Source organism: Xyrauchen texanus, chromosome 48 (assembly GCF_025860055.1).
Source record: "Xyrauchen texanus isolate HMW12.3.18 chromosome 48, RBS_HiC_50CHRs, whole genome shotgun sequence".
Classification (NCBI taxonomy): domain Eukaryota; kingdom Metazoa; phylum Chordata; class Actinopteri; order Cypriniformes; family Catostomidae; genus Xyrauchen; species Xyrauchen texanus.
This window is the reverse complement of record NC_068323.1, coordinates 10,471,012-10,533,333: the sequence shown is the minus strand read 5'-3', so window position 1 is coordinate 10,533,333 and position 62,322 is coordinate 10,471,012. Positions and strand designations below refer to the sequence as shown.

At 37.5% G+C, this 62,322-nt stretch overlaps 3 protein-coding genes across 3 annotated transcripts; 1 reads left to right on the top strand and 2 right to left on the bottom strand.

Annotated features, from left to right (window-relative positions):
* The first annotated feature begins 9,217 nt into the window (after window positions 1-9,217).
* LOC127640035 (transcription factor 15-like) lies at window positions 9,218-11,132 on the top strand. Its single transcript, XM_052122409.1, has 2 exons — window positions 9,218-9,926; window positions 10,450-11,132. The coding sequence occupies exons 1-2, from the start codon at window positions 9,369-9,371 to the stop codon at window positions 10,480-10,482; spliced, it is 591 nt and encodes a 196-aa protein (XP_051978369.1). The 5' UTR covers window positions 9,218-9,368; the 3' UTR covers window positions 10,483-11,132.
* Window positions 11,133-11,312: 180 nt separating this feature from the next.
* On the bottom strand, window positions 11,313-20,056 carry LOC127640034 (eIF5-mimic protein 2-A). The gene is made up of 12 exons (XM_052122408.1): window positions 19,964-20,056; window positions 19,374-19,446; window positions 19,095-19,271; window positions 18,905-18,999; window positions 18,689-18,754; window positions 18,467-18,602; window positions 18,272-18,381; window positions 16,797-16,967; window positions 13,365-13,511; window positions 12,378-12,516; window positions 12,070-12,192; window positions 11,313-11,970 (listed from the first exon to the last, which is right to left on the bottom strand). The coding sequence occupies exons 2-12, from the start codon at window positions 19,435-19,437 to the stop codon at window positions 11,939-11,941; spliced, it is 1,260 nt and encodes a 419-aa protein (XP_051978368.1). The 5' UTR covers window positions 19,438-19,446; window positions 19,964-20,056; the 3' UTR covers window positions 11,313-11,938.
* Window positions 20,057-58,649: 38,593 nt separating this feature from the next.
* On the bottom strand, window positions 58,650-62,220 carry LOC127639661 (ADP-ribosylation factor-like protein 4C). The gene is made up of 2 exons (XM_052121793.1): window positions 61,793-62,220; window positions 58,650-61,703 (listed from the first exon to the last, which is right to left on the bottom strand). The coding sequence occupies exon 2, from the start codon at window positions 61,549-61,551 to the stop codon at window positions 60,973-60,975; it is 579 nt and encodes a 192-aa protein (XP_051977753.1). The 5' UTR covers window positions 61,552-61,703; window positions 61,793-62,220; the 3' UTR covers window positions 58,650-60,972.
* Between the last annotated feature and the right edge of the window lie 102 nt (window positions 62,221-62,322).

Sequence of the window (62,322 nt, the reverse complement as noted above, 5' to 3'; positions counted from 1 at the left end):
TCATTACCTTGTGGTACATTCTCTTTTTAACTCATCATATTCAATTCAAACTGCAGTTACAGCTCGATAAAGATATTTATTTTGCCATGCAATTCCATTTGGCGATGCCATTGGTCTTAGAAATTAGTTGAACGGCCAAAATACAATTTCTCTTGTTATTCAATCCAAGCCAAGGCAATTTAGTATTCTGTTCCATCCTTCCTCTAACTGCATGACTTGAAACTCTGCTGCACTTTATTTCTCCGAGGACGTCCCCTTTATTGTGACTGGAATGCTAAAAATAAAAAAAAATCACGTAAACATGCTGTTTATGTCACGCTTTGTGCAGCAAGCTGTGTGGCCGGTCAGTTGGCACATATAAACAGACATCTCGGTGACAACACAAACAAGCATCTGAGCTAATTAACAGACATTGATGGCGGCTATTTACGAGTCAGCCAGATAGTTGCGCTCATGCATAGCTAATAATCCAGCTGTTGTATACGATTACCTGAGGTAAGCAAAATAAAGAGATAAGGACAGTTTATATTAAATGACTCACTGTTGTTCAATGCAGAGGACAGTAAACAACTCTTTGTTTAAAAGGTTTACAAGGAAGCTAATCTGAGTTTTAATTTATTGGTTTTGAGTTTTCTGTTTGTTTTGTGGTGTATACAGTGTATAATATTTTATGCATTATTATTTAATTTGAATTGAATGGTCAATTTTTAATTTATTTCATATTTCACACGTTTAAAGTCTGTCTGTCCTTTTGCAGAGCTTCCAGAAATCCGACCCTTCAACTTAAAGCAGTATTAAGAAGAGTCAGACTGGAATTTCTGACAACGCTTTAAACTAAAAAAAGTTATAGACATCAAATATTTCTGCACTTTTAGATAATGCAACAAGTTCACAACTTTAAGCAACTTAAAAATGCGTCCACCCGTGTGTGCGAGTGCGTTCCACAGGGAGGCGTAGCTCCTTGTCTAGTTCCACCCGCTAAGACGGCATGACAAAGAGTTTCATCATCTCACTGTCAGACTCAGGTTGTAACTTACCTCCACAGGTGGTGTGAAACTTCCACAGAGTGGGAATACTAACAAGGGTATTATTGGAAATCTGGATATTAATCTTAAAGCTTTAGACTCCATCAACCTCAGTGAATTACAGTCGGTGTGGTGTGTGTGTGTGTGTGTGCGTGTGCGCGCGCGTGCGTGCGTGTGTGTGATCAAATATTCATTTGAGCATGTGCCAGTTACATATCTTTCAAAAGAAAAAGCAACATATGCACAAAGTCTGTTCTTTTCCTCTGATCTTAGAGGTTTTGGAGCTAAACTATGGATCATAACTGTCTCTTGTGCTCTTCTGTATGAGGCAAAGTCTCTTTGTCTCATACATGAATATCCACACAGATGGCTGGAAACCCTGATATAAACTCAGCAAAAAAAAAAAGGAACGTCCCTTTTTCAGGACAAAATAAACATTTTGTAAAAATCCATAGAACTTTTCAGATCTTTATTGTAAAGGGTTTAAACAATGTTTTTCATGCTTGTTCAATGATCCATAAACAATTAATGAACATGCACGTGTGGAACGGTCATTAAGACACTAACAGTTTACAGACGGTAGGCAATTAAGGTCACAGTTGTAAAAACTTAGGACACTAAAGAGACCTCAGGGCAAGAATGCCCCCAAAAATGACAAAAAATAAATAAATAAATGTCCTAATGTTCAAAATGTGAATGTAAAAAAATCCTGGTTTCTATTTTTTATTTATTATTATAATAGTAATTCTATATTATAATTAAAATGATTAATTTTGTTGATGCTCAAGTGCAACCTGAGTGCGCGCAGTACAGGGAGAGATGTGCGAGTTTCTCGTCTCGCGCTCTCTCCTATGTCCGAACTCTCAAATGGCGGTGGGAAGTCTGTGAATCATGTTTAATGTTTCAATGAGACATCAGAATGAACCAAATCACAGCAATTAAACTTCCCAGCGCTACAAAGGACGCTTTAAGAATGTGTGCTCGTTCAAACTCTGTGCGGCGCGCCGCTCGCGCTGCACAACGATAGCTCTACTCGGTCGCATGGTGGTGGTATCGTGACATTTTATCAAGAACAAATACATGAGCAAAGTATCTAACCTGATAGCAATCTTTTCACAAATGCATCATTCTTTTTGGGTCGCTTCATCCATTTACTCCAAACTCATGAACTCTTTTGGTTGCAATAAAAGAGAATGCACTTGTGGAGATGAAGCACTGTGAAATGTGGCTATATTGAGAAATTGTTCATACAATTTCTCAATAGTGGGCCAAAATCTGTTCTGTCTATTTCTAAAACCTCTCGTGGGCCGCATCAGAGTAGTCGGCCTTAGTTTGGACACCATTGCTGTAGATGATTTGAACAGGTATATCTCCAAATCAGCTATTGTGCTATCCTAACCCAAAACCAAATCTTAACTGTATTTTTATTTTTTATTTTTTTTTAATCAATTAACTTTCCACAGATTGCTGACAGTCTTTCAGTGGAACTTGAATACAAAACTAATTAAAAAGTGACCTTGAGTACGGAATTTACAGTCACATCTTAGAAGGTCTTTAATGTTGTATTTCTCCCCTGGGTATGTATCCAATTTGAGATTAATCAGTCATATGCATACATCACACGCATCATTTTATAGTTCATTATAATGTTAATACAGTATATAAAATATATACATATATATATATATACATATATATAAAAACCAGGCATCGAAGAGATTATAAAATTGGTTTGGTGTACGTCCATTTATAAATCGTATGGTTCCGACTCTCAGAAAGAGGGCTTCACTCTTTGTTGCTTCATACCAAAGAAAACCGCTTAAACTCGGCAGATCCACTGTGACACACTGCATCTCAAGCCTTATTGCTTTGAAAATCAGATATGTCTCTTAAGCATGTGCAGCCCAAGGCCAGAGAGGAAGCACATATTTGCATTTGTACATTCATCAGTGTTGTCATTATCACATTGAGATGTGGTAACTGGTGAGGAGGAGGATGATGACAGCTTTCTAACATCATTTTGTCAAGCTGTGATCCTCACCCCAAGTGTTATAATTAGCCCTGATGGGGATTGTCCAGTTAATGCTATCTACTCAGTACAAAATTAATGTTTAGCTTATAGAAGCCATATTTGATTGATATCTTGTTAACTCTAAATCATGCTTCTTGTCAGCAGTGGAATAGCGCTGTTTACAAGTGAGTAGGAGGAACGCTGTACATTAGCTTGCTTATTCTGGACGGCCCAACCGAGTGGAGATTCTTATGGAGTGGAGATTATGTTAGTATCATGGCAAGGTGAATACATCATATGAGAGACTGTGTGAACTCCACATATCTACTGATAAAACAGAAAGTCTATAGTCCATACAGTCTCTAAAGGCCACCGTGCAGGTGATAGAGAGAAAACATTTTCTAGTCACAGATCAGATCTCCCAGAAACCCATCAATGTTCCCCCAACCCCCACCAATGTAGGTACATTGAGGAAAGTGGTCCAGAACTGCATTGCATTTTCTTTTTTCCATTGTAGAGATCCTCTCTGGGAACTCCTTTTTTGAGAGGTCTCCATGACCCTCACCCTGGGCTCCAATAAGTTGGCTTTAATGGCCATCAATGGCACTGGAGAGACTCTTATAAAAGTTGTCCAACTGAAATGAAAGAATGAAGTGCGTCATCTCCTCTGGGCTGGAACATCATCTGCAGCATTGCTTATCTTCTTATGTGCTCTCTCTTTTTCTCTCTGATATTTTGTTCTGCTTAATTATCTCTTGGCGCTTTGGTACAGTAGACCAGTCATTTCCAACCAGGGTTACACGTATAGGTTCCTGGCAAGAATTTCAACATTGTCTTGTTAAACTAGTCAAACAGAAATAATGACTTAAAATAAAATTATGAGAGCTGTCAAAGTTTTTAATTAAAAACAATAGTTGTTTCTAAACGACACCTATTTTTAAGGGTAAGAAAACAGTACTATCCAAGTTTTGTCAATACACTTATAACAATATATATGTCATAATTTAAAAGAATATATAGAGAGATTTAAAATATTTAAATGGTTACACTCATTTTATATTATATTGTTTTAAGTATGTTATAATTTGTATTTTTATAATGGATTTCATAGTTTAATACAGAAAGTCTAGGTCTGGGTCAAGGCTAAGTAAAATCTGTACATGAAAAGAACCTAAAATAATTGAAGGCCCTAGTCCGTTTAAATGTGGCCTTCATATAACAGAAAGAAACAAGTTAAAATCTGATTTAATAAAAAAACTTTACCCCTGGGACATCAAATTTTCCAAAGTTGAAGGCACATCCACTAAAGCAGCATATATAAAACTTCTTACGTTTGAAAGGAAGCTACTTAGTGAGTCTGTTTTTCACAGTGGTTGGAGTGGTGGTGGTGTAGTGGTCTAAGCACATAACTGCTAATCAGAAGGATGCTGGTTTGAGCCCCACAGCCACCATCATTGTGTCTTTGAGCAAGGCACTTAACTCCAGGTTGCTCCAGGGGGGGATTGTCCCTGTAATAAGGGCACTGTAAGTTGCTTTGGATAAAAGCATCTGCCAAATGCATAAATGTAATTTCATAGTTCAAATTATTTCTAGTGTAATATTAAGCAAAAGGAACATTTCCGCTTTAATGAAGGGGTATTTACTGAGGGTGTATATAACACAAAAAGGGTTGGGAAACACAGCAGTAGACTAGGATTGTTTTATGGCAGGGTATCAAAGAATAAATGTGTTTTAAAGAGTGTGAATCCATGTGTAGGTGGACAGGGCTCTTTTGTGAGTAGTAACCGGTATGTTAGAGCACTACAAACCTCGAGCAACAAATCTGTCAGAGTGGTAGTTTTCATTGGGGCTTCGAGAGGGCTCTAATTTCAGAATCCAATCATGCACTTTTCCAACAATGTTTTAAAACAGGTGCTTAAAAAGGGTGTGTGTGCATATAGAGCTTTAAAATCTTGCTCTACAGGAAATTAGGCCTTTAAAATGCTAATTGGCACTCTCTGTCCCTCAACCGAAACGTAAGCTATGACATATTGTCATAATCATTTCTAAACTTGGAACGGAGCCGTGAAAGCATTCAATGAAAATATGTGTATTGTTTCGTGGTCTGCTTGTTTCGGTGAGGACAGTTATCGAGGAAAAAAGCTATGAGCAAATGCAGCTTGACTTCCATAACTTACCACAAGCTTTCACCTGCACATTTAAGTGCCAGCCAAACTGTCTGCAGGGATTATAATAGCATATCTTTGTTTTGCATCGTGACAGGCACTCTTAAAGATTAGAGGTGATACTGTGAGTATAAACAGCAAACCCATCGGAGCGTCTGTTTGGGCCAGGGGTGGCTCAACAAGGATTCAGCGCCTGTACTGTTAGTTTGCACACATTAATGCAAGGGAATAGGAGTATTTTAATTTAGGTGTGAAGGGGTTTAATGCAAAAGAGTTACTTAGGCCTAAATGTAGTGTTAATTTGTGGGGAACTACTGGTAATTTGGACAAACATACATTCAACCTTCAAAGTCAGTCTTGAAGCACATCCGTGTCAGTTCAGGATTAAATTGTGTGTAGACAGACCTAATTTGTGCCATGCATAAAGTTTCCACAGCCAAGGAAAATATCAGGGAAATCAAAATTCAGTGCCTGTAAAAGTCATAAAAATGTATAATTTATTACATGTTTTTTCTAGTTATAATCAGCTCTAAAATATGCCATTAGCTAAAAAAAAATATGCCATTAGCTCTTTGTGAGAGCAATTTATACAAAATTATTTTAAAACTCTGAAAATCATGAACGAGTGGAAAAGTCAAAGAAACGTATTGGTTAAAAGGTGTGGGAACCCTGCACACCAATTTGACATTTCAAAGTGCAATACCACATTGAAATATTAGAAATTGGTTCTCTTTGTCAAGATAAAGATTTGTCTGAAAGTTTAAACTAGTTTTAGAAATTTAAGGATGGCTGGATATACAGACATTACAGTAAGACTAACTGCCAGCTAGGTTGCAAGCTAGTCAGACTTAACGTCAATTAGATAAATCACAAATTGTCAGATAGATAGAGAGCAGAGACTATTTAGCAGAGATGGGCCACTTCTATTAAAATGAATGGGAGAAATTGGAATACTCATCCAACAAGCTTTGAGCCAATCACCTTTTAGATACATCACCTGTCAATCAACTCCAGAACGTGCATGCTCAATAGCTATACAAGCTGGGAAAATTGTGTTTTTTATCATGATGTATCAAGTAGACAGGGACTGGCACTGGCATGACTGGAAATAACCTCCCAGGATCAAATGCGTTTTGTCTATTTGTTAACATTTAAACTGGACTTTGAGTATATGAGCATTCCATCGGCATGTCTGAACATTCCATCGGCATGTCTGAACATTCCATCAATGTAAGTCTATTGGATCTTTCAGATTTTTGATCATCCGCTGTACAAAAAAAAACAATTCCAATCAGTTAGAAAAGACATAGAGATCACATATTGTTCCCCATTCTGATGGTTGATGTGAAAATGAACTGAAGTTCCTGACCCAGATCTGCATGATTTTATACATAACACTGCTGCCACACTATTGGCTGATAATTGCATGGATAAGTAGACGTACTGGAGGAGCTAATAAAGTGCATAGGTAGTGAGATATTATATATATATATGCTGAAGGATTTAAATGTGAAGACGAGCCTGGTCGTTTGGTTCCTTTATATTCTTGTCAGTTGTTGAACCCTAGCCCAGATAGCATGCAGGAACATGGAGTGTGTTTTAGTTCTTTTCACCTGGAAAGCATCTCAATCTAAGAAACATCTGCTAAACATCTTAAAAAGATCATATTTACAAACATTCTACATCATAAATGTCTTTAAGACATCTGCTGAATGTCTTATTGACATCAGAGAAGAAACGTCCCATCGACATATTGCAGATGAGCAAACAACTTTTAAAATGAGTCTTCCAAATGTAAAAACACACATGAAATAGACATCTGGGTGATGTATGGGTAGACTACGGTGGGCCAGAGGTGCACAACACAATAAAATTAGCAAAGCAAACTCAAGTTGAAAACAAAACACAGCTAAATGAAATGAACCCAAAACACAATAGAAAAAAAGTTGCACAACAACATTAACAGAATAACACGTAATGTTTTGTGTGTGTGGTTTATTTCCGTTGTGTTGTGGCTTTAATTAATTGTGCTTTCCCCCATTTTCAACTTTTATTCGCTTTGCTAATTTTGTTGTGTTTTGCACCCTGGGCCACCATACTAGACGCAGAAACCGCAAAGAAACTCGCCACTGGTCTTTTACTGCCATCTAGCGGTTAGTAAAGGAAAAGGTTCTACAAACTTGCTTTGCAAGTACACAGAAACTGAGCAATAATGTAGGAGTGAAGTACATATTTTATATGTAAAATTATATCTCAAAAGAACCAAATATAAATAGCTTACCACAACTCAGTTAAACTACTGGTCTCGAACCAAAATCAATAACTTGTTTTTGTACGTTTTAAACATGATTATTAACACAGCTGCTCCCAGTTCTAAGATGTCATGTAGGCCATCTTTCACAGTGTCCTTGTTACCAGGTAATTTGTCTATTCACTTTTAAATTCAAGATGTTGCGCAATGCGACACATTCACAGCCAGTCAGAATATATCTGATGTTTGAAATGCAGTTTTGTGGCACAGGGTTTTAGACCAATGAGGTTTTGTGGGTGGGGCTAATTCACACAAAGGAACCCGCCAAAAGTTAATAGAGGTATTAACTGAATAATACCCTGTGATTGAATACAGGCCGTTTGGAGTCAAATGTCAATGCACGGGCCTCTCACACCTTTTCAGTCAGATAGGGAATTCAAGACAAGTATAGAAGGCAATGCTATCCCACTGAGTTTCAGCATAATGCTCACTAACCTTCAAAAGAATCATTTCAGGTTCACTTAAATGGCTGTTGAGGTGTTGATGCTTTGGATTTCGAAACTTCATGCAAAGCGTAACTTCCAGCATAGTCAGCACAAAGCCTGATTTCGACATTTATTATGATGGAACAAGGCTTTATGGTCATTGTCAGCATGTGGAACAGGTGTTCTGTATTACATCCTGATGGATTTGAAACACTGCCCTCTATGGGTAGTAAAATCACAACTGTGACTCTCATGGACCTGGACTGCCCACAGCCCATATATTTTACAGGCAATGGCAACAGTCTCTGTCTGTATATTTTTCTGAGCTAAATTTAGTTCTGGGTCAGTTTAGAGAATAGTTTTACAGATGAATATACAGCATTAAATTACTACAGAAACCTGTGGTTTTGCTTCAGGTGCACTTAAAAACTGTTTTAAACTATTATCTAATATATAGTAAATATGTAGGCCATAAAGAACATTTTGTCAATGAGAGCATTTACATGTACGATCTTACACCGATTACGCTTTACAGGCCGACAACATTTAAGGTCTTGTAAAGGCCTTAAACGGCTTTCCTTTATTGGCATAAGGTTATAAAAACGTTAAGCAAAAAACAATCAGCCCATGTATATTTTTGCCCATTACCCCAATTTCACATTTACTGGTGTTCTTACCTGCTTATCCGATGTGCGCAAGCATGTTTACGTTTTGATGTCAAAGCGGAAATAATTTGGTGATTTCAAAACTTATGTAAATGTGGGTGTCTTACAATGTCGTCTTTTTTAAAAAGCTGAATATTTATACTTATCAGTGTATTGCTGTGCATGCAAATGTGCTCACTGAGAGATCTGAGGCTGAACAGTTTCAGCAGGGAGGGATCAAATTAACCATTTACATTTATGCATTTGGCAAATGCTTTTATCCAAAGCAACTTATAGTGCTATATTACATGTATATGTGATTAGCATCTGTGTTTTCCCTTGTAAATGAACCCATGACCTTGGCATTACAAATGCCTACCAGTTGAGCTACAGGGACTCTGCAGAGTGAAGTGACAAAACAGGGTGTCATCTCAGAAAAAGTAGGTCAGATCTCTTCAATACCACCTAAACATCCTGCTGACCTGCGCCCTGAGGACCAACTAATCCTACCTCTTGCCCAATATAACAGTTCAGAGGCGTAATAAACACCCAAACTCTTATACGCATGTTTGTGTACACACTTATTTATATATCTTTGAACGTCCCCTTCTTTGGGACTCCACCTGTCCAGCCTTTTCCAGAGCCACATGGTGGCAGACAAATCCAGAAAGGGATCAGTCATTCAAGAAATGGCATGCTGAAGTGCCACGGGGCCACGGAAGATCTCCGGACACCGGATCAGAAGCAGCTGCCCCCCGGCTGCTATTTTCACTCAGCTTAAAGCACCATGGGCAGCCAGCATCTATGTCATGGACTACCCACAACAACCACTCTTACTTTACACACCATGAAGTCCACCAGAGGTGAGCATGGGCTTGCTCATGCACATCCCTCACACGACACCCAGAGCTTGTCCTCTGACCCCGATGAGCTTGACAGTGGCAGCGACAGCTCAGAGAAATCCACTGGTGCCGGGAGCCCCGTTCGGAGCCACAGGGAAGGGGGGAGGCGACATGTGGGCCATAGAATAGCAGGTATGAACAAACAGCGGCAGGCAGCCAATGCTCGGGAGCGAGACCGAACGCACAGCGTCAACACCGCCTTCGCGGATCTACGCACACTCATACCCACGGAACCGGCCGACAGGAAGTTGTCAAAAATCGAGACTCTGCGTTTGGCGTCAAGCTACATTTCGCACCTGGCAAATGTGCTTCTATTAGGGGAGGACTGCAGGGACGGGCAACCCTGCCTGAAATATCACAACATCTTACAAAACAACAACAACAACCTCAAAACCCCAGTCAAACCCATCTGCACTTTCTGCTTGAGTAACCAAAGGAAACTGGTGAGTCTCTAAAGGTGACAAAACATGTTTCAACTACCACCTGTTGAGTCTGAAAATATTGGAGTTACTGACAATTTCCAGGCATGATGATAATCCAGATTCTGGGCCAAAAATCACGTGATTTCACATTGATTTGCCAGTCCTGAATTGTTCCCTTAGTGCTAGGGTATATGTAGTTTTTTCAGCATTGTGTGCCAGTTTAAGCACTCTAGCCTTTTAAAAGTATACTCTTTTGACCTGCAAGAAAGCCTGTACGGATGCGGTTGACGCATGCGCACTGTGAGTGCTTTGTGATTCTCTGGACTCGTCAACAGCACGCGCATGTGCAAAAGATGTCTAGATAAACTGGGCTGTGCTTATTACTAAATTTGCTTCACACCTGTGCATGACATGCAAAAAAAAAAACGAAGTTGTCCTGTAACGGTTTATCGTTCTCAAATCGAATAATGCATCACTGCAATATCAACAAATATGTCAAATATAGTGTTCATTGCCTTTCTAACTACTATGTCTGCTTCTGCAGCTAAGAGATGGGGAAAAGCACTCAACTGCGTGACAGCAAGAGTTATCCAACTGACCGCTGCTACGTCCGAGCTCCCAACTTCTTAATGTTTACATGTAAAGAGACATCATCGCCTTGCACAGAGACAAGATATTATGTTGTATGTTTTTTGAGAAGAATCTACAAATATTGCACTTTTTTTGCATTTACTACGTGTGTTGCATATGCATGTGTCCACCTTATGTTTTGGTTAATGTAACCAGAGAATATGTGTAAAGTTGCACCTGGTGGTAGGCTATTTCAGTATCAGACGTAGTAAGCTACACCATCCCTCGCAGTAAAAAACAGTCTCGTGTCTGTCTCGCACATCATATGTGCAAAATCAAAATTTCTAGTGCAAATATCATGCATTAATTGTACTTGAATTACTGAACAAGACTATTGCCAGTAATTTGTAAACATTTGCACACGTTTGTCAGACACGTCCCTGGTCAAAAATAATTTCTTAAGTAATATGGCCTACCTCTAAAGCTTTTTAAATGCAGAATACCATCATTTTGTAATACTTGAACATTGCCTTTTCCAAGTGGTCTTTTGCACATGCCAAACATCAAACAAGCTGCTATTTAATGATCAAGTATTTTTGTAAAAAAAATATATATATAACATATATATAATAATAATAATAAAAAAAAATCTCCTGTACTTCAAAAACGTTACAATTATTTTTGAAAACATGTTTAGCATGTAGTTTTTCCTGAGACGTGGTTTGTAGTGCCCCCTGGCGGTATATATTGCAAATGCAGCTTTAAAAATGGTGGACTTGTTCACAAAAAAATAAATAAAAGCAGAATGCAAGTAATGCACAAAGCATATACTTCTGATTTTTATTTCTTAAAAAAAGTAAATTAGTTATTTAAAGAAATTGGTGACATAAAATGGAGATACATCATAGAGAAGAGGTCTGGAGTCATTTAAGGGTCTTTATGGGGTGGTAAGTAACTCGTTGTCAGCACTGTACAATTTTATAGACAGAATGCTGATGGATGTTATGACAGCAGAACTTAAACCTTTGGCAATAACATCATGAGACAGGTCTCTTTCCCGTTCTGGACACCGATCATGATGGAGCATAAATTCATCAATACAATGTAGAAAAGGGCATCTTGAAAGCAAACAAGGCAGCAAAACATATCTAATCCAATGGAATGTCAATTCTTAGTGAATCATTATAACAATAATAAAGATGTCCTAACTGTGTCAACACTTAAGTTCCTTGAGTAAATCATTACAAATATTGACCACAACTTGTGCTATTTTAAGTGTAAACCTTAATATTAGAAAAATCTGTTAAAATTAACCATTTGTTTTATTAAGCCCTTAAATGACATCTAAATGTTATGGAAAAACAGGAGGTAGAATCAAGGGGAAAAAAGCACCAAAAGAGAGAAGAAAAGAAATTGGGGGATTAGACAAGCACTTCAGTAACAAAACATTCTGTTGACATGGTTTAGTCTCCCTCCTCTTCCTCAGATTCAGACTCTGAAATAGATAGTGGTATAAATGAGCGAAGTCATGGGAATAAAAATATGTGGCAACAAATTAGACACTAGCAGGGTAAATACAAAATGAATTCCTTACCCTCCTCAGCGTTCTTCAACCATTCTACAAACTTCTTCATCTGCTCGAGGAAGACGCTCTTTCCCTTGGCCACGTGGGCTTCTGCGTACCACTTCAAAATCACCTCCTCACTCAAAACATCAGCTACAGGTAGACAAAAAAAAAAAATGAAAATCTTTAGCCACAAAAACAAACCATTCAACTTCAAACATAGACATAAACAACAGTGTTGTACCGGCTATGCAACATTTTTGTATAAAAATACCACTGTGCACTGGACATTGGGTTTAAGTGCATTGTTTCGAAAAGGTCAGGTACAGAGGACACACCTTTGTAAAGAAGCACCACGATCTTCTGGAATGCCTTCATGAAATGGATATTGTCATAGCAGTACTCCTGGATCTTCAGCAGGAGGGTGAGCTCAGACAGGCCCTGGGAGGTGAAGGCATTCAGCAGTGGGCTGTATTGCTGCAGAGTTACCAGAAATTACAACTAGTAGCTAGATACATTTTTGGTTTAGCACAAGGGGTTGCAGGCATTATGTATCACCACAATCTATCTTTAAGGAAAACACAGTTTTATAAAAGTTCAATCTGGAAGTTTGGCTGAAAGAAAGCATATACTTTTCATAATCTTTTAATTTTTCTAAATTATTGGTCTAACACAGGGGTCTTCAACCATTTTCTGGCCAAGGACCCCGTGGTGGGAAGAGAGACTGAGCCGGGACATCAGTTACATATTGTATACAATTGTGTTGTGTTTTATGCCTATAAAAATGTGGATGGTAAGCTACCATATTATTGTATGTATATTTCATGATGTTTACATTGCAAAGCCATTGAAATAATCATTAAATGCTGCCCTGCAGAAAAGACCAGCTAAAACCAGCATAAGCTGGTTTGCTGGTTTTAGCTGGTTGCCCAGCCTGGTTTTAAAGGGGTTTTGAATCCTTTTTTAACTGGTCAGGATGGTCTTCCAGCATGACCAGCTAAAAAGTGGTCAAACCCCCTCTGAAATCAGCAAACATCAGGGGTGTACAGCAGGGGTCTGCAACATTTGACATGAAGAGATATTTTTAAAGTCCTCTGTAAATCACTGTACCAAACCTCCTCCTCTGTTGTCGCTCACAAGTGATTTTTACAAATGCCACCAATGGTAGGTACCACCCCTGCGGTACCACCGCAGACACCCTGTTGAAGACCCTTGATCTAACATATAAAAAAAAAATTTGACCACAATGCCACACTAGCCATAGTGGCAAAATATTGTATGGGTGAAATATTCTTTGATAACTTTCCTTTGGGCTGCATTCATACCTTCAAGTGTTTGATAGCTTGCTCGGTGACGAGCTCCTCCTTTTTATTCCACTCGACACAGCTCATGACGCTGGTCCAAACAATGCCGATCATTGTCTGCTCCGAAATATTCGTTTTCTTCATCTCCTCACGAACGTAGGTAATGATCTATGGAATGCCAAGAGAAAACACATTAGCATTCTTCACAGCCACAAATTGCCAAGCATAAAATGTACCATACCATCTACCAAGCTCATTCTAATAAAACTGGTGTCTAGACAATTTGGGAAAATGTTTAGTGTCTAGCTTAACCCTAAAACAGGCAACGTGCACCACAAGATGTATACACTTTAGTTTCTTATAGGGGGTATGAGAAAGTTTCTCACCCAATCTTATCATTTATCATAGTTGGTTTTGTTTTGAGTATGTGGGTCACATGTCTTTGTTCAAATTTTCGGTGATCGCTAAGCAAGCATTACCTAAAAGAGGTCGACCAATACCATCTGTTCTGCTGATTAATCAGCACCGATAACAGATTTCTGGAACTATCGGTTATCTGCAAAATCCACACCAGTTTTCCCCCCCATTGCGTTCGGTGCTGGAGCGGATGGGAAGTGTCCGCTGTCATTATACAGTATGAGAGCGTCCTCTAGAGGCAAAAAAAAAAAACTTCACTGATGCCTTGTGGTGTTTGTTTTGACATGCGAGACTACATGTAGTGGAACACTTGAGATGCAGATTTAAAACAAACAATGAAAATGTATACAGTACACTACACACAGTCATATCTTTATAAAGTTATTAATTTGCTGACAAGATGCAGCATTAGTGGAGAAAAGCAGTATGTTTTCTGATAAGGCTGAGGACACTAACATTAAAGATAACATCAAGTGATTAGAGCAATATGACAAATAAACGCATGTCCTACCCAATATGTTTAAATGTCACGATTGTTACCATCTATTTACATTAGTTTATATCCAGCGGGTCACATTTATGCATTCGTTAGCCAGCTAAATTACATATTTAAAGGTAGTGACGTGAGAAAGCAAATTAATATCTTCATCCAGTCGAGAGAAATGTATAAACATATCAGAAACGCAACCGATTTTAATTAAAAAAAATTATCCTCACTGTAATACGATGACTTCAGATCAATCAAATTCTTGCACTAAAAAAAAAGACAAAAGTGTTTGGTGTGAACAGCCCCTTACTGTTGGTGGAGGTGTTTGGCTGTAGCGACTTTCTCTCTTCTAAGCGTTTCACAGATTAAACAATGCATTGTTTAAATGCTTTATCATTAAAGATGTTCAACTTGGAAATGTTTCTCTAGAGATTGTTGTTTGGTTCCAGTCTGTTGTGTTCCATCTGTTTGAACAGCCCCTGGCAGATCAGCCGAATACCACTGCTTTCTGTGAATATTGCTACCATACATATAATTGTACTGAATAAAAAACAAAGAGCTATTTCGCTTAGTTATTAAGGCCTAGAATAAAGAGTAACATTTATATTTAAATATTATATTTTGTGCGTATTGCATTATTCAATCAATCAACATTATTTTTGACAGCAAAAACTAGGCAACAACTGGTTTTACCAACAGGGAAATTCAGTTAACAGTGACATTGAGCAGAAAGTTTACATAAAACCAGTTTTGACAGAGCTGCTGATAATAAAAGTTAAATGATCAGCATCGATTGATGAGATGAAAAGAAAATTGGAGATTGTGTCGGATGATAAAATCCTGATTGGAGCATCCCTAATATTCAAGCTGACTGTGTTTCAGGTATACGGTGGATGGTAACATTTGGATATGAAGACTTTGTTTCACTGTTTATATATTTATTTGTTTGTGTAGGCCTCAGTTTGGTTCTTTTTAAGAGGGCTCAAGTGTGAAAACCCAGAAGCCTTTTTGCAGTTGAACATGTGGAAAACATCATAATCGCAGTTCAAATCGCAATATTTTTCAAAATAATCGCAATATGACTGTCCAAATCGGGCAGCCCTAGTCCATACCAGATCATATTAAAATTGCTTTATCTACCAATATCAACACATACGCATAATCAGAATCAGCTTTATTGACAGGTATGTGTACACATACGAGGAATTTGACTCAGCATTGTACATTGCTCACGATGTGCTTACTCATACAAAAAATACAATAACACAATAAAAAATACAATCAGACACAGGCTACAGTGTAGACAACACAAATATACACACTATGAACAAAAACAATATACATATTGACAAATAGTGCAGTGATCAGAGCGCAAAGGATGCAGGAGTAAAATTATTATTATCATTATGTACATGTCGGAGGTGGATGTGATATACAGGGACACATACATGCATACATGTACACAGTGCGATGAAGCATTGTGCAAAGGATGCTGGAATAAATAGTATAAGAATTATAATTTTTTACTGTGATGGGCACAGACACACAGGCAACAATAAGCCAAATAATAAAAAAAGATATTGTGCAAACGCAGAACTTCTAAACAAGCTGAAAATACACAGGGGCTCTTATTTTGAAATGTCTGTACTACCAGTTGCTCAAAAACAGATAAGAGAAATAAAATATGCACTTTTACAAACGTCTACAACTTATTACTACCATTATACACACTGTAAAATAAACATGGTCATAAAACAAAAATATGCAGCAATTAACAGATTTTGAACTGCTCTGAAACACTGCATCATGAGCTCCTTGTGTGCTTGAAGAATGTGCAACATCTTCACTTTGAAGCCTGGAGCACATACAGGCTATAGATTTATTTAAATCACAGCCCTTTCCAGTTTCATTATTACATTTGGTCATATTGCGATTCCTGTTTTCCGTCCCTAAATTTAAGACTTCTTTGAATGATAATTAAAGACTTTTGTTATACCATTTAAGATACTCAAGACTTTTTATGTTCTTACATTTTGAAAACTGAATTTAAGACATTAAGACTTTAAGGACCTGCTGGATCCCTGGTCTTAAGATTCGGAAGAAAATTTTGTATATGCTGTTATTTAATACATTTTGAAGTGTGCATATCCCCTGAAATATGTTGCCAGAATTTGTCACACACACACACACAGCATATACACATATGTTTTAAAGAAGGGAAGTCAAACTATTTTTTTGCCAAAAAATAACTGCATAAAATAAATATTGATGACTTTAACTTTTTGTACTTCAACAGGGCAACGTATCCTGGGAAATAAAACTCCAAATCCAAAATATATAAAATATTTCAAATTCCTTAATTGTTCCTTAAATCCAAATGACATAAAAAGTTCTTAATTTACTAATAATTTACATTAAAGCTAATAATTTACAACTCTTGCCTGTTTTAGGGTTAATTCCACTTAATATACCTTGTGTATCTGGTAATCAAAATGTTAAGTAAACTAAATATAAAAGGCATAAGAGATATGCTGACAGTTTTTACTCACGTCTTTTAGGGTCTCGCCACGTGACATCTGCTCCTGCAGTTCTTTCTGAAGCTCTTTTCGGGCTCCAATGGACTGCTGATTACGAGCGAAGTCTGAGAGCTCCTTCAGCCCAGCGTCTGTGAAATATTTTGAGAAGTGTTCGCAGCTACGCTTGTTGGCAGGGAACAGCTCCTGTTTTGAGAGGAAAAGAGTCCAGTTAAATTTGAGCACATCTCATAGAAGTTACTCAAGAAAATGGTGGACAAAAAATTATTCAAAAAGCTTTATTTTAACACATAAAAAACTGATTGGAGCAACAATACAATAAAATGTAACACCCAAAATAAATGCTATGAAACTGATCAAACTGAACAATTAGAAATGGTAACGTATTTTATGTAATTCTCTGTATGATTGTTTCATTCAAGTTGTCAACACATAAAACAACATACTTGCAAGTGAAAATACATTGTGTAGGCCAGGGGTCTTCAACCATTTTCAGGCCAAGGACCCCTTGGTGAGTAGAGAGAGACAGAGCAGGGTCCCCCGTTACATATTGTATAAAACTGAGTGTTGCTTTTATGCCTATAAAAATGTGGATGGTAAGCTATCATATTATTGTATGTATACTTCATGATGTTTACATTGCAAAGCTATTGAAATAGTCATTAAATGCTGCCCTGCAGAAAAGACCAGCTAAAACCAGCATAAGATGGTTTTAGCTCAACTGTATGTAAGATTTCTATTCATCCATACAGAACTCAGTGGATTTGCGGTTTAATTTTGTACCTGAATATTAAAGTTAAAATAAGCTATTACACCAATCTAAGTAGAAATTGATTTTATATGTGAACTTTATAAAAATGCTAGCTGCACCAAGTTAAATGCATTCAGCTGAAGACAACTTTGTTACTTTATTTAGTTATTTTTTTAAACACAAAAACTGTCTGCAGCTCTATTATCTAGGCAAATACAAGTATCGGATCAGGACTCGGTATCGGCAGCTAGTTCATATTAAAATATTGGATCGGGGCCCAAAAATGCTGACATCACATCCCTAATTCCCATTGTTTCAATAATGTTCATTAGTGCAACAGTCATTGTATAATATTAATAAGATGCTAAATTTATTATGCGCCTTTCCCATACTTCAGGTTTGCTTTAAAATAGAAAGAAATCAACTGAATATAAAACAGCCATATAAAGTTAATCTAAAAACAAAAACTTATTTTATTTAAAGTCACAGAGAGCTACTACAAATCTAAAGCATTTAAAATAAGAGGTAGGGAAAAAGTTTTAATTGGGACTTGAAAGCAGAAATCAAAGCAAAATGCTATGAAGCTAAAAAAAAAAAAAAAAAAAAAAAGCAATACTAAGGGAGTACAAAATGATGTATAAAAACTTTAAAATGTTTTTTTATTATTATTTTATAAATATAGGACCAGGACATTTTCTTGGCAGGTTATGAGAGAATCACCCTAAGGTATGATATTTACCATCAGCCTGTTGTCCATGCCAACTTTTCGCAGGCTAGCAGCAACTGAGTTGATGTCTTTTTCATTGATCCAAGATTTGAACAGTTTCACAGCGAAGGCGGCAGACACACCTGCAATGAAACAAGTCAGTTTACAAATTCTTCACTCGGAAAGTACTGCAAATTCTCTGCACTAATAAACAAAATTCTGCATTACCTTCCTTGACCAAGTTCTCATTAAAGAGGCTGCTCAGGATGGAGGCTGATATATTGCCATTGGCCAGCAGGATTCCGGCAAGCATGGCCAACTTATTCCTCTCTGACTCAGTGAACCCTTTTAAAAACAGCAGCAGCTGAGGGAAAGAGAAAAGGACAAGGTCTTGAGTCGCAAATAAATCATTGGTACAGTCGCATATTTGATCAACCATTGTTTCTTTACCTTCTTAATCTCTTCTTCAAACCCTTTCTCCAGGTACTTGTAACGCCTTATCAGCTTGTTAAAAACCTACAAGGTTCAACGAGGAAAAGCTTGTCGAAACATAGATATATATGTGGACACCTGACAAGTCATGGCGATAGCAAATTCAGAAGAAGATCAAATGCGCAAGACTACTTCCAGATATAGGATGGCCATGTAGCAGGTAATGGCGAATACCTGAGCGTAAGCCTGCATGGTCTCCAGGTCTTCACTTGCCGTGAAGAGGCAGAACTCAGTACGAGTCATGTCATCAGATAGAGTACCACCTGGGGCTGGGGGGCAAAAAATTAAGACAATCAGTATGGAGTAAAAGCACCATTTTTTTAATAATTCCCAGACATTTCCAGGTTTTCCAAGAGTGGCTTACCCAGCATTCCTCCAGCCACCAGGATGTCGAAGAGCGTCTCAGCATACCGGCGGTAATCGAGTTTTGCGCCAGAGGCATCGAGGAACTTTGCTACTGCTTCCAAATCAGAGCCAGTTTGGTTCAAGCCTTGAACGATACTTTCTTGAAACTGAGTAGGGTCAAATCTCTCCTTTTCATCTGTGCAGAAAGGAAAACGTTGCATATATCAAATGGAAGGCGAGCATTTTTTTAAAGAGACACCCAAAAAGCTATTAATACAAGTTTCTGTAGGCAACTTACCTCTTTTCCGAGTTTTGAAACGCTGGCCGGTAAGCGTTGGCTTTTGCTGCTTTTGATTATTCATAAAAGACACCTGTGAAGAAAACACAAGTTAGGTTTGGATGTATAATTATATACACCTCTTTTCAAGTTTCATTTTTAAAGGCAGCAGCTGGTAACCCCTTCAGTTACCGGCTGCTAACTCGTAATAACCAAAGCCTTACACATTATTTTAGGCTTTTGTTTGCCCTGAACTGTAACTCACGCGCCGGTCTCGCGCTAGAGCTAGCTAACCAGCTAATTTAAGGCCTAAACGGCCTAACTGCTCCCTCAAAATTACAAATACCGTAATTGTAGCTGTTAATCTAATATGCGTACGAGCTTAAAGGTAACATTTGATTGCATAAAAAGGAGACATGTAAATAAAATGAAGGTTTTCTTTTATTTATCCCATCTCGTTGCTAGCAGGTTGCGAGCGCCGCCGTCATTATTTAAACAGCTGATCGCAACCCGAGCCAAAAAAATGCGCCATCCATCAAAAACACAGACAACGACTCAACATTGATCTTTATACGTTTATTAGATGTGTTTGAAACAAACGGAGGGCTTACCGAAATTAATGCAGATAAAAAACGGCTTTTTGAACAAAAGAACAAAGCAGATCCGAACCTAATAAGCAATTTTCCCGAATGGCTAGAGACTGACGTTACTGCGCATGCGCCGAAGAAGAGGTGGGGGCGAACAATGGATTAGTCGATTTCGGGGGAGTGAGAATGTAATATAGGGTCGATAATGGGGAAATATTACTCTTTATACTTCTATAACACTTATTAGGTAACTTTACTACTATTATATTTTCGAATATAATAGTAGTAAATAGTAGTAGCTGCTGAAAAATTAATTCGTGTTACAGTGTGCAAGTTGATAAAATACAGTGACCTCTCTAGCAAAGTTTGATTTGAATCCCGAATATCGGTCATACCATTATAATGATTAGGGGTGTGATTGCTTTTATCGCAAAAGTGCAAACTATAAAAAGCGTTCAGTCCAGTCGGGTCAATACAATAGCTATTGAATTTGCTAACTTTTGTACACTTATGTAATATATTTTAGTTTTCCTACTAAATGAAAGACTATATGAAATGTAAAAATATGCTGAATGAAAAAGTACCCCAAGTTGCTCCCAATGGCAGGTTAGCGCCTTGCATGGCAGCTCTGCCGCCATTGGTATATGAGTGTGTGTGTGAATGGGTGATTGGGACACAGTGTAAAGTGCTTTGGTAACCTCTAAGGTTAAAAAGGGCACTATAAGTGCAGACCAATCATCATGTCATGGGCAGAATGGAGCATTGACATTTTTCTCTGCTTTCCAAATCTCCTCACTTCTTGTACTTACATTTTTATCTGAAAAAGAAGGCATTCTGAACAAGTTAGGCTTTAGGCTTAGCCTGCAAATAATTCATTTTTGATTAAAAAAAAATGCCTTATTTTATTGACAAAACATTATTTTTCCATCAATTCCAATGTTCTTTTCCAATGTGCAAAATAAAACATTTAATGCATACTTGCATCTTTAAATCCTGCACCTCTGGCACAGTCATTCAAATTTTAAAGTGTCTTCCTCAAGAAGGCATTTATTCCGGCCAAAATAGCAGAATCCTCCATCGTGCAAGACTCAGCTCTTCTGATATGTGAGCTGGCTCCAAAAGTTCACCTACAAGAGCAGGCTCTTAGAGACAACTCGTTAACGAACGATCCGTCATGAGAATGTGTAAAAAAGTGGGCGCAGCTTTACACATGAAAACTGATGCGCAGTATCTAATACACAGAATGAATAATCTTAACAGTAGAGAGCATATCAATATGAGAACAGCCAAATCCTGAAAAATTTTAGGCATTTTTTAAATCCTGTCCGGATGCTTTTTTCAGGTCCGATAATAACATAACATGCCTGGGAAAAGGATGCCACAGGCTGGCCCTGCTATATAGTATGCCAAAAGCAGTATCTGAGGTGAGTAGGGTGTCTGAATCCTCAATATTCATAAAATACTAGGCAAGAAATACCAGAGACTATTTAGCAGAGAACAGGCCACATCAAAATAAATAGGAGATATTCAAAAGGTCAACGGAAAAGGTAATCTCGCCTTAAAGATAAAAGAGCAAATCACTTTTTAGATACAGATATCGCTTGTCAATCAACTGGAGAATGAGCATGCACATTAGATACATAAGCCAGGAAAATTGCATTTTTAACATAATCTGTGGTGAAGAATCACAATTTATGATACCAGTGTTGTCATATTTTACTGCTGATTTGAAACATGTTCTTTGATCGTCTTGACCAACTGTTCGCCACACTTGTATGTTGCTTGTTTAGATAGAAAGATAGCTGCTCGAGAGCATTCCAAAGATGGCCACCAAATGAACTGACTTGCTAAAAAGACTTCGGAAACACTCTTATGACCTACTTAATCTGGCGAGATTCTAAAGTGTGTATCAACTAGACTCTTTACCATCACCTAATGCAACAATAGCTGCGGAGACATCCGATTCAATATTAGATGGGTGGCTTTTTTCAGCTACAAGTGCTCTACCAAGAAGGTCGATAGGAACAAGTTTTGGAGGGTTTAAATGCAGAAATGTGAATCTAATACAGAAGTTTTATAAAATCATGTATGCTAATCATGTTCTGCAGCAAAACAACTTTAGTTGGATGAACTTTTAGTTATGTCACATTTGTTATGTTGTCATGGCAACACATAGAAAATGCTAGTAAGCCATTTTGTCACACTTAAGTCATTTTAACATGCATATTGTTTACATCTTGTGGCTATACTGTTTGAAACTTGAGTATTTTAACGTATACAGATTGGCCCAATTTACTTCCAATGTAAATGCATCACTGTAACCCAGATTTTTGCTTTCTTAAAGAAAAAAACAGAGACAAAATATACTATATTTGTGTGGTTTTCAGTATTAGTCCACAAATGCTATAGATTAAGCTTAACTAGTATTTAACCCAGACCATTCCGACCAGAGTCAATTATTTACGTGGTTGTTGTTATTATGCTCACAGGACAATGCTCACCTTCCTGTATTTGACTTCTCACCTGATTACCTGAAGAATGTATTTAATGAGTGAGAAGTACGTTCTTCACTCAGTGTAGTACATACTCTGAAAGTGCGCGAATTAAGACACAGCCATTGATTCGATGATATGAATAAAATAAGCCAAGTTAAAATACATGCTTCATACAGAAACAGAACTAATTTAGAATAAGATGTCCAAGATGAATGATTGAATAAATTTTCATGAATGTTAAAATATTATAATTTGTTTGTTTTTGTTTGCACGTCTCGTTTTTAGTAACCAAAATGTCAAAGATTTTTTAAATGTTCAACATTACAAATGATCAAAGGCTCACCAATCTCTTCAACTCTTTGAATGTTGATCGAGAAATTTGATATGAATGAGTATAAACTTTCTCAGAAGACTTAAAAGTTATTGCGAACAGGACACTTCCCTGTACATCACTGTTTTGAGCACTAAATAAAATCCAAGAATTACTGCATATGCAGTTTAGTGTATTAGTTATACATATTCCAAAGCTTTAGGCTGACAGACGAGGTCAGTTTCCTTTTTATAGATACACAATTTAGAACTTGGACCCACCTACACAGGTGAATATAAAGCTCAGGGAGAACACCACAAAGACACCAAACCTCAGCCTGGAGCATCCTGATCATCTCTACAAACTGAGGCAACATGGGCCCGAGAGCTTCCTTCTCTATTCTGCTGCTGCTGGTTGGCATTGTCCAGGCGTCTCCTTTCATTTTAAGTCCCTGTCTAGTTTCTCTCTGCACTTCAATGAGCATCATTCCTCATACGAGTCATTTTGAACCTTTCTATTTACATCGCCAGGAGCAGATGCCTGAAGATTTGATATTTACAGAGCCAGAAATTGTAGACATCTCTACAATGTTTTTGAACTCCAACTGTGGTCAGACAGTTTAAGCCAATGATTACTTTGACAAATTAAGGGCATGTTTGTAAAATGTAAAATTCAGATCCAGATTTATACATATATATTACTGGTCTGGTTGGAAGGTGAAGGGTAACAGAAAACCATTTAGGCCGAAACAAACAGTACACAAGTACACGAACACAGGCGCTTCTTGCTATGTAAAATTGAAATTTGTGCGTGGTTACGTTCCAAAATGTGTCAGGCTGCAGTTCATCACACGTTCAAGTACATGTTGCAGTCTCAGCATTGCCACAAGGGGCGCTATAGCAGACATGCGTTCAGTTCTATTAATTGTGCTGTGTCTAGCCTTTTTAATGCGAATGCGTGTGGTGTGAACAATCCCTTAGACATTTGTGGTGCATCTTGCTGTTTTTTTTTTTCGTTTTTTTTTTTAGCATCTTGCATAGGATTGTTGTGTATTTTACCACTCATTCAGGTTTTGTGCTGAGGAGCCGAGACAAGGTCCCGAACATTTCAGCGGGTAGTACAGCGTTGTGGCAAGAAGGACACAACGTCTCATTCCCTCCTTGTCCGCTGGACATATGCTTGTGTGCGCTGAGTGCATATTTTAAGCCAGGAGTGCTCATAACAATGATCGCAAGACTACCATTGGTCGATCAGGCCAAACTTAACGTTTTATTTATATCACTTCTGAAGGTGAGCTCTGTTTGACTGACAGACTGCTTACAGTATGTTTGTTCGCTGAATGCACGTGTGCTCAGAACGCTCATGATAATGCGGACACATGCCTCAAAGGTGTGATGTAAATTGTTTAGGCTTTTTTTTTTAAGTCTTTCTGTGATTAAGTAATAATGTCTGGAAAAATTACATTTGGTTTGGTCATAAAGATAAAATTAGAAAATTTGGGAAGCTATTGAACAAGTTGCTGAGTAAGCATTTGGGATTTTCTAGGTGAACATTTTGATGTTAACAAAAATTTTTTTTTAAATATATTATTAAGATAATTAAGATAATTTTTTTTAAGAAATAGAATAAATTGTGTAGTGGTGGTGTAGTGGTCTAAACCACATAACTGGTAAACTGTTAATCAGAAGGTCGCTGGTTTGATCCCCACAGCTTTTTACTGCGGACTGATGAAGGATTTGGCTTTCTGAGCCACCGAGCGCCATACATAAGAGATCATAAGAGCGTTAGATGAAGGACAAAGATCAAAGATGTGCACTGTGGGATTATCACTCTGAAATAATTTATTCATACACCTTTTCAATGTGTTAACTTTTTTCCCTCTTGGTTGTTATTGTTGTTATACAAATCTGACCACCAGATGACGACAAACGCCTTGGCATAAATGTGTCATCCAACCATCAGATGGCGACAGAGGCCTTACTGGAATTGTCAAATAAGTCTCTACAGAGGGCATCAATTTATCACCTCCAGAATCAGCTGTTGGCATCTAATATAATAAAGGGCACTAATCAGGCAATGTTTCCATGGAGATGATTCCACTAGTCCAGCAGTCATCTCAAATCAAGGGGATAAATGAGGTCAAAAGACATTGCAATTTAACTGTAACGAGAAAAACAACACTAATCTTTCTTCACTAGCATTTGTGAAATTAGACGTAACCCATTTTTTCCCTGGTACAGTTTTTACTGGGCCACCCTGCCTGCCTGCCTGCTTTCATCAGGGATGCAATTAGTGCTGTAGACATGCCTGGCAGAGCAGAGAAACTGGGAAGATAGCTGGGGAAATATACAGGAAGAGGTAGAGACCATAAAGTAATAAAACCGCTAAATGTTTTCCCCTTATAGACTCATTTTGTTGAAACATGACCTCAAAACCAAACGTCAAGTGTCAGTGTCATATTATGATGCGGTTTACATATAAGAAGCCCAGAGAACAGATGAATGCATCGTGTATATATGCCCCATATCTACATTTTTATTGGTGTGTTACACTCATATGGCTGCATGCTGTACTGTATTGTAAGGTAATTCTGACATAATAAAGCTTACACCGATCAGCCACAACATTTATACCACCTGCCTAATATGTTGTAGGTCCCCCTGGTGCTGCCAAAACAGCGCCAACCCCCATCTTAGAATAGCATTCTGAGATAATATTCTTCTCACCAAAATTGTACAGAGTGGTTATCTGAGTTACTGTAGACTTTGTCAGTTTGAACCAGTCTGGCCATTCTCTGTTGACCTCTCTCATCAACAAGACATTCCCATCCACAGAACTGCCCCTCACTGGATGTTTTTTGTTTTTGGCATTATTCTGAGTAAATTCAAGAGACTGTTGTGTACAATTATGGTGAGAAGAATATTATCTCAGAATGCTATTCTGAGATGAGGGTTGGTGCTGTTTTGCCACGAGGGGGACCTACACAATATTAGGCAGTTGGTTTAAATGTTGTGGCTGATCAGTGTATAATGTAGATGGCTCTGAAGCCATCATAAACATTGACTGACAGCTACAAAATGCCTTAGGAAAATCAGTAATATGTAGGCAGATTTTTCTGCATATATGGTTAAAAGGCTACTATGGAGTCTGGCCAGAGTCTGTGCATTATGTTGTGCAGATTGAAGCCTCTAAAGTTGTTAAAATAGGAAAGCCACACACGCATGCTTGCATATACCCTGCTGTGGCCCCCTATGAAGAGTGATCAGGGACCACCAACAGAGATTACAAAAGTCAATACCCTACACAGTCAGTAATCTCTCCCCACAGACATCGTTAAGATTAGCTGAACGCACACATTCAAAAGGTGTTAATTCTAAAATTGCTTTGATAATTATAGGAACCTGCAGCATGCTGTTTGACCACAAGAGGGTGCTGCTGATGTCAATGCTTTCACCGAGTGACTACCCACACCCACGCATCCTTCATTTCTCCATAAATCTAAGCAAAACCAAGTTGGTATAGCTGCAGCTTAGAGGCTCTGCGTATCTTTGCTTTTGGTTTGGAGCTCCAGCCCCCTTTTTTTTAGCTCAGCCTGCAGCTATCCTTCTCGAAAAAACAGCTGTCCAACAACAATAACCCCTTTTGTGAGGTACTAAGGTATAATGTGTCCCTGGTTTACTAAAAATTGCATAGATGCAAATGAGTTTCATGCATTGCAGTGACTACTTTTCGTGTCGTTTTACATTCTGGGGGTGGTTCACACTGATTTTTTAGTAAACGTTAACATGAGTAGTTTGTGCATGATTAAGTTCAAGTACAGACACAGAAAAGGCCAAGTTCACCACTGCTTCAAGGTCCAGTTAAATAAAGTCAGTGAAATCACCAATTTAAAGGGATTGTTCACCCAAAAATGGGAATTCTCTCATAATTTACTCACCCTCATGCCATCCCAGATGTGTATGACTTTCTGTCATCAGCTGAACTCAAATGAAGGTTTTGTTTTTTTCTTTTGGTTCATACAATACAAGTGAATGGGTGCCAATAGAAAAATCACATAAGTCAGCATAAAAGTAATCCATAAGACTCCAGTGGCAATCCATGTTTTCAGAAGTGATATGATAGGTGCGTTTGAGAAATTGATAAATATTTAAGACCTTTTTTTACAATAAATGATCCTCCCCACTTTCACATTCTTCTTCTTTGGTGATTCACATTCTTCATGCATACCATACTCTGCTGGGCAAGGAGGAGAATTTCAAGCAAAAAAGGACTTTAAAATATTGATCTGTTTCTCACTAACACCTATCATATCACTTCTGAAAATATTTTTCAAGAGTTTTATGGATTAATTTTATGAGGCCTTTATGTGCTTTTGAGCTTAACAATTTTGGCATCCATTCACTTGCAGTGATTGGACCTACAGACTGGAGATATTCCTCCAAAAAAATCATCATTTGAGTTCATCAGAAGAAAGTCATTCACATCTGAGATGGTATGAAAGTGAGTAAATGATGAGAGATTTTTTTTTTTTTGGGTGAACTATCCCTTTAAAAATGGTACACTTCAGAATTCGGAACTCTCTATCGACACCTGTTGTTGAAAAAGATTATTTGCAAAGAAAAGTTTCATTTTTTTACATTAAGTTTTCAACTGCGCAGAGGAATCTGATGGTTTGAGGTTTGGGCATGCAAATAATTTTCAGACAATGCAACGGACCATGATATGATGTCATGTGGGAGCTCTTCTGGTGCAAGTAAATAATACATTACAAATAATATAATATTAAAAACTTTAAAACATATCGTCCATTCCCTTTCTTGCAACAATAAATTACGCAGCTTTGACATTTTTTGTCCCGAGCCAAGAGGTCAGCATGTGATGCTTCAATCTTTTGTTGGCCACGTGTCCTCTCGTAATACCAATTTGCAGGTCAGCGAACTTTAACTTTCATCCACAGCCGGGCATCTTTAACACTAATGTGTTAAGAATGTCCTCCACCTTAAACTGAGCTTTTTGAAAATGCTCTCCATTCCCACATGCTTTGGAAAATAATGATGTAAGGAAACTGAACATGGGAGTTTTTAAATGAAATGCCCACACTAATCCATTTCGATTTCATAAGAAAACACATTTAATTTGCTTCGAAAACACACTGCTTACTACTGAAAACGATAAAATTAGGAAACTGAATTTTTTTTTTAAACAAAAATGGATTAATGTGGATATAGCCCTTGACAAGACATGGATAGGAAAAATATGTAATCTGAGTAAGTAAGTACTCAGCTGCCGCCGACATGATGTAAACACACAAGGATGAATGTCGGCAGCCTGAAACTTCCCGCCAAATCGAACCCGAGAGCTCTAAATGTAAATCAATATTGTAGGCTTAAGTATACTTCTGTTTTTTACTTCAGCAAATTACAGTACGCATGGACTGTCGATAGGGTTGGGAACCGAAAACCGGTTCTGAACATTCTTTAAAAAACACCGAAATCATATGATCTTCGTGACTTTCAGTTCCGTTAATGGTTCTCCAGCATGCAATTTTACGCCGATGCGCCTGCAACACAGTCCTGAAATACTTTGACAGTGTTTCCAGCAGCGCATCTCTGCAGCGCTGCATTCTACTGACGGTACAGCATAAAACAAACAGCTCTACCAGTGTTAACTCTACAGCGCTCATACTGATATCTCATACTGATGTGCAAGTTATGAATGTCCAGCTCAAAATTAAAAAGAACTGTTGAAGTCTCACAAGCATGAAGACAACATTAGGCAACATGACACAGTCTAAACTGTCTCTGGAACTGTTACTATTACTACTGTTCATATTACAATGTATAAGTTAAGATATATGAGTTTTGTTGTAATAAATGGAATTTTATCAAATAATAAATTAATTAATGAAATTTGCCATCTCATTTTGTGTTGGTTTAGATTGGTTTATTTAAAATATAGTTAGGATCTATTATTGGATTACATTTATATCTCTAAAAAGTCTGCAAACACACCTTTTACAAGAATTGTATTACATTTATTTCTGATTTGTTATATCTGCTCTGTAGAAATCGGAAATTATGTTATTATTTGGTAACAGACAGCAGAGGGTATTAAATGCAGTAAGAATTGCATTTCTCATTTCCAAAGAATTGCTTAAAAAAAAAAAAAAAAGGTACTAAAATAATTACTGGAATTGTTATTGCCAAATGTTGGCTACAGATGCAGTACACTTGAAACACGTCACAGCACAAATTGCTTGATCTCAATTGAATCATCATGGTAAAAGGAGTGGCGGATGTTTGATTCTCCAGTATATAGCTTCTCCATGATATAAAATGAAGAGTATTAACTGTTAGGTATCTAATGCCTTTTAATGTGTAAAAAGAAAGGAAACTGTTCATCAACATGCATACGCTGAGGTTATGGTTGTGGCTGGTGTATACCTGCATGATTGACGAAGTTGAGATACAATAACACTGTACCTTCGTACGAGGAATATTACCACTGTCTTTTATATCAGTCTCCATGTTGTAAACCTGTCATGTTCATTTGGAGCACATGTGCAGCTGATCAGATCGGGAGCAGCATTAAGATGAGCGCTCTGAATTCTTTTTCTCTTCCTTATTCAGACTTTGGTGGATTTACAGCGTAACTATAGTATATAAATCTTGAATTCTCAATCTCGATAAAAAAATAAAACAAATATTTAAAAAATGCTAATTTGAATTAATCAGAAAAATCTGAAAATCTGCCCAGCCCTTATTTTAATCCCATTTAAAAGAACATGCTTTTTGCAAGAACATTAGTTTTTGTGCAAGATACAGCTGCCTGTTTCTCATAATGCAGAGAAACAAAGAATGTTCTGTTTATAGTTTGTAGACTTTGAGGTTTTGCTAGGGTTTTCTGGGTGGTGTCAAGGCTGTTGCTATGCATATGTGAAGGTGTTCCGAGTTCTTAGCATGTTGCTATGTGGTTGCTAAGTATTTCAGAGGTTGCTAGGGTGTTGCAAGGTGGCTGCTAGAGTGTACGGAGTGGTTCTTATGCAGTTGCTATGCAGTTGCTTGCGTGTTCTGGGTGTTGTCAAGGCTGTTGCTATGCAGTTGCTAAGGTGTTCTGAGGCTTTCTAGCATGTTGCTATGTTGTTGATAGGGTATTCTATGTAGTGGCTAGGTGGTGGGTGGTGTCAAAGCTGTTGCTATGCAGTTCCTAGAGTTTTCGAAATGTTTTTAGCAGGTTGCTATGCAGTTGCTAGGTTATTATGGTATTTGATAGGGTGTTGTTAGAGTTTTCTGAATGGTTTTTAGCATGTTGCTATGTAGTTGCTAGGGTATTATGGTAGTTGACATGGCATTGCTAGGTGGTTGCTAGAGTTTTCAGTGTTCCTTAGTATGTTGCTATGTGGTTACTGGGTTTTCTGGGTGGTATCAAGGCTATTGTTATGCAGTTGCTAGAGTGTTCTGAGTGTTTTTTATCATCTTGCTCTATAGTTGCTAGTGTACTATGGGTAGTTTATATGGCATTGCTAGGAGTTTGCTAGAGTATTCAGTGTTCCATAGCATGTTGCTATGTGGTTAATAGGGTTTTCTGGGTGGTGTCAAGCTTGTTGCTATGCAGTTGCTAGAGTGTTCTGAGTCATTCTTAGCATGTTGCATATACTGGGGTATTCTGGGTACTGACAAAGCTGTTGCTATGCAGTTGCTAAGGTGTTCTGAATGGATCTAGCATCTTGCTATGTGGTTAGTAGGGTATTCTGGATAGTTGCTAGGGTGTTACTAGAGTGTTCTGAGTGGTTTTTAGCATGTTGCTATGTGGCCATTAGGTTAGTATGGTGGTTACGAAGGCATTGCTAGGTGGCTACTAGAGTGTTTTGAATGTTTTAGCATGTTATGGTATTCGGTTGGTTGCTGGAGCATTGCTAAGTCATTCCTTGAGTATTTGGAGTGGTCCTAAGCATGTTCCTATGCGATTGCTAGGATATTCTTTGTTTCTAGTGCATTGCTAGAGTGTCCTTGGTGGCCCTTAGCAAGCTGTCATGTGGTTCCTTTGGTATTCTATGCTAGGGTGCTTGCTGATTGTCCCTAGTTTAAAGAGCCCACCCCCAAGTCTCTATGATAGACTGTGGGATTTTTTCACTTGTTTCATCATCTACCAGGCAAAATCTTTATCGAAAATAAAAAAGTGATTGCACACCACTCTTCAAGAACCTGCATAATTTGACGCATCAATCGCTTACATAGCCCAAATCGTGCAGGAAGAGTTACAGGATTAAATAATAAATTGTTATTTTCATAGTTTCATAAATACAGAGTAAAATATAAAGAAATTAAAAGGTAGCCTATTAGCATTGATATGCTAAACTGTCTTTGACAGCAACTTTCACAAAAAATGCTGGTACCAAACTGAGCTTGTTTACTTCAATATGCAAATGAGGACTCTGGGCCATTGTCAGCAGTATGGCAAATGGCAAGCTCAGGACCGTCCTGAGGGAACAAACATTTGCTGTAACCTTTGAACAGCACCGCAAAGGGAGGTTTCGCTTTAGCTAATGAAAGATAAGAATGCCAGGGGGACACTTAGCTTTTATTCCTTTCCTGAGAAAGCTTAATGCACTTTAACATTTTATAAAAGTCCTCAGAGATGCGGCTTTAAGGTATTACACGTCACTCTTACCAAGAAATGGGTTGAACAGTAATCTGTGTCCTTTTCTAAGGGATGGAAGTGTTCTGATGGATAGATTTTATTACTTGTGAAGGGAAACTCATATCATTTTAGTGCAGTGTGGCTGATACATAGATAAGACTTTTGGGTAAGCTATTACACCGTCTTGTGCTAGTGAATGACTGAACTAGTTAGTCTTTAAAATATTGATAAAGTTCTGTGGTATAAATTGATATCCATCTTCCTTAAGAGTAATAAACAAACCCTAAAAAGAACAAACATAAGAGTTTCCTCCTTTTCTCATTTACTTTCTTCAACAAAATTAAATCTTGCGAACATATATGTTTAAAATTATAGTTCATATATGTGGGCATATACGGTTTGTACAGAGTTACAATTTCACTATTTGTTTGTGACACATATTCTAAAGCAGGAGTTTTCAAACTTTTTGAAAATCACAAATATGATGATCGCCTAGGAAGGGACCCCCCTCTTGAAATATAAAGGCAACTGGTATTTTTTTTAGTTAAAGTTTAGTTTTAGTAAACAAGATTTGAAGACAACATGTTTAAAAATAAAATACAAAATAATTAAAATATTATCTGGAAAACATTTACTTTGTATTAAGTTGAAGTATTTTCTGCCTAATATTAGAATAATCTCATATTTCAAGTCAATTAATTTATATAGCACCTCTCACAATAAATATTGTATGATGAATGTTTAAAAAATAAATAAATAATAAATAAAAAACATTTTTCACAAAACTATATGCAGATTTGTTTTAACTTCTTACTGTTAAAAATTAGGGCTGTCAATAGAATTATTGTAAATTATCTCATGATTTCCGAAAGCAGAATACAACATAATAATTCAGTAAATGTTAACTATAAAAAATATATATATTTTTATTATTTATTTTTTGCACTGATATTTTTTACGGACCCCTAGTGCCCCCTTTGCGACCACATGTGTGACGCATGTTTTTTTTTCTTATACAATCTTTGTATCCATCCAAGTGGTGCAGAAATGAATAGAAATATATGTTATGTAAATAAAAATACACAGAATGTTATATATGTGACATCTGGCTTTTTTGTAGTATTTTGAAATATATGTTGCAAATAACATATAACATGTGACATTTTTTACATCAGTGAAAGCCATACATGTACATACATTATAAAACACATATTATGTGTTTTGCCATATGTCAGATTTCTGTATGCATACAATTGACAATCAAATCCCAATGGATAAAATCAAGTCCTGACATACATTATTTGCAACTGAATTTTCTGTTTTATTCTGAAAAGTCACATTATAAGGGTACATGTGTTGGACAAGGTTAATATGTTCAAATGCCTTTTTTAAGATTTTCAACACGTGAATCAAAAACCTGGTTTTATATTGAATGCGTTTACATGCACAGCAATGTGCTAATAACTACAAATAATCATCTTATTCAAAAAAAAATTCAACTATGCAAGAAAATCATTCAAGATCATTAATTTGTACACATTATGCTAAACGTCCTAATACTGTTGCAGGTGTGATAAGGGACCATCTGAAAAGTCCACACGCAACAACTGCCTTTTGCTTCCGTTCTTGCATTTTTCACATCTAGGTCAGAAAAGACAATCCAGTTACTGCAATCTGAGTGTATAAGCTGTTATGGGTTGCTCTGAAGAACCATATACATGTGAAACCGCAGTGTGTAGCTCTCTAGTTCAATGCATGTGCTTGCTTGCAGACTCGTTAATCTATAGAGCCGCTCTGCACAGCTCAGAAATAGGTCATAGCGGAGACTAAGGAGTGTGTAAAATATGTGTGTGAGTGAGTTTCACCTGATAGCTGCACAGTGTCTGCTCTGTGGTTGTCACTATGATACAATTCTCATAGCTTGAACTAAAACAAAAAGCTGCATATTTTGAGTTGCGCAAATAATACTTTAATACAGGGTTAGGATTTGTTTAAATCCCTAAACCCATGTATAAGCAATAATAATAGTGATGCTTGCCTTAGCTATTACCACTAAAGAAAGAGAGGGAAAGGGAGTCATTTATAATTGACATCATATGTCAGGAGAATGAAACATCTGTCTGCTGCGGTATATGTGTGTTTAAGTGTGTCTGATAGGCCAGACAGTTGTTGACTCTACACTGGTTTAAAGATCAAACGCTAGAAGCAAACAATGCTCAGTAGTCCACGATCAAAGCACAGCACACACCAGTTGACATCGTAAACACACACACACACACACACACACACACACACACACACACACACACACACACACACACACACACACACACACACACACACACGTTGTGTTTCCATGTTTTATGGGGACTTTCCATAGACATAATGGTTTTTATACTGTACAAACTTTATATTCTATCCCCTAAACCTAACCCTACCCCTAAACCTAACCCTCACAGAAAACTTTCTGCATTTTTACATTTTCAAAAAACATAATTTAGTATGATTTATAAGCTGTTTTCCCTCATGGGGACCGACAAAATGTCCCCACAAGGTCAAAAATTTCGGGTTTTACTATCCTTATGGGGACATTTGGTCCCCACAAAGTGATAAATACATGCTCACACACACACACACACACACACACACACACACACACACACACACACACACACACACACACACACACACACAAAGGGCAGGCCACGTTACTTCAATGTCCAGTCTACGGCACTTATACTGTATTTATACTGAGATAATCTGCATTTTGTGGTTGTGAGAAAACACTTTACTCATGAAATATTTGCGAACGCTTTGATGGATATTTCCATTGTTCTGACTGTGAAATGTTACATGGTTTTCCAGACTTGCAGTTCCATCAGATATAGACACTCTAAAACACTGCTCCGGGTTCAATGTAAGTTACCTATTCTAGCTAATATGCAGCAAAAAAATTTTTCAACTACTATTAGCTATTCATAAGTTGATTCCCCCTAAAAGCGTAAATATTAAGTTTGTTTATATCCACAGCAATATGCTGCCAACATAAGAAACCCTCGTTTACATGACAATAATCGTAACCCCTCAATAATTCGACACGTTGAATAAGCCGGTAAGAATGGCGGTAAAGGTGTTTACATACAACACATGATCAGGACAATGTGCAAAATTCTACATGTGCTGATCTGTTTCTGTTTACAACACAGATCATGTCTGCAATAAAGAAAAACTGTTTAAGCCATTAACATGACATTACGCATTGTTGATTATTAAGAACAATGGTGTTCAACCATGCAACTCTAAGTGGCGCAAGCTGATCAGTACTTTGACTTATCTGTATATCTTGTATTTTCTAGAAGTAGCAAATCTCCGTACTTGCTTTGCAACAGCAGCGTTAGCAGATCTAGTCTGCCAAACCAATATCCTATCAATATGTCTTACCCATAATCACACGCTAGAGTTGTTTTGACGAAATGCATCCATCATTGTGCTTTACAAACATTATAGATTTTTTTTGAGCATCCTGAACAACTCAACCTAGCAACATTGGCTAGCAGGGTGGGGAGAATGTTGAGGAAACACATAGCAATTCCATTTTGTTATGCTAGCTAGTGTAAAATCAAGAAAAATATTGTTTACAGTAATGCACTTAAATGGAAGGGTTGAAAAGGTAACAAATGTTGACTATAAAGTATACACTTTGAAAATGTAGTACTGCGAACGCATTTTTGCATCCATCTGTGCTACTTTTCAATCATTTTTCTTTGAAAACACGTTCTAGATGGACGTTTTTAGACATTGCGCTGTGTCTGGCTGTTTTTTGGCTGTCTTGCGCAGGAGCGACATATTTTTTAATTTTGGTGTGTTTTTTACATTTAGTCAGGTCAAGAAGAACTAACAAAATACATGTAACGGGATTAAATGTAACGGGATTACGTATTTAAAATACAAAATATAAGTAACTGTATTCCACTACAGTTACAATTTAAATCATTGGTAATTAGAATACAGTTACATTCAAAATGTATTTTGATTACTGAAGGGATTACTTTGCATTTCATTGTCATTTGTTTCATTTAATATTTAGTCCTTTCAGATGGAAAACATTTATACCTGTATATGATCCAAAGTGCATTTGAACAGTGGTCAAACACTTTGGATCATATATAGGTATAAATCTCACAGACAGAGAAGTACGTTTGAAGTAAGTTTGGAGCAGAAAAAATAGAAATACACCTTGTGTAAATTGTCAGATTTATGCTAAGCTAAAATGCTATTTCTAGCCATTTTACATGCACATGTTACCAGACATCTTACCAGATCTTATTTTTTTTTATCAAGAAAATTCACCTTGGATCATAATTTCTTTTTTCTAGTAAGACCTTTGATATTAGGCCAAAAATCATATTCTTGATAATAATATTTGTATTGTTTTCCTGTTTAAATATATAAAAATCCTTAAAACAAGATACATTTTATTTATCTTGTTTTAGAAACAACACTGCATGAGATATTTAGGTTTTTCAGAGAATGTATTTTTAACATGTGTATTTTGTCTTAGAGTTCTGGCAGAATTTTTATAGTCAAAACAATGGAAAAAAACTACCAGTGCTGAAGAAGTAATCCAAAGTATTTAGAATATGTTTCTGACCTTGAGTAATCTAACAAAATATATTACAAATTACATTTTACAGCATGTAATCTGTAATCTGTAGTGGAATACATTTCAAAAGTAACCCTCCCAACTCTGGTCTTAAGACACTTGCACTGTTATATTCATAGCACTATGTCTATCTTTTCTTTAGTTCAAATATGTATTCGGTCTGAAAGGTGCCTAAGAGTAGTCCCAGTTCGCCTCAAGGGCAAGACCCATTTTCGTTAAACATTATTGTCCAAATACTACATTTAATCCAGGATTAAATGGAGCCTTCCCATTTGGATGTTGGGGATAAGGGCGGGCACTTTTTATTACATCTATGATGATAAAGTGAAAGCTAAAACTTTATTGGCAGACACACAATATTTCATTGGCTTAATCTCAAGCTAGACGCTGATGTACAGAATGTTTTGGTAAGGTTATGGAATGTGACAAAAACAGCAGTCATATCTTAACCTTAAATCCATAATCCGTGATCTCCACCAAAAAGGCTTCATGTGCATAATGTCTGAATAAGGATTATACGACTATCGGTCTGATCCACTCAAATAAACCTTCCCGTTCCCACGGTTGCCATAACAATTCTTAACCAAAATCAATTTAGTCTAAGTCTTGGGGGCAGCATCGACATTAATGCCGCAGACAACTCTGTCAATATTTAACTGTTAACCAAACAACCTACTAACCTTAAGTGTAACCCAACCTGAAACAGACGCAGAACCTTGCACCCTAATTCTAATGTGTACGTAAGTAGTTAAACTTTAAGAATCTGTAGATTGTCTATACGGTATTACCTAATCAAAGTTAGCCTCTTTTTGCACAAAATTAATTCAATCAGAATTCCTTCAAGTTTAACACCGTACAATACAGTATATTTAATAGCATTTGTACAGCTGTCCTTCAAATCTTTAGATAATCTGTGGGGTAATGCCTAAATAAAACTTCTCTTTATGCTAAATAAATATACTTAAAAAAAATACTTTGTGCTTAACACTACACAATACTTTTCAAATAACAATTTTGAAGCTGTAGCTCAAATCTGTAAAACATAAAAAGCTGTACTACCTAAATAAAGCTCTTTTTATGCAATACACTTTGATGATTTTTGCAGCTGTTAGCTTGTGGTAACATTTATCTACTTTGTTTTGCCATGTGATAAACTCATTTGACCTCAGCAAACCCCATCCGTGATAATCTATTCAGTATGGATCAGGCCATATTTACTTCTCAAGATGTTTGAATTTGCCCAGCCCACCAATGTATGCGTTTGATCCACAGTTCCAGGTGTTCATGGAGTGTGCAAAGCTAAAGAGGGGAAGTCCTTTGTTGCAAGGGGGGAGCGTAGAGGTCTCCTGTCTGTGAAACTTTCACAGTCCAGACAAACTGTTTATGGAGATTTGCTGGTTTTATCACCAACGCATTTAAAAGAAAAGCAGCCTCAGGCTAACTAGGTATGGGGAATGCAGAACCTGTCCACATGGAGTTTATTTTCCAAGATTCCAGTTTGTGTGTGTGTGTGTGTGCGTGTGTGTGTGTGTGTGTGTGTGCGTGTGTGTGTGTGTGTGTGTGTGTGTGTGTGTGTGTGTGTGTGTGCGTGTGTGCAAAAGTAGATAAGAAAAGTGTGCAGGATGACAGAGCAGTATTGACTCAATATCAAGGTCAATAGCAGAACTACCAGTTTGATGACCAAATTGTTTCAAATTTTATTCGTTATAACAACCCAGAACTGCAGAGCATTTGCTGCAATCCAGTGCATTTCTAAAGGCTGGACTTTAATTTGGTTGACTGAACAAACATGCAGGTAAGTTTCAGCTCTATGGATCATATTAGGCAAGATATTCCTGACACTGCATCCTCACTTGATGCGACATGAAAAAACAACAAGCGATAAAAGCCATTTCTTCCATGAAAATGTGTATCAAGTTTTTATCACAAGCAACGAGAAATCTGACATTTTGTCGATTGGTTGGTTTCTATTCCTGCAGAGTTGTGCTAGGTAGCCCAACCACAGTGAAATCTGATTAATCTTCTGATTGGCTGAGATTGTCACAGAGCAATTTCGCATTCACAGGTTAGAACAGAGTCTAAGGGGTCTTTTACACTGAATGCACATTGAAGCATCCCATCAAATGCCTTTTTAAAAGTTGATATTCTTTTTAACATGCCACAGCTTCTAAAAAACATCGAGTTGCAGTCCAACAAGGGTTGCCACCTTCAAAGTTGAAAAATTTGAGTTAAACCCTTGAGCAATTTCACTATGTGACCGAGGTCTGTCTGGGCCTGGCTAAAAAATATGGGACACCTCTTCATTTTAAATACAAGATGACAAGATATACAGTATGTCTATGGGATGTTTATGATGTTTGATCGTCCGTTAGTGAAGGACGGCGAGTCCAAAATTAGCGAAATTCATAAATTTGGAAAATCTTAATATTCCCACAGAAGTATTGCAAAACGGTACAAAAAATTGTATGTGAACATTCTCGCACAACAAATAATCATAACCGAAATTGCGAAAGATGAATCATATTTGTATCTTAAATTTTTTAATAGTTGGGTAAGAAACAATGTTAAGGAAGGTTGATTAGCTCTGGAATGAAATAGTCACTTCAGCTAATAACTATTAAGCTGTGCTACATTTTCTAATTGTACTGAGTTTGCTTTAGATTGTTCATTAAACACCAATTGACTCTGGCCTATTTTAGAAGTCTGTCAATGGTCAAGTGATCAAACGACAGTTACTGGACCCATTAGAGTGTCAGAGAGGAGAAACTTTCATACACAGAGTGCTGAAGCGTGAAAAATGGGCTCTTTCAGCCTAAGGCTGTGACACTTGCTGATATTCACACACCACTCACATTTTCGAATGCACTTTAAATGTGTGTGTGGGTTTGTGTGTGTTACATAGAGACCCCATGTACAAATTCCTTAAGACAGATCCAGGTTAGCCCTGCTTAAGATTTTATCATTGAATGTTCAGCTATGCTCATGGACTAGGAAGTCATGCACACACAAGCTTGAGGTGGAATTGGGAGTTCTTGGCAATAGTGGCTCACTGATTTCAGTTGCCTAGCAACCAGGTGGCTCATTGAATGAGGGATGTCAGAACAGTGCTGTGTGTGTGTGTCTGTCTGTATCAGAGTACAGATTTAGCACTATACCCCAAACATGCTTTACATTCGACGTCTTTCCGACCAATCAGAGCTATTCATTTGACGAGTACCGATGAACTAGTCCACATCAATACTATTGATGTACTCAGCAGATGTTTTCCTAATCTACAGACTGCATGGACTGTCACTTTTTAATCTTGTTACTTAAGTATGTTGACCTAAGAATTTAAAAGCAGTGTTCTGTTATTATAAAAAAAAGTGCTGTGGCAGTACTATGGAAATACAATGGTACTTTGATAAATACTATTTACTGAGAACTGCTAGGTTTGTTAAAGCACAGCATGGTATTACCACTAAAGTAGAGTGCGAAAACAAATAATGGTATTACCTATGTGTTACTACAGTATTTTTGAGGTAATACCACACTATGTTATGGTAATACCACACTTTTTTAAGTGTGTCATTTTTGCACCACTTAGCATCAGAAATGCAAAAACGTCTCATGAAAATTAAGTGACTGTGGTGTCATTTTTGCAAAATTATATTACGTGATTACTTGCATGTATCGGGAGTTCAAAGTGAAATGTCCACTGTGTCGCACTAAAAGCGAATAAAATGTTCTCCTGAACAAATTAGGTTTTTAATGTTAATGCTCTATCGAGCAACAAAATGGACCTCCCTACCCTAAACCTTAAACCTAGTCCTAAGCGAAAGTGTCATTAAAAACAAATGTGACATGAAAATGCAATTGCTAAAGCAATCACATAATTGTGTGGTACTTCTATGACACTTTTGGCTCACGTGTCAGCTTGCGTGTTCTTCGGGACTTGTTCACCAGTCGCTCTATCCGCACAATTTGATCGCACTTGAACGTGCTTTATAATTGTAATTGGTTATTTAACGCAAATGTTATAATCAAGGGCATAACCAGGCAATTACTTCTGGGTGGGCCACAATAAAAATGGATGGGCATTTGTTGTTACCAAACTTTCCTTGACATAAGAGAATCAGTGCATTCAAACAGTTCTTTCACACTTTCAGAAATTAGAATTTAAACAATTTTATTAATATATATTTTAAATCAAAGAATAATCTCTAATATTCCGGGTGGGCCTGGATCTAATTTGGTTGGGCCCAGTCCATCCTTGGCTACGCCATTGGTTATAATAAAAGTATTTAGATGCCATAAGATAGCAGTGTGTGTGTGTGTGTGTGTGTGTGTAACAGGGCAAGAAAGTAAGTGTTTTGTACTGATAGTCTGCTGCTTTACTCGTGATTTGTATGAAAGGGAATAAAAGTAGTTTTTTAGCACCTCTAGTGTTCATTTCACCAGGAAACTGCTGTAATATGTACAACGAGCCACGTAAAACATATTTTAAAAAATGTAGGAATAGTAACGGGATTATATGAGAATAGGTTATGCCATTTGAAACATTTTAACATAAAAAAGTGCACCCTTATTTAATATCTGACTTTTGTCTTCTAGTAGAAAAGGATTTCAACTTAAAAAGAAGAGCTATGTTTTCTTTTCCTTTGTCACATATTGTTTTGTTCTTTCTACGTTTGAACAAAGTGCCCACTATTCCTGTTTGGTGAAAAGGAGTCACTCTCATTTTACCCTCAGCCAAGTGTAGTCTTGCTCTAGCTTATTTACTTCTCTCACAATTCCCCTCCCCCTGGAGGCCTAAAGATCTGAGTACCAGCTTCACCCTGGTGGGACTTCACACCAGGAAACTCTAGCAGCTCACGCCCCCTCAAGCAGCCAAATGATATGCTTGGCTTTATGGCTAGATCAACAGCTTGTCCTGATGTCTGTCATTAAGCCCCATCAATTCTTAATTATGTACAACATCAGGGCAGGGTAGGACATGTTTACTGTAGATGTTTCTACACCCCCAACAGAAGATTTAACCTGGCGGTAATAGCCTGCAGAGATGTTCAGTGGATTTAATATTTATGTATAACTCAACTGCATGCCTAAACAGGTTCATACTGTATATTTGTCTGCTTTTAACATTGACCTGTTAAGCAGCATTAGCATTGCCTGTGATGCCAGCACTAGGTGTGTTAAGGGCCACTTACTGCGAATGTGTTTTTTTGCATCTATCCACGCTGTTTTAAATTGTTTTCCTATGTAAACATGCACTAGACAGATGTCTTTGACCGTTTCAATGCATCTTACAGTTTTTCCCAGTGCCTCGCTCAGGAGTACCATGTTTTTAGATACCATGTCAAGTTAAAAGGAACTAAAAATTAACTGTTAAAAACACGTCTCAAGACTCAGCTCACACGATTGTTGTAATCCTCCCATTATGTGTCTTTCTTGTCAAATGACAATATATCTTCCCCCTCTAATCTATTCAGTGCCACCTGAGGAAGCGTCAAGCTCTAATTATCAGGATGGTATCCATCTCAGGTTCCTGTTGTTTGCAATTTTCTGTTTTGAGGCCAACAGATGGAATATACAAATGGATGGCTTACATTGTGAGGATAAATAATAGACTGTCTTCACAAAATCTGGTGTTGGTGAATGACAGATGAACTTCTAATGGTAGAACACCAATACAAAACGTATAGATCAGACTCTGAAATCTGATTGGGTGAGTCCCAAAGCCGTCACAAAATAAATGATTTACAAATTATTTGTTTGGCGGAAGAGTTATTTTATTATAACTTTTATTAATAAATGTCTGTAACACTGTTAAGGATGGGCAAGGAGGAGGCGAGAACCAGCTTGTCAATATAAATGATAATTTAATTAAACTCAAACCAAAAGCACAAACATAAACACACACATGACGGACATGCCCGTAATTCTCTCTCTTGGAATCATCGTCACCGGCCGCCTTTATTCCTCGCCTCATCAGGCCGATTGGGGACCGGGCGCGCGATATTCCGACCCGGCCCCGCCCCCCTCCGCTCCACACTGTCATTTTAATTATTGAACAATGGTGTCTATCATATTACTGTTGTTGCTAATAAATAAAAGCAATAGCCACAGTTGCCAAAGTTACATTTATCACAGAGTAATTGGGTTTCGTGTCATTTGCAAATTCAGCCCTCAAAAGTCTGCTTTTTTTAGGCCACGTCCACACTATTCTGTTTTCATTTGAAAACTCCTTTTTCAGTTTCCTAAAGTCACCATTTTCCAAAGTATACAGTAATTAAGAGCATTTTCTAAACACTCTATTTTTGGCAAAGGAAAACAGCATTCTGGTGTGGATGAGAGGCGTAAACATTGTTTCAATCGACATGTTTTCAAACAGAAAACATTAAAGTTTTCGAACAAAACGTTAAAACGTCTTCGAGCAAAAATGTTAAAAAGTTGAATGTCGTTATAGTGAGGATAAGAGGCATAAACGTCATTTTTAATCATAAAAAAAAAAAAAAAAAGTTAACATCTTGAAAAATAAATGACGGAAGAATTTTAACACACATGCTTCTAGCTATGCAAAAAAAAATATTTTCATTAGCTTAGGCATAATGGAAAAAAGGAACCTATTCAGGTCAACTACTCTCTTGCCATAAAAACAGTTTAAAGAGAATCTTACGAAACAAGTTGAACTGTAGACATGTTTAAAGCTAGAATAGCATCGCCAAGTTAAATGGCACAAACATTTCAAGGTAACTCCATCGCCCCCTTGAGTACTGTATGTACAAAGAGTTATCATTCAGACATGCAATAAGTTGGCCCAGCATAGAGCTGCACAGAGTTAAACACATTGCTATGTACTTAGGAAATGGATAAACTCTTCAATTACAACATTCCAATATGCAAAACTGCCAATGTATGGCTGAATGGACATAACGGATGCACAGAGTAGATTACACCGTTAGCATGGGAAAAAATGTTAGCTTTGCCCGCAGTAATCTAGCAGGGTAAATATTAAAATGATTTCATAGATGTAAATAAATGAACATGCACACAGGTTTGTGGTACAATAATGCAGTGTTGCTGTAGTTGCAGTTGCTCTATTTTCTAGCTTTTATCATTACACTTTGCACTTCAGGGAGTTCATTCTATAAGACTGGATGTCTGGGTTTATGTATCACGTGCACACTGAGGAATTATCTTGTTTCTCTCTCTCTAGCTAGCTCTCTGCAGACTAACCTGAGGGCTTCATTAGGGAGAAATGCCAGCATACTCTGATTAGCATGCTAGTTCTAGTTCAGCTACCTATATTCAATTCACCTCATCAGGCAGAGCTTGACAAACACACACACACACAAGCTCATTTGAAAGAGCCATTTCTCTGAAATTTTACTGGAATTCTTGTTAGGCTTTCTGTGGAAACCATATTATTTTAACAGATGCACACAGCTTCTATGTTCAGAATGGAATAAACTGTATACTGCCGACTATTATTTTTAAATAGTATGTAAAACAGGATGCCAACTCGTCAAGGAGCATTGGTGTCACATGATTATAAATTGTACGTTCAATTCAGCGAGTGGCAACAGTTTATCATCTATAAATATGGATATTTTGTCTTTTTAGTCCAATTTTGTAAAAAAGAAAATCTTTACTTTTGACATTTCAAATCAAATATCAAATCAATAATGCATTTTAACTGTATGATATTAGTCAAAAAAAATACCACAGTTTTATGGTGTCAAAGTACTAAGGTGCATTGCTAATATCATTAGTTTAAAGGTGCACTCAGTATTTTTTCCCTATTAAAAGGTTTTACTTTTTAAATTTTCGAAAACTTTCTTTAGCACCGCATACTTTGGAAAGTGAAGATGTTAGGAGTTTTCGACCAAAAACATATTAATGGGAACATGGTCTCAGAGATGTCATCTTGTAATTACAGTAACCCAGCTTTCAGTTTTCGGTTGAAAACGCAATGATTTTGCTCTTTACGCATCCCATCCACTGAAACTGCATTTACCTCTTCTGAAAACAGGAACTTTCAAAAATACTCTCAAGTTCTGCATACTTTGGAGAACGATGAATTTAGGAAAAGGAAAACAGAGCTTTCAACCGAAAATGTATTAGTGTGGACGTGGCTTCAGCGGTCATCTAGACATTGTTTTATTTTTTAAATTGAAAACACTTTGATATTGCTATGTTTAGCCATCTGTTTAGCCTTCCAGTCCACACTGGAACAGCTGATTACTCCATCTAAAATGGACATGGCCCCAGAGTTGTCATCTCGTAATTACAGCATCGTAATATTAGCACAATGTGAAATGGTTGTTAGTTCAAATTACAGAAAATTCTTGCTAAGAAGTAGGCACTTTTTTTTTTTTTGTCTATTCTGTTGCCAATCCATTTTTAAGAAATTAGACCATCTGTCGGTTTAAACCCAACCCCTCACTGAGAAACAGACCAACCTCCCTTTTTGCCTTTCTGATCTCTGCTGGATTGCATGTACTTTTTATTATTTTCTCTCCTGAAAATGAAATCTCTGCCAATGTGGAATCAGCCCTGTTAGTGGTCCTGTTGAGATTCAAAGGAAACTCCAGTTCAGTGCAACAACCCCGTCTCCTCGATTTAGCTAATTGGCGGTTAGAACTGTGTCTGGTTGGCTGGGCCCTACTCGTGCTGATTGTGATCTGACACAGCATCTTAATAATCGATCAGTTCCTTAAACTTATCACTGTTTTACATTATGATGGAGCGATATCAGAGGTATTGCATTCAGTGAAACTCATAATTGTTTCAAGAGGGATTTGGCATTGTTACAAATCACTCTAAGATTTTACTTCATGTCGGTATAACTTTCAGTCATTTTAAATGGTCTGCACTTATATAGCACCTTTTATTAAACTTAGAGGATTCCAAAGCGCTCTACACTGTGTTTACCCATTCACCCATTCACACACACATTCACACTCATCTAATGGCGGCAGAGCTGCCATGCAAGGCGCTAACCTGCCATTGGGAGCAACTTGGGGTTCAGTGTCTTGCCAAAGGACACTTCAGCATATGGACTCATGTGGGCCGGTAATCGAACCGCCAAACTTGCGATTAGCGGCCGACCCGCTCTACCACCAGAACCACAGCTGCCCCATCAGTTCAGATATACATTTTAGAGTTCATTTCATTTAAAGCTACCTTGCTATGTATTTTTTATTTTTTTTTTATTTCCTGTCATATCAGAGCATAGATAGCTTGATCAGAGTGCTAATGATTTCTTTTAGCATCAGCACGCAGTCACTAGCCTCTTCCCTGATCTTGTGTTCTGAAATAATTGACAAGGACGGAGAGAGAGAGAGATAGCAAGACGACAAAAAAGCAGAAGGCAAAAACAAGATACAGTGGAAATTGACATATCAAAGCATTGTAATCTGGACGTTTTTTCCATTCAGTGTGATTTGCCATGGTGAGAGATGCAGAAGCATCTATGAACGTGCCAAAAGCAAGGAACAGAAGCCAAGAGAAACGTGAAGAACCTTTGCGTCCCATTTACGTCATCTCAAACTGATAACTTGAAGGCATTAAATGGCGTATAAAGTAAGTCGAACTACAACAATCACTTATCCACAGCAAAAAATAGCACTTGCCAAAAGTTGCACGCTAGGCATAGTGTGATACCATTCTGGAATAGGTATGCAATCACGCAATAAAAACACTATAATAATAGACTATTATAGTGCTTTCCCCAATGCTATAAACTTTCACAATACAATTCTTATACCACATGTGAACTATATACACACACACTGTAAATAAAGATGACTGTCATAACACTGAATACAGATAACTATTATCTTGTGTCTTGATTTACAGAAAGACTGTTTTAGCACCACTGTGGTATGTGAGAATTATATAGCTCAAACATAATCAGATGGCAAGAAAGACAGACTGGGTTTTGCCTGGAGCATTTGTGGTCTAATTTGTGAATTAACATTCTGTACCTTTATACGGTTTAACTTGTAGCACTAGTTACAGTTTTACTGTCAATTTTTGCATAATTGTTATTTTGTCTTTTGAGAGATTTCATTTGACTTTTCTTGTTGATCTCAGCACTATTCTGTCCTTCTACATTCCAGAAAACAATACACTAGTTTTCCCATTTAATGCGATAGTCAGTACTTATTGACACATTCAAACAAATGACCAAGTGTTCCATCACTCCCCTGTCTTGTGAAAAATGTAGTGTCTGTTTTATCAGCTCAAATCCTTGAAAATCCACCTGGTGCTGTCCATTCCTCATTAAATGGTACATTGTGTCATGTTGACAGTTCACAGTAAGGTCTCCTGATGTTTGGAGAACTGGTTTGTATATTCCTTGCTTAGTGTCCTTTCTTTGGATCTATGGTCTATTTATTTCCCATGATCTGATAAAATGCTAGATTTGCTGTTTTGCTCAGGCTGAGTCAACGTTTTTCCCTATGAGAGATGCCGTAAATTCCTGTTTGGCTCTGCCTCGCTTTCATTAATGCAAGCAAGGTACAATTCCAGTCATTCTTCATTAAAGCAGTCCACCCTCTCCTTCTTCATTAAGGAGTTATCATTCCTCATCCTTTGATCCAAGAACATTACAGAGTGTTTTGCTTAAAAAATTTTTTTTTAAATGTGCATTGTTAATAGCCTATCTTGCAGTATTATTTTTCTTATCATATTTTCATCAGGGCTGGAGTGGGAAGATAAATCGGCCCGGGGTCGCTGTCCTTTTCTGCATATCGCGGAGCCGTTTTGTTGTCCGTTCCGCATCATGCGGCGGCTCATTTTAACCCACTTGGCACATTTTGCGGCCAACCCACCGGCCCGCTCGGTTCTCCCGATGACCAGTCCATCCCTGATCGACCCCAAAGTGCGTCGGCCCACCGGGAAAATGCCCGGTATTCCAGATTACTAGTCCAGCCCTGATTTTCATCAACAGGTAATTTCATTGTCTAGATTAAAGGCCAAAACATACTCTACGAAAATAAGTGAACGTATTGAAGTACGTGAAGCTCGATTTCAAGTGCTGTTGTGTTCCAAAATGTAAACATAATTCATAACACCACAAAAGTATGAGTTGCATTCTCAACGTTGCCCCAAGGGGCGCTTTAGTAGACATTAGTGTGAACTGTCCGATTCTAGACTTTTCGCTTTCAAATCAACTATTTTCATGCAGAGCAACAGTTTAAAGAGAATATTCCTGAGCAAGTAAGGTAAAGCTATATTTTTTATATCAAGTTAGCTAAATAATAACACATCCAGTTCAATGGCATGGACTTTTGAATGTTGCTATATTGCCCCCTTGGGTACTGAGTTTTGTTACGGCCACAGTACTTGCGTAAAGTATTTTTCTGGCCTAACACTGACCCATCTTCTACGTTTTGCACATACATATGGATAAAGCTTTCTTAAAGTGGCGAGCTCAAATCTGATTGGCTGGTGTTAGTCAATTCCCAAGAATCACAGGATCTCATCAGTCTGCTGGGAAGCAAAGTCCTGTCTACAAGTTCTTAACAGCAATGGATACTAGGAAGGATGCCAGCTTTGTTTTATTCGATTCATTTGCTTTTACAGTAACAAAACAGCAATTGTACAAAAACATGCTAGCTACTCAAGACAATTTCAGCTATTATTAGACGAAATAAAAAATGTAATATACTATAATATATTATAAATAAAACACCATCAATAGTGGTTCACTTCTGCAACTTTACATTTCAGCCAGACAGCCCCTTCCTATTCAAGTGGGCAGTTCTTGGTCAAGCTGGACTAGACTTTATGCCTGCAGTCAAAAACTTTGGTTATGTGAGACTGCTTGTGTGGATACATAAATTAATCAGAAAGCATGATGCCCCAAAGATGGAGGGGAAAAAGAAAGCTGTAAAGCCCTCCATCTCCAACAAAGAGAAAGTTTTGCTAGCCGGCAAGAATTTACTGAGTTGTCAGGGTGTCCTGGAGTCATCTGATGAAAGAAATGGCTCTTTCCCAGACGCTCCTCCATAAATGGTGAGAAGAGCTTCGATTCACCACTTCCAGAAAGCCAAGTGTCATTCAACAGGCTTATACTGACCTAAAGCCTGACATGAGCTGTGATATTTGTTTGACAGGAAGTGTAGTAAAAGAAATGTGCCATTTTATCTCATTAGTTAGTTTCAAACTCCCTGACCTTGCGAAATGAAATATTTAGCATAGTTTACTGCACTTACACAGATACAGTGGAGTCCAAAAGTCTGAGAACACTTTGAAAAGACAGATTACAAATATTTAATATTTTATTCTGTACTATTTCTATTTTTTCCCCCTTTTCTCCCCAATTTGTCATGCCCAATTCCCAATGCACTCTAGGTCCTTGTGGTGGCATAGGGACCTCAATCCGGGTGGCGGAGGACGAATCTCAGTTGACTCCGCGTCTGAGATTGTCAATCCGCACATCTTATGTAAGCCATCTTATCACGTGGCTTGTTGAGCCCATACTGCGCTATTCTCTGCGGCATCCATGCACAACTCACCATGCAACCCACCGAGAGTGAGAACCACATTATAGCGACCATGAGGAGTTTAACCCAACGTGACTCTACCCACCCTAGCAACAGTGCCAATTGGTTGCTTAGGAAGCCTGACTAGAATGATTCTGTAGTACACTTAAATAGGACACTTAGCAAAGAAGAGAATTTGCAACACTGACCATGTTATCTCTTAAATACAATTTCAGATTTCCTTTCTTCCAAAGAAAAAAAACTTTTTCACTCAGTTTGTTATGCTGATAATATAATTTCTAATTAAAAAAAGAGCATCAAGTCTGAAAAAGGTATTATGCATGTATATGAGTTTTAATACATAGTACATCTGCTTTTAAATGAGTGAGTGTAATCTCTGAATATGGTCACCACATGGTTGCTGGCAACAGCACCAAAACCTTGAGTAGACACACAGCCAACCAAACACACGTCAGAAACAACAGCTGCAGATGACCAATATTTTTCCGGCATTTACCATCAAAGCTGCTCACATGGTCCTTAAGTGTTAAGACGGAAAACACATGACAACAAACTGAGATCGAAAGAACATGTTCACAGACAGTGGCGGTTTTGGCTTATTTGGTGCCCTAGGCAAAATCCAACATGGCACTCTCTCATCATTTACCCCGTGCCATGCCATCCCTGATATTAATTAATTTCTTCTTTCTGCTGAACACAAGCAACACATTTTAGAAGAATATCTCAGCTTTGTAGGTCCATTCAATGCAAGTGATTTTTGGCCAGAACTTTGAAGCTCCAAAAATCACATAAAGGTAGCATAAAATAATCCATACGGCACCATAGGTTAACTTTCATGTCTTTAGAAGTGATATTTTAGGTGGCTGAGAAACAGATCAATATTTAAGTCCTTTTTTTACTCTAAATCTCCACTTTCACATCTGAAAGTCACACGTTATGCCTGTTCAGTTTCACTTTCATATATGAAAGTGAAAGTGGAGATTTGGAGTAAAAAGGGATTAAATATTGATCTGTTTCTCACCCACACCTATCATATCATTTCTAAAGACATAGATCTAACCACTGGAGTCTTCTGGATTACGTTTATACCTACTTTCAGTGGCAGGCCGTGCGTTTAAAGTCAACGCCTTCAGTGTGATTCATGCCATTAAGAAAACACAGTTTCACAATGAATAAGTCACACTATGCCTTTGGGCATTATACATTATGTCGCAGCTAACTAGTAATACCAATTGGCATTTTAGAAACACTTCCACGCATGAAAGCCAGAACTTGAAACACACTTAATGCTCAAGCAAGCCTAATTTTAACTGCAGCATGACTGTTTGTGAAATGAACGTCTCCAGAACAGACATTCAAAAATCATAATTTTTCATATGAATCTACCAAGGAGGTCTATAATACCTGGAAAAATCTATCTTTAATAATATTTGCAATAAATTTAGTTTCTTCAGGGTATACGGTTATGCTGCATTCATTCAAGTTGGATGTGGGATATTCCTACTTGATATCTCCAACCATTAAATGCATTCCATTCCCAGATATTCGGAACTGCAACACTTCCGTTGACTCTCATTAAAGATGTCTCCTAGCAACCCAACTGATAAACAATGCCTCAGCGCTAGCATTTGTGCTTCGGGTACACCCTATTACTATTATCAAAATAGATATAATGTTGTATAACCTGTTTCTGCAGACGTTTGTTAAACAAGCTTTAATATCATGTAATGTGGAAACAAACTCATTTATCGATATTACTTAATAAAGTGAATGTTTATCACTTACATTGTATATCTCCCTGAGTGTCGACATGTTTGTGTGACATCATGCACCTGCATCTCAGCGAAATCTGAGTTGAGAATGTCTGCATGAGCCTACAAATTGTAATTATGACTTCAAGATGCATTCCATTGCACTTTTCCTAGTAAGAAGTTGCAAAATCCGACTTTCCGAGTTGAATTGGAACCATCAATGGTGATGACAGCCGACTCGTCAGACATCTTGACCTTTCGCTCTTAAATTACGTACATCAAAGTTTTTTTTGTATTTTTTTTTTTATGTACATTTTTTTTATGTATTTTGTTGTTGACTGTTACTTTTTACTGTACTGTTTTGAGCATCAATAAAAAAAATTGATTAAAAAAATAAATAAATACGTACGTCACTTAAAGCGTGATTGCATCAATCAAGGCCAGCTGAGGCATCGACCTGGACGTATCCTAAAGATCACACCCAACAGGAACAAATAAACCAATCTGATTGGCTGATGAATATGACAATCTGACTTTAGTCGCTCATTCATTTGCACTGTTGAGAGTTTCTGTAGAAATTCTGAAGGCCTGAGGGGGTGGAGATAAAACTCACGCGCTGCTTCATATTCAGGCATGTGATTTGTGAAACAGATGTCACGCTTCCCTTGCAAGCATTAATGAATAAATTATGACTGGATAAACTTTTAGTTTTTCTCTATTTGTTTGTAGATTAATTAAGAGTGGAAAGTGATTAAAAATACATAAAAATGTGATTGAGAATGAAAGGATGAAAAATATTTCTATATTTGGCATGTTAGGCCAGTGTGTTTGTGTGTGTGTGTATATATATATATATATATATATATATATATATATATATATATATATATGATTTTGTATTGCAAATTATATTAACATTTACCTTACACACACTGTGCATACTGTAAATTAAAATGCACAATTAAATTAGTCAATAAATAAAGAAATGAATAATAAAAATGGCAGAGTACTTACAGATTGCTGCTTTTGCTATTACACTTAATCCCTCATTTAAAATTTAACACTCCCCTCCTTATTTTCATTGATGCATAATCATTAATGTCTTTGTCCAGTGGCGGTTCTAGCTTGTATGGCGCCCTGGGCGAAAAGTTATGATTGGCTTATTTATTGTTGTCACTGCATATTAAGATGGGATAGGAGAAAGTATTTTAAAAAGTGACATACTTATAGCTGAAGTATGTACATTTTTCTGTGTTAAAATACTTTTTTAATGTTTATGGATTGGCTCCATACACTTCCATTGTAAGTGCCTTACCAGCAAATAAGGGACAGTTAGCAACCCTACTTACCATGGTAAGCTTTTCTGAAGTTAACCCTTAGTCTCTCTCTATGTACACATGTACATGTATTCTAATGCCAGGCAAATAAACATACAGTGTATTCAAGGTACACATTACACTCGTTCCATTAATCACACACATGACCTCAGTGTTGTTAGCACTATGCTTATCAGTTGACCTACAGTATCTCAGTTTGGGATTGTTAGCATACTTGGAGATAACGTTTTCATTTATTTTATTTTTTTCACACAGCGGCATCAAGAAGTGACCTTGCCAGACAACAGTGAACAGCAGCCTGTCACAAGAATGTTACGTAACAAAGAGCTCTCAGTTTAACGAACATGACTGTCTCAATAGTAGGGTTGATGAGGGCTCTTCGAGGTACAATCAAAATGGTGACCCCTCACTAACAGGAACAGAAAAGTTTTTTTTTTTTTAATGGTATTTTAACTTAAAAGGACAGTTCACCAAAACATATGTCTTCGTTTAAACCTGTATGTTTTTTGCTGTTAGCTGACAATCTTCCCATCGTAGCATGCAAATCTTTTTCACGATTGAGCACATTGTTGCCACAAGATGCATTGCATTAGGTGTGACTAATGTCAAACATTATTGGTTATGGTGACAAATGTGACGTGTGCATGTTTAGTATTGAGAGTACGATTTGTGACGGATAATGACTTTTCGGTCTGTTCCTCACTTAAATTAAATAGGTGACAAGACAAAAATGTCTCTCACACACTATCTCTGTGAATATTTGCTTCCCTGTGTGGAATCCATCTCTCCTTTTACCCTTGTAAGAGGACTTCAGAGTTTCTGTAAGCCTTGGCAAACAGCTGAAATGACTCAGATATAAAACTGGTGTTAACGGTTAATCCCTCTGACTCCCTTCAAGTCAGGGTCTGTTGGCTCTGTTGAGGGCATGTATTACAGATCAAAAGTCCCAATGTTAAACCCCTGATTCACAAAATCTCAGACTTGAGTTGTAATCATGTTGCAAAGCAGAACATATAGTGATAAAGCTACAAGAAACAGTTGCTTAATATCATCTATCTATCTATCTATCTATCTATCTATCTATCTATCTATCTATCTATCTATCTATCTATCTATCTATCTGTCTGTCTGTCTGTCTGTCTGTCTGTCTGTCTGTCTGTCTGTCTATGTCTGTCATGTCTATCATATCTATCTGTCTGATCTATCTATCTATCTATCTATCTATCTATCTATCTATCTGTCTGTCTGTCTGTCTGTCTGTCTATCTGACATATTATCTATCTATCTATCTGTCTGTCTGTCTGTCTGTCTGACATATTATCTGTCTATCTATCTATCTGTCCGTCTGTCTATCTATCTATCTATCTATCTATCTATCTATCTATCTATCTATCTATCTATCTATCTATCTATCTATCTATCTATCTGACATATTATCTATCTATCTATCTGTCTGTCTGTCTGTCTGTCTGTCTGTCTGTCTGTCTGCCTGTCTGTTATATTATCTATCTATCTATCTATCTATCTATCTATCTATCTATCTATCTATCTATCTATCTATCTATCTGTCTGTCTGTCTGTCTGTCTGTCTGTCTGTCTGTCTGTCTGTCTGTCTGTCTGTCTGTCTGCCTGTCTGTTATATTATCTATCTATCTATCTATCTATCTATCTATCTATCTATCTATCTGTCTATCTATCTGTCTGTCTGTCTGTCTGTCTGTCTGCTTTTCTGTCTATCTATCTATCTATCTATCTATCTATCTATCTATCTATCTTTCTATTGTCTGTCTGTCTGTCTGCTTTTCTGTCTATATATCTGTCTGTCTGTCTGCCTTTGACTATATGTCTGTCTGTCTATCTGTCTGTCTGTCTGTCTGTCTGTCTGTATGTCTGATGTATTGGAAACTCAAATGGTTTGTGACTGAGGCCTCTGACATTGAGTTGTTCGCATAGTCATACAGCAGCGAGTGTCACATGACCTCAGCGCCAATCAAAGCCCTTTGATTTCACTTTTTCAGCACAAAGGCCTGAGGCAAAGCACAGTGTGCCATAAACAAAACACAAATCCCCTGGAAGCTCAGCACACACAACAAAACATGAAAGCACCATTGTATTTTTTTTTAAGACAGCACTGATACGCAGTTAGCATATACTGCACATTCCCATAGACTTAATCCAGACAGTGAGATTTAAATGGCCTCAATGCAAATACGCCCACAGAGGATGAGAAGAAGAGAGAGAACTGATAGAAATAACCTACTCGGCAGGATTAATCAGTTCTCAACAATATGAGGAAAACACGTTGGTAAAGCAACATCATCCATATCCAAGAATGTAGAAATAAAATGATGCATTGCATGAAATAGGGAAACATAAAAAGTGACAACAGGAAGGTTAGAGGGGGTGAGTGGGTGAAGAAGTTGTGGAAAAGTAGGGCACAGAAAAAAAGGAGGGAGAAAGATATATTTCTGCTGTATTTCTTCTGTAAGATATCTGAGCTCAACAGAAGTGGGTGGAAGAGAAGAGAGAAAGAAAAGGAAAGAGAAAGATAAAGTCACAGGGAGGAGTACAGATGTATAGAGGCAAATAAAAGTCAGAAAAATAGGTAAAAAGAAAGTGTCTTCCATTATGGTGGATGCTTTCTTTCTGTTTCCTGCCTAACAGTGATGGCATCTGAGAACAGTAGGAACAAATCTATCAAAATATTTCCAGAGTGAACATTCGATCGCATTGTGAATTCAGCAACAGTCGGTCAAAATGAGCTGAAATAGCTGAAATTGGTCTGTGCATCCTCAAATTTGAATAACTGCCCCAGTGGATTTAAGTTGTAAATGATGTTATACAGTCAACAGGAATGCATTTGTTAACTCTTCCCCCCAGTGGTGTAGTCAGGGCCATATGCACGTATACCCCATATGCTTAATTTTTCCTAGGTATAACGACTTCAAAGGATCAACATTTGCATATACCCGCAGCATACCTACTTTTTTGCTGCTTCAGCATCTACTGTTGTTAGTTTCCCTCTAATTGTATTGGATGCTGTTTGTGAAACTGGAGGTTTTTTGTGGTAATATGTTCATTATCACTTGAATTCTGCCATTCCCCACCCCTGACAACTGTTGTCACTGCCATCATCGACATTGAGTGGAGAGAGATTCACCCTCACGCTGAAGCAATATCAGATTAAATTAATTAACACAAAATATGACAAACGTCCTGAAAAATAAGGAATCATCACGTAATTAAGGGGAAAAAATGTGTTCCAAATCCATCCACGATGCCATTGGTCTCATACTTAAGTGTCACACACCCAAACTGCTGAGAATGACTCACAAATCGAGATAAATGGACCTAAGTAAGTTATTTTCTTTCTTTTTATCGCTGTCTTTCTTTCCCTCCACAAAAACAAGCCTCTCAAAGACAACACAGTTATACCTCACAATAATGAAATACCTTAAAAACAAAGTTGATTTGATGGTCTTTGCTGGTTTATACTGGTCTCCTATGTGCCAAAATCCTCACTAAAACCAGCAAAACAGAGCAGCTTGGTCAAGCTAGGAAACCAGTTAACCATCCTAGGTTGGTTTAAGCTGTGTATTTGTTGTTCTTGTTTTGTTTTTTCCCAGGGAACAGCAGATCTGGAGAAACCTCAAATCTAAAATTATTGTTTGCTGAATGATTTTCTCTTACTAGTCCATTCTTGATTTATTCTTTGACCAGTGAACCATCACTTTCAAAGAGAGTCCAGAAAGGCTATTCCAATCTAGAAACTCATAAATACATTTCTCTCTCTTTCTCTGTGTCTCTTGAGGGCTTTACTGAGTTTCTGAGTACATCTGCTCAGCTATCATAGACGTCTCCACTCATTTCAATCTTGTTAGCTGCTGAAAGATGAGTCTAAGGGGCGAGTGTGCCAGCAGCAATGCAGTAGAGAGAGAGAGAGAGAGAGAGAGAGAGAGAGAGAGAGAGAGAGAGAGAGATCATTATGAGAAGAGAGAATAACAAGCTACAAGGGGGATAGGAAAGATGGGTAAACAGGTGTCATACAAAAGAGAGGAAACATAGCCAGGCATGTCACGACGGGTAAAGAGAATTGTCAGGGAGAAAAACAGGAACTCCTAAATATGTCAGTGACGCAGAAAGCCAAGCTTTTTTCCAGGTGTGCTTTGAAAGTTGTTGGTCCAAGAAAGCATATAATTTGCATTCAATTACACATTCGTCGATGCAAACAAGTTATTACAGGCGCCAAAACAAAACAATAGCTGCATGCTAAGAGTAACAAATTACAATTTAATAGCTTGTTTGCATCTTTTGCTTGGGAGAAAGGTCAATAAATCTACAATGGTTGTGATTGTACGGCATGTTTTTAACAGCGCAAATGTTTACTAGAATTTTGAAGCTCTTCACTGGTAGTGGTGAACCTGCAACGAACCTTTGGCGACAATTAAACGTTTTCTGGCAAGCTCCTTTGCATGTGAAATTATGAGTGCCGAGTTTGAGGAAAGTCTAGATTTTTTGTGTGGGTGGGTTGTTAGGTGTAATCATCATTTAAAAATGTTTTGCAATATGTTTATCGTAAAATAAAACCATTAGTGTATCATTAACGTAAACTAGTGCTGTCATTGAGAGCCTCACGATTAAAATGACTAAAAGCCTCAAAATTATTCAGCACTGATTTACAGTATTGTTGATAATGTTAGTAGTCTAATGATGTTCCCTTATATTTACCTTTATATTATTTATTGGCAGTAACTATAGTTACCATTGTCAATTTCTGTAAGGGTTACTGTGGCAGGGCGGAGGGCGGGGCCGGGTCGTGATCCTACACAAACACACACATGACGGACACGTCCATAAATGATCTCTCTCTCCCGCACGATCCCCTGCAGTCGGGACCGGGTGTGTAGGATCACGACCAGGCTCCGCCCTCCGCCCTGCCACAGTTACCCTTATATTTTTTATTCACCTGGTGTTGTTTACAGCAGTATTTATCTGCTAGTTGCAATTAACAATCTTCACATAAGTTTTGTTTACTGATAAAATCAGATTGTTTCCTTGGGAACTGAGATATAGCTTTAGGCCTACCTGTATTTCCATAAATAACAACATGAGTAATCCGTGTCTTAAACAAGTATGATAAGAGAACAAAGTAAGACCAGTTCAATGTAAATTTAAAGTGATTTGGAACACATTGAGTCACATGTTCTTATTAATTACTTAAACTACAGATCATGATCTCATTTCAGATTTACATACACAATGATGAAATGCAATCTATTTCGGTCTTATAAAACATTTAGAAGCACTAACGGCTCAATCAATGCTCAGCGTCCCCATTTCTGGACACGATTAGAATTTCCAGTGGGTGCCACATTAATTATTAAGGTCTATATATAGGAGCCCATTACCTGCTGCTCCAAAAACAGCTCTGTCAGTCCAGCACTATGGGGTGGGTTTTAAAAAAGGTGAATGTTGGGATGAATTATCTATTTCATCTTTCCACTGTGGCTTTCTGTATTATTTAGAACCTTAATATTTTTATATTGCAAAAATTAATGGTTCTAAAAATTGTATATAACCTTCAAATAAAAAGGAATACCTAATTTTTCCTTTATTTAGTATATAGTAATGTGATTTTCAAGAGTGTTTTTTATTAAAGAAATATTTTTCTTCAAGTATAATAAATGTTTGTATCATGAGGTTTTCTTGGGATCAAAGGTCAAAATATCTAATAGTTTTCAAATTGAACTGCCCTTAACACAGTCATAAGAGTCTACAGTGTCCTCTCTGTGATCGATATTATGGTATGGTTTTCTTGGTTATACCATACTGACTTAGATTTGGTACCCAAAAGTTTTTCAAATATTAATAATATAAAAACAAAACTTAAAATGTTAAGCAAAACTGCTTCATTGCATAAGAACATGACAAACTACATATTTTTTATTTCCAGAATATATATATATATATATATATATATATATATATATATATATATATATATATATATATATATATATATATATATATAGCCTTTATATGACACAGCAGGCCTTTTCCAGAATAAAGTGTTTTGTTTGCAATGTTGTGAATATTACAAAACAGAGTTACAATGTAGCGTGATGCAGAACTTGCATGCAAAATGTTCCCCAAAACGCTAATTTCCAAACCACAGTATAGCCTAGTAAAAAGTCATTTAATTTTAAAACACACTCCATACAAGCCAGACTATTTGTGTGTATATCTGTGGATTTCCACCCAGCAGGTGTTTCGTTGAGTGCTTCTGGGCCCCAGTCGCACTCCCATCAGAGGGATTTCTGTAGCCCGCTGTGGTTTTTTCTAATTACACAATGGGTGAGTTCTCCTATTAATATCCATTTCCAATCTCACTGAGCGCTAAAGGGTCATTATCCAAGTCCCGAGAGTATGCCACGCTCAAACGCAGGCATGTGTGAACCCCTGGCAGCCTGGAGCTAAATCAAAGGGATTACAGACACCCAGAACAGAATGAAATCGTGTAGATCTGACAGCACGGGTAATTATGGGTGATGGTTGTTGTACTGGACTGCAACTTTAATTACAGAAAACAGGCTCACTGCCCATAATAATGTAGAATATTGAGGGGAAACCCCAGAATAGTGTACTCTACATTTAGAAGCAATTTGGTAGTGTGTGTGTAATTTCTGTGCAACTAGTGGTACCAAATGGAATTGCACAAATAATTACTGTTTTCAAAAAGTTTTCACAAACATTCCACCTATCTGCCATTGGTCAGAAAACAGATAGCCCAACCCCAATCTCACACCATTGGTTGAGCCAATGTTGCTCTGCTGAACAAGAGAATAGTTTTTGGAAAATCAACCAACAAATGGTTTACTTATAGTTGTCCCTGCATAAGCTGTGATAAAGCATTTTAACTATAAAAATTACACACTTTTGAGTCAAAGAAACTTTAAGGTTTCTTTGACTCAAACAAAATGTATTTTTTATTTATTTATTTATAAATGTTTCCCAACAAAAAGCAAAAGAATTACAGTAATATTTCGGCATAATTTATTTAGATTATTTTTGGCATCATGTGCATAAACAGTCTTCATTTCATTACATGGTTTCATAATACACAACCTCTGATTGTTAAGTAGAATGTAGCATTTCAGTAAAACAAATGCATCCTGTCACGTTCCTGGCCTGTGCAGGGCACCTCAACCAACTTTTAAAAAGAAAGCCAGGAAGACAAAAATAAAAATAAAACAAAATGTGTAGAAACCATTCTGGTGCAGCAGGAACTGTAGGCATGGTTCAGTGCGCTGCTATATATGCAGGAAAAACAACAGGAATTAACAATATAATGGCAGCCAAAACATTGTTCAATTTTAAAACGTGTTGTTTAATTTTACATACAGGTGCATGTGGGCGTAATCGTCAACATTGCATTATTTATAGGTTATTTAAGGAATGATTTTGTAACAAAAGTATTTTTCATATAGGGTATCCTTAAAGCTATCACAGGCTAGCGATTAAATTCGAAGCAATATTTATGGGGTTAATATCAAGCAGCAATATGGGTCCGGCCCATTTTTTCTCTTATTTTTAATATTTTAACTTATTGGCTAGTTCTATGTTTTCTATCTCTACGCTTATTTAGGCTTTTTTTCCATTTGTTTTTGTTTCATTGTATATATGAGTGTTATTAGCACTTCTAATTTCCTTTTTAATCTTGGCTAACACTTTATAATAACTTTCACCATCAAGTCATTAACAAACATATAATGCCTAAAGGTGAAGTGTGTAATTTCTGCACCACTAGCGCCATTAAACAGGTTTCCCGAACATGTCATCCATCTTCCATTGGTCAAACAAACAGCTAACTCGTGCCCCAAACTCCCTCCAATGATTAAGTGTTGAGCTTGTCTGAATGCTCAAACAAACAGCAATATTTTGATAGAGCCACAGAGCCATAGTCAGTACGTTTACATGCACAGTTAAAAATCGAGATACAGCTGTTGTTTACGTTGTCAAGCTATAATCTTTCTAAGTATGCATGACACAATGTGTAATCAAATATTTGAATGAAGAATGACAAATACGCCGGGTTTAGCCAAGGCCAATTGCGGTCTGATCAATGTGTTTACATGCTGGATGAAGCCAAGATACAATTGCGTAATGTAGGTCCGTCAGTCTGACTTCGACTGGAATGATTTCAGTCGGACTAAAATGTTTACATTTATGCATTTGGCAGACGCTTTTATCCAAAGTGACTTACAGTGCACTTATTACAGGGACAATCCCCCCGGAGCAACCTGGAGTTAAGTGCCTTGCCCAAGGACACAATGGTGGTGACTGTGGGGATCGAACCAGCAACCTTCTGCTTACCAGTTATGTGCTTTAGCCCACTACGCCTCCACCACCACTACTCCATTTTTAAAAGACAAATTACTGTTCTGACTGAAATCAAACTTTTAAGTAAACTTGCAAATGTTTTCACTTTTCAGAGAAATCAACCTATGAAAAATTTATATATATATACACTGCACATTAAACTGAAATAGGAGTATTTTAACATTCCCAACATTACGCAAAAATCGGAATGGTGCAATTTCAGTTGGACTGAAGCGTTTACATGAAATTATTGTCTTAATCTGACTGAAAGTGAACTTTGTAAGTGCATGTAAACGTACTGCATGTTCACATTACGCAAAAATCGGACTGGTATGATTTCATTCGGACTAACTTTTAAAGTGCATATAACATACTGCGTGTTTACACTTTTTGCGGAAATCAACATACGAATAGTTTACCTATAGCTGTATCTGCTTATTAAACTGTAATATGAGAAAGTATTAACATCCACAAAATTACAAAAAATCATACGATTTCATTAGGACATGAACACAGTAGGACAGGCATTTGCATGACATTTAAAAAATATATATTGTTTTAGTCCGTCTGAAAACTTTTAAAGTGCCTGTAAACATGTAAATGTTTTACGGAGAAATCCACCTAAGATTAGTTTCCTTAAAGTTGTCTCTGCACATTGAACTAGGAAAGGAGAAAGTATTTTAACGTAGGAAAAATTACACGCATCGCATTTAAACAACCCAGTAGTTCATGCTCATTCAAATTTGAATCAAAGTTTCATGAAATTTCTAAAATGAATGCACATTAACTAACGATCTTTTGTGTGATATATTTGTTAAAATGAACGATAAAATGTATCCTAAAGTGTTAGCAATTCTTGCACACCAAGGCAACACCCGTCATATCTTTCATGGCAATGCTTAAATTTCGAGAGTCAACAATCCAAATTAAAATTGTACTCTCTACATGCGTCCAAAACTATCTATCGTTTCTTCTTCTGCTTCAGTGATTTCCTTCTTTTGACAATCATCTCATATAATTTGTCCATTCCCTCAGGGAGTCCCTCGCCTATGATAGCACAGGCCGGTTGGACGTGGTAGGTTGTGGATGGACTGAGTTCATGGAGTGCCAAGTGCTTCTCGATCTCATTAACCGTGAGGGATTTGGGAAGGTCCTGCTTATTGGCGATGACCAGTAGAGGAGTTCCTTGGTTCTCTGCGAATTTGGTGACTTTATGCAGTTCCGTTTTGGCTTCCTCAAGTCTGTCGACATCTACAGAGTCCACCACATAAATAATACCATCTGTGCACCGGCTGTAGGACTTCCACAAAGGTCTCAACTTCTCCTGGCCACCAACATCCCAGAAATGACAGCTGATCCCTTTGGCGGTGCCATTGCTGAGTTTGATCTTCTCAGTGTTGAAGCCAATGGTGGGAACGGTGTTGACAAATTCATTAAACTTTAAACGGTAGAGTACTGTGGTCTTCCCAGCCGAATCCAACCCCAGCATCACAATGTGCAAGGACTGGAATGCGGCAATGTTGGAGAAACCGTTCCCCATCTTATGACAAATATATGACAATCAATAAATCACATAGCAACCTTGCCTATCTGGAAAGGCAAAGGCTTTCCATGCATTTGAGGACCAGCTTGATGGTTGCAAGCTGTAATTTCTCCAGTTGCATTCGTTATGTAGCTTCCAAATTGGGATGACTTTGAAAAGGAAGAAAAAGATCAGGTCATGATCCCATTAAGTGATCCATAAAACATGCAGTTGGCCTCACCACACACAGGAGACGCACCTTAATGTGTCACTGAAACACGGGAGCTTTGCTTATCCTAAAAATAAAAAAAGCATGTGAACACATAAAAGCATCTTTTATCTTCATTGCACATGTTTCGAGACAGGTATACACGGTCGGTCAATAAAGGGCGTTGGGTTTTCCTCGCTTCTATGATCGTATTTTCAGAAGATGGGTTGTGCTGTAGACCGCAGACCGCCGTTTATCGCTCCAGCACCATGTATTGATGAATATCCCGATCAGATTTCTCACTCACACCGCGTGAATCTGAGGTAATAAGGTCAGGAAGCAAGGCGTTTCCTCAGAAGCGATAAAAACAAGCCGAAGCTGATACGGAGGTTTCCCCGCGCAGTGCCAGAACAGCAGCAGCGCTGCACTGAAGCAAATGCAAGAGTGCGCGTGTGTGTGCGCGCGTGTGAGGAATACAAATCTGACTGAACTCCTCCCACACTGGAGAGGGAAAACATGGAGACACCAGTTCAGAAAGTCACACCACAAGGCGATATGTAAGCCCAGGCCACGTGCATCAC

Coding starts and splice junctions, on each gene's coding strand:
- LOC127639661 (XM_052121793.1), bottom strand. CDS start 61,551: ATGGGGAACGGTTTCTCCAACATTGCCGCATTCCAGTCCTTGCACATT.
- LOC127640035 (XM_052122409.1), top strand. CDS start 9,369: ATGGGCAGCCAGCATCTATGTCATGGACTACCCACAACAACCACTCTT. Junction 9,927..10,449: donor TGAGTAACCAAAGGAAACTG/GTGAGTCTCTAA, acceptor CTGCTTCTGCAG/CTAAGAGATGGGGAAAAGCA.
- LOC127640034 (XM_052122408.1), bottom strand. CDS start 19,437: ATGAATAATCAAAAGCAGCAAAAGCCAACGCTTACCGGCCAGCGTTTC. Junction 18,603..18,688: donor TTGAAGAAGAGATTAAGAAG/GTAAAGAAACAA, acceptor TCTTTCCCTCAG/CTGCTGCTGTTTTTAAAAGG. Junction 18,382..18,466: donor TGAGAACTTGGTCAAGGAAG/GTAATGCAGAAT, acceptor GTTTCATTGCAG/GTGTGTCTGCCGCCTTCGCT.